General features: G+C 37.5%; 1 protein-coding gene across 1 annotated transcript; it reads right to left on the bottom strand.

Moving 5' to 3' along the window:
• Positions 1-46,200: 46,200 nt before the first annotated feature.
• Positions 46,201-66,046, bottom strand: MBIP (MAP3K12 binding inhibitory protein 1). Its single transcript, XM_034418035.3, has 10 exons — positions 65,451-66,046; positions 61,050-61,169; positions 59,039-59,260; positions 58,844-58,940; positions 56,893-56,958; positions 55,190-55,342; positions 53,676-53,773; positions 52,905-52,943; positions 51,389-51,475; positions 46,201-49,496 (listed from the first exon to the last, which is right to left on the bottom strand). The coding sequence occupies exons 1-10, from the start codon at positions 65,580-65,582 to the stop codon at positions 49,443-49,445; spliced, it is 1,068 nt and encodes a 355-aa protein (XP_034273926.2). The 5' UTR covers positions 65,583-66,046; the 3' UTR covers positions 46,201-49,442.
• Positions 66,047-72,089: the final 6,043 nt, after the last annotated feature.

The raw sequence follows: 72,089 nt of genomic DNA, 5'->3' as shown, positions 1-72,089 counted from the left end.
CTGACCACTCTGTTGCTGAAGTCGTATTTTCTGCAATCGAGTTTGGAGCAGTTTACCTTAAGTTTGTATCTATTGTGTGCTCGTGTATTGTTGTGGTTGAAGCTGAAGTAGTCATTGACAGGTAGGACATTGTAGCAGATAATTTTATGTACTATGCTTTGGTCAGACTGAATGCAGCATAATTCTAAGTTGTCTAAGCCCAAAATTTCAAGTCTGGTGGCATAAGGTATTCTGTTGCGAGCAGAGGAATCCTCTCAAAATCCTCTCAGAGTTTGCTGGAAGCCAGGTAAAAGGAAAAAATAAAACACCAGATGGTAGAAACAGGACTGGAGTTAGTAATCTAGACAGGGAGCAAGGATCAGTGAGGCAGTTCCTATAATAGAACTTTTATTTCATAGCTAGAGATGTGAGCAGGAGAGATATTGTGATTCAACTGAAATTAAGCCTTTTTAACACATACGTCTCCTAGTTGATCAGGCTATAGAAGGAAGGGCAATAAGTAAATAAGCACTCCTCCTAAAGATTGGAAGCAGAAACATCAACAGTCTTCAATTTGCTGATGATACAATTCTCCTCTCAGAAACCAAAGTAGGCCTGGGACATCTGATCAAGAAAATCAAAGAAGAAAGTGAGAATTTTGGTCTCTTCCTGAACATCAAAAAGACCAAATTCATGACCACTGCAAGGAAAGGAAACATCAAAATAGAAAAAGACAGTGAAGAGATAGAATGCATAGAAAAAATCACTTTCACAGATGAATGCAGAAAAAAAATGTTGGGTTGCAGTGGATCACACAGGAATGATGAACATGAGCCAAATATGGAAAAGCAAGGATATCAGCCTGGCAACCAAATGTAGGTTTGTCCGCTCTATTGTATTCCCTGTAGCTACCTATGGTTGTAAAAGCTGGACCTTAAATAAGTAAGACCGGAAGAAAATCAACTAATTTGAGCTATGGTGCTGAAGAAGGCTCCTGAATATTCCTTGGACAGCAAAGGTGACCAGCAGGCAAGTATTGGAGTGCATAACACCAGACATGTCACTAGAAGGCAAAATCACAAAACTGCTTCTCACTTATTTTAGCTATGTCATGTGAGTGAATTCACTGGAGGAAGCAATTATGTTTGGAAGAGTTAGTAGTAAAAGGAACCCACGCGAAAAAGAATATGATGGCTGAACACTATAAAAGTTGACACTAGCCAGGAGATAGAAAAATTCAAAGAAGCAGTGCAAGATCAGAAGATGTGGAGACACCCAGCCCATAGAATCGCCAAGAGTCAGACATCATCATCATCATCATTCCTCCTGCTGGATAATTTAGTGGCAGAGAGGTTTTCTCTGTCCCCATTTGACAAAAGCTGACAAACAAAGGTGTTTGGATCTTGTCACTCACCCCAGCAATTGCTATAAATGCCCTACTCTGTTGCCATCTTATGTGATAATCTTGTTGCCAGAGCCTGCCATCCTGCTCCATCTTCTCCAGTTTGCTATAGCAACCGGTCATCTTGTTCAATGAAGATATGCTCTGAGAAAGTACAAAAAAAAATATGAATTTTATATGGAACAGGATTTGAATACAACACTTGACGCTGCTGGTAAGCCACACTATGGCCACTCTCCTTCTACAGCATCAGCCTTTGTTTAAATAGTTCCATATAAAAGTCCACTTCAAATGTGATTGAATTCATTGCTCTATATTATTGTTGTAAAAATTTTATATGGCACTTTTTAATACATTTTGGAACTGTTTTCATTAAAGGGAGGGAGGGAGGGAGGGAGGGAGGGAGGGAGGGAGAGAGAGAGAGAGAGAGAGAGAGAGAGAGAGAGAGAGAGAGAGAGAGAGAGAGAGAGAGAGAGAGAGAGAGAGAGAGAACAGCTAAAATAAATAAAATCATGTCAACCTAGAGGAAGAAGTAGCAGTGGCAAATAAGAAAGTGTAATAATAATGCTTGGTTTATAGTAAAGTGGGGCCAGAAAAATCTACCTCCATTTTTGTAGGGCTCTGTAAATGTTGGCAGAGGATTTTTGCAATTTTCTAAGGGTTCAAGAAATCCATTAATTTTGGCCTAGAAATGGATTATCACTATGTAAATTGAAGCGGCAGAGAGTTTTGTCCTCCCCCACTTCAGTATTAATACTAACACTGCTAGTGATAATAAATAGTTTTGTCTCTAATTTTAGCAGCTATAGACAAAACAGCCAGTCATTTGCTGCAAAATGATTTGTTGGTAACAATATCATATCATGAAATGGGGTGGGGTGGGGAGAAGATTGTCCTTCTGGTTATCTTGTTTAAGGGGGAAAGTGCTTGATTTCTGTGAATTACAGTGATTATGACATCTTTCTTCTCCAGTTATTTTCAAACACCCACCCATTAAAAGTTCTGAGTATTTTTTAACTATGAAACAATTTGTGGATTCTGGTTAGATTTTATTAAAAACAATTTTTGCTCATGCTTACTTTTAATTTCTCTTTCTTTCAATTTTTTTAAAAAATTTTTAAAATCAAGTCAATATACAATCTTACTTAAACATATATAGAATTAAAGTGTGAATTCTTCCTAGTTCTTTACTGAGGATCCAAAAAGAATAAGAGCCTTCCCTTAAATGGGAAGCTATCTGAGTTTCAGTGGAACTACTTGATAGCTCTAAGGAAGAATCAGCTTGTCTTGACTTTACTACCCAAATAGAAATAAGGGAAGATGCAACCATAACAGTATCTGCATTTTTAATCCTTATTTAGTATGGTTTAATTGATTGTCCGTGGACTTTTCTAGTACTGTGTAAAATACATACTGGGTATATGCAAAGAAAAAATGGGGGTATCTGGAGTGAAAGTAATATGTGTGAAAAACGTTATTGGGGTTGTGATTAACCACAGATCAACATGAGTTAGGTGTGTGAGATGGGTTTGTGTGATTTGGGACTTTTCCTAGGATTTATATTCTGTCCTCTGCCCTAGAACAGCACAGCACTGTAGGTTGGCAAAGTAATAATTATACTTGATTCCATAATAGGCCTAATCTGGAAAACTACATTCAGATTTAGAGCTACAATGCAGAAAGGGTTTAGAAAATTGGAAAAGAAAAAAGCAACAATATCATCAGTAGTATGGACACCTCAAATCCAAAGAAGAGTAGGGATAGAAAGCACATAACATTTGTCAAAAACCTGAAGGCTTTTCCCACAGAAGGAGATAATAATGTGTTCTCTGAGGTCCTAGAGATTGTGGCTACATGTAACCGGCTTAAGTTTCAGATTGGTAGGATTTGAAATATTGATCAGTTGAACATCTTAATCCTAGAATCAATGACTGGAACCACAGTGGGTTATCCCATATGAGAGGTTTACAGGGAGAGACTGGAAAACAACAAAACTGGTGTTGCCCTTTTTTTCATTGACCAGCTGCTTTGACTAGATGCCCTTTCAGCTTTCTGATTCTACTACATATACTACATATGCCACTTGATGGAATATTTGCTCCATACAAAAATGACTATGAAACTTTCACCTGTTTGAAATAGTTGCTTATGTTGGTTGTATGTTACATATTATTTATTTATCATATTTATTTATTTATTCATATTTATACAGCTGCCCATCTTACAAGAGAGTGACTCTGGGTGGTGTACAGTACTTAATTAGAAAAAGAAAACCAATAAATATATATAAAGCAATCACTATTAAGACTATAAAAAAAATATAGAAAGCACACAAAACAAGAGAGGATAATGTTAACTGTAACAAGAGGATATTATTGTTATCAAGTACGAATTAACTGAACAAGTCTCAGTCATCCACATAATCTTGGGTGTGGATTAAATCTATTACTCTGGGTAATCTGTCATATATAAATGGCAATGGTGGAGTACACATTCACCATGCATATTATTAAGGATATATTGAAATGAATTATATACAATTCATTATAGCCCGTAATCAGTTCTTATTCACTGACCCTCTGTAAGAATAACTATTTCCATATTGTGCAGAATGTCTATGTGGTCTGCATACAATTCCTTCTAGAAATCCAGCAACGGCTTTTATCTCAAAGCTTCATTTTTCAGAAGCTGAATTTCAGAAGTGTCTTCTCTTCCTGAGACCCTTAGCCTTGTTACTGCTACTGTTCAAAGATCCCCAGTCTTACTGTACAAGTAATTCCTTTGTATAACATCACTATACTTTGCTAGAGATGAGAGCTCTGTGGGAGATTTGTCAGTATGGTGAACAAGTACACTGCTCTTTTAAAGCAGGTACATGATGCCCAACTTCTTGTACAGCTCTCAAAGCAGCAAAGAAAAATAAACAAAGACTCTAAGTAATCTGCTAAAACAACCCTATTTCTTTATAGTGAGCACAAATCGACAATATACAGTTCATACAGTTGCCAGAAGCAGTAAAAGCCTGGTAGAGAAGTAATGGAAATCCCATCCCTTTAACACACTGAGGATTTTTCACAGCACACGAGTTCCAAACAACGAATTGATGACATGAAATCATGATTCAAAACATTCTTCTTCTTCTTCTTCTTCTTCTTCTTCTTCTTCTTCTTCTTCTTCTTCTTCTTCTTATTATTATTATTATTATTATTATTATTATTATTATTATTATCATCATCATCATCATCATCATCATCATCATCATCATCATCTTTATGCAGATGATCATACATACTCAAAGTAGAGACTGCACCTCCTTCAGAGGCTGTCCCAGCTGGAAGGAGGAGGGAGCTGCATGCCTGCATTGACCGTTATGAAAACATCTTGCATGGACTTGATTGGTTACAGTGGGGTGGGCAGAAAGTTAAGTTAAGGTGGGGAGGAGGTAGAAAACATTTTTGAGGGGTTTTTGTGGGATTTTGGCGCACAGTTCTCAGTTCTGGCTATGCAATACTGCAGTCCACTTGATCTCTAATGAAACTATATCTTTCTCAAGAAATGGAGTCAAGGATCATTTCTATTTAGCGGTTTAAGTTGTTGGGCAGCCTGACAGTTAAATTGTTTTCTTGCAGATGTAGACAAGTTAATTTCTCCTTATATTCCCCATTCAGATCACAACACCCACACTGTACAAAATACAGCACTGTAATACTTGACTCAGATATTATTATTTTTTCTCACTCCTTTTTGCACTTTAATCCTGAATTTGTTTTCTAAAAGTCAATCTTGGCAACACCAACAGATATGTAATCCTAAAGCTGAAAATGCTGGGTAATTTTGTGCCAGCATCTGGAGGGATTCAAGCTGAGGAAGATTGGTCTACATTTATCTTGGTATTCCATAGGATAAAATAAAATAAAAGCAAATTATGTGTGTATTTTTCTGGTAGCATTGTAATAACAGCCTTCATTGTGCTCAGTAAACCCTTTGCTGAGAGCCTTCTTATTCATGCTTGCCTTTCTCTGAAATTTATCCATTGAGCAACTGCAAAACAGGTGGAACTTGCTTTTCCTAGCATTGGTTAGCTAAAAAGAATTCTGAATCATTTAAATTATAAGCAAGCCAGACAAGAATAGGGATCAAGTTGTTGGATTTGGACTAAGGAATACCAGATTTACATTCCCATTCATTCATTCAACTCATTAAGTGATTTTGGTTCATTCATTCTCTCATCTTAACTATCTCACTGGGTTGTAGTAGAGATAAAATGAGGGCAGCCAAGTTAAACACTCAAGGGAAATGTCTGGTTTGGTCAATAATATATGAATAAATAAGAAAATAATGCAGGAATTGACATAAAATTTCATATTATATCAAGGAAATTGATTCTTATCACTGATGTTTAAAGCTGTCAATTATATTACCAAAACTTAAATCAGACATGTCCAGCCTGCAGCCCACAAGCCATATGAAGCTCTGGACAGCTAGTAATGCGGCCCCACAAGTTCATAAGCTTTTAATATTATGTGATTTATATACATTAACTACATTTTATATTTATATGCTGCACAACACAATTCTTCTTCACTCAGTGTGGCCCAGGCAAGCCAAAACGTTGGACACCCATGCTTTAAATAATTGAAATCCATTTTCACAATCAGTGGAATTTAAGCCAGTTATTATTTCCCTGTCCTACCTACCTCATATTTTACTTTGATTGTAAGAATAAATGTGTGATGACTCCTCCAGATGCTTTCCCAGATATCTCTCCAGATGTCAGCTCAGAGGAAGATGAACCAGTTCCAAGCACATTAATGTTGGTTAATGGCTTCAAGCAGCCATCTGAGAGGGATTTGGCTCAAGCACAGCTGCAGCAGGACAGCACTGAGGCTTCAGGTAGAGAAAACATGCAGCTGCAGCCTGTCAGTGATGAGGAAGAGGAACTGACTTCTGCACCTCATCCAAGCAGAGAAAAGGCAGGAGCAGAGAAGGTCAGACAGATCGTTTGTGAGGAGAAAGCCTTGCCCTTCTTGATAGGCTGCAACAGAAGCTGGCTATTTAGCACCACAGAGAGATGAATGCGATGCTGGGAATTATGTCTTAATTTCCTAGCTGTGTTTTCTGGCATTGTGATTCTTGCCTTGCTTTGGATTGACACTGTGCCTTGACTTGGATCGTGTCTTGTGAACCTTCTTGTATTGTGGATTTAATTTTGCCTGGTGGGTTTATTTTGATAGGGAAACTTTCAAGTGCCTCATTGGCCATTGCTCTGTGGACTAGCATTGGTCTGCTTGTGGCTGGACTTAAATGGGATAGTTCTGGGGTTTTGGTGAAGGGAGTTGTGGAGGCATATTAATCAACCCACTAAACCACAGTTACGTGTGTGTGAGTGGCTCAGCACAAAATGTGACAATACAGTTATAGTAACAAAATGCTATTATAAAATAATTATTAATTTAAAATGGGTTGGCTTTGCTCTTTTATGATAGGGAGCAAATTAGGATTATACATTGAGCTATAAATTCAGGCTTATATCAAGGACTGAACACCAGAAGGTCTGAGAGGCATTCTCAGAAAGGTTTGGGAAGAAGCTCAACTCTACATGAGAGCACTTACCCTGCATATTTAGGCTTCATTGCTAACATAAAGGTGTTCAGGGTTGAAAAAATGGGAACTCTAGAAGAGACCCTGGATTGTTACAAAAGACACTGGGGATGCTAGTAGATCCTGATTGAGACAATAAGTAACTTTCTATATGGCCAAAATAAATCCAAGCAACTAACTAGATTATGGGTTCTTATAAGGAAGGTTTAAGTTTGCCATAAGATGGTGCTTAATGAATTTCACCTTCACTCACAGCATTTATTATCAGCATAATTTGTAATTCATCACTAAATGCTAAGCAATTTCAACTGCATTATCCTTCCTCTCAGTCCAGTCCAGAAGAACAAACCAATTACCATTTTAAAAAGACATTTTTCTAATTTCACACTATATTATTGTCAATCTCAGTTTTGAAAAGGCAGCACCGAAGGCAATTAAGTTTCATTATTAAGCACATTTTCTACATATATCAGTAACCTGTATACAAAAATAAAAAGGGTTTGTGGCTTTTAAATATCTATTGGATATATCAATAAAAATTAATGTAAGAGCGGTTCATACATATGAATATGACTCCTCATATGGAAGATACGATGGAAGATCTAAATAGCAAAAAAAAAAAAATTATTAGCAACAATCTGTGTAAAGGCCTTCCCCTTAGCAATTGTAGAAAGTTAGCACCCACCCCTCTCCTAGAATAATGAAACATTCTAGGAAATATTAAAAAGGTAGAATATTATATTTTCCCTAAAGGAGAAACATGTTTCTAAAGACATAAACTCAGAGCCTCCACTCCCTGCCCCACCCCAGCAGATATTTTGGTGCCAACCTATGTACAAGACAAAAGGCTGGGCCAGTTTATCTACAAAACAAAAGACCTTCATACTCAGGACATGATAGGATTAACCCCCCACTCAAGATCCAAACCAGGACAAAGCCATTAAGCCATAATAGGAATTGCTCAAAACCCTTTCAGAATACAACCCTCTTCATTACATCATCACCCAGCAAAATTCAACCAAGCCTGGGACTCAAGACAACCTACAAAGTTACCCCTGCATGGCCCCATGGGAGTCTGACAACCAATCAGAATACATTTCTTTCACAGGAACAGGAAGCAAGTTCAAAGCCCAAGAGAGGTCATAAATCTCTGTCTCACCTATGTGCTCAATTGCTCAGGACCTCAAACCATGCAGTTCTGTCTACCATTAAACCATCTTTCCAAACAGCTTTCATGTTTCCAGTGTCGTTCTTCCCACTTGGAACTGAACCCAGATGGACATTTCTTCCAACATAACTACCCACCTTATTTCCTCTGTAACAATATCTAATTGTTTCTGAAAATTATCCCAGAATCCAAGTAGATAGATGAAGAAAGAGATCATTCTTTGGATTACCAACATCGGTATCAATACAATTTCTCCAAAATCTGGATGAGGGAATGGGACACACTAAGGAAAGAAAGTAATCCGTATCCACTCAGAATTGATCATGCTGTTAAAAATCATGTGGTGGGATGAGAGTTATGAAAAACCAATTTAACCTGGATGTAGGATCACAGGAAAATCAGATTTTTAAATTCTTGGACAGCTTCTTGACCTCTGCCTATTGCAAACATTTGACTTTTCCATTTATTACAATGATCTATCATTAAATTTTCACTTCTTGTGTCATTTTCACAGGGTGTTAATAAACTGTTTCATAAAGTTATTTATATCTTCTGCCCCAAAAAGGAAATGCCTTTATTAACTGTTGCTCTGTGCTATCGTCTTTCACCATGAAACCATTACAAAACAAGGTTTTAAAGTTGTGTGAAATGTGGCAGCTACACAAATGAAACTAGCAATAGGGAACTGGGTTTTGTTATTGTGAAAATTTACCTCTGTAGCTGGCACATCTTCCAGACACTTTTGTTGCTGCTATCGTTGACTTGATCCAGCTTTTCCAAAAGTAACATCTAGAAATGCTGAGAAGCTTTGGGAGCAGATTTTTATCTCCTAATACAGGTGAAAATCAGGTATTGATTACATGAAAAAAAAAAGTTAAAATCAAAGCAGTTTCTGTTCCCCTTTCTACTCATTGCAGCTTTTGGCCTATCCACTCATAGCTAAAAAGCATTCTTTCCTGATAATCAAGCTTCAGCTGCTTGAATTGCAGGCCGGGCCTCTCGTCTTGAGCTTCAGCTGAAGAGCTTCTTTAATTAACCATTATACCACAGATGTTATTGATTTTTTTTTCCTGAATCTGGTTGAAACATCATTGTGCTGGATCATCGCCAAGGCTAAGGCCTCAATTTTTGTGTGTGTGCTGCTTTTTACTCCTTCTGCATACCTTATTAGTCTCTATGTCTGTTAAGTGCAAGACACAGTATTAAGTCAGAAAATATGAAATCGATTTTCAGCCTTGCAGCCCAGATCGAAGGGGCTTCTAATTTGGAATCAGAAAGCCCAGAGTTGTTTAGGGAACATAAGAAGACATGTCTTCCAGAGAGCAAACCCTGCACTCTTCCAATTGGGTTTAGTTTTGGGGGGTTTTTCGGGGGTGCTTTTTCACAGAGCAAAATGTAATGATTTTACATGAGTATAAATATATTCTCATAAATTATATGATAATGTAGTACATTATGCTACAACCAGGTAGCAATTTTGGTGCCAGCCAGTTTGGTTGATCCATTGACTGCAGAGACTGCATTTGACACAATATGCTTAACCTTCTCAATTACAAACTTAGCGATTTTATTCATGCAATATACCAAAACTTGTTTAGTGAAAACCTTACTTATGCATTCTGTATCTTAATATGTTATGCACATCCAGCCCCTTCAGTTAGTTTACAGCTCGGCATATTGTATGAACCCCCAAATGGGTTCATTCAGTAACCAGATTAAACATGTTATGTCATCAAAGTCAACAATTCACAGCGCAAGCCTACTTTTATCTACTCACAGAACTGCACTGGGTATAATGGTATTTCTTTCCAGGTAGGAATACATTGCATATCCTTCCCAGTGGTGCTTTCCAGATATGTTGGGCTTCAAAGTCATATTTCTGGTTTTGCTCATAAAGCCTTAGTTTCTAATAGATTTCCCTAGAAAATGCAGTTCGATATGAAGTAGAAAGCACTTTGCAATAAATGAGCTGGCAAATCACCTTCCCACCATCACTAAAGCCAGCCATGTTCAATATTCAAGACAATTGAGATATGGTTTACCCCAACACTCCTTTTTTTTATTAGTAAACTATTTAAAATGAGAGCAGAAAATAGGAACCAAAGCTGAGAAGAGAAACTAGATTCATTCTCTCTCCCCTGAAGCTTCAGAATTAATTGACTGGAATCCATGGGGATCTACAGGAGAAGTCCAAGATTAATTGAGACCAAGAGAAATCAGTTCAGGGAATAGTTAGCTCTTAAAGAATTGGTAAAACAATTTAGCTAGAAATTGCATGAGATTAAATTTTATTTTGACTGTATGTATTTAAGTCTAATCTTAGGGTTTGATATTTATTTTTTCTGTAAAGGCTTAGTAGGTCTATGTTTTATGCAACTTGAAACTGCTTCACCATAGGGGTGCCTCTAAATTAGAAGTAGATAACCAGCTTTTGTGGTCTGCATAAAGCCTTGTATATTCCTTTATATTTTTCTATGAGAGTTAAGATCTCAGTTACAATATGAAATACCTACAGCTCTGTATTTTATGTCCTTTGCTACTGAACAGTCTGGTGTGACCAATTAAAACTGAAAAAGGAATTTTAACATCATCTTGTTTAAAAACAAAGATTGATTTTATTTATCATTTGTAAAATGGATCTATTTCCCAAAAGATAGAAGGATGGGCTAGTTCTCCTAGCCATAGAGCAGGAAATGGCACTTCATTTTTGCCTTCTGAATTTGCCAAAAGGTCAACAACAACTGTGGGTATCATATATTTCCCACACACTAGTTAGGAGGAGGATGCCAAAGAAGGTTCTCCCTCCTCAAAAAAATAGATCAATGCACAGGAACTATCAACTACTAGCTGTGTCAAAGCAGAAGTCAAAAGCAGGATGCATAGACCTCGGAGGGCTTTGGAGACAGAAGGTTTAGGATGTTGCTGCTGTCTTACTTAAAATAAAGATCCCAGGAGTTATTATATTTTTTGTTATTTACTAGCATACACTAAATAAAGTTTAAAATACTACCTGTACTAACACAGCACAGTAGGGATGCTTTAACAAAACAGTGCTTGAGCAATTGCACTGAGTTGTAGGTTTTGTCGTTTTCAAGATGAAAACGACAACATTCAAACGGAAAATTCCTCCCTCCACAATCAATCAACTTTTGATTTTACAGTATCATCAGATCTTTACATAATCACTCTCAAACATCTAAAGACAATCATAATGGGGGGGACCACTAAATTTTAATAGAATCCTGCTATATTACATTTGTGTATGATTTACTCTCCAGCAGCAATAGTTCTGCACAGTAAATCAAACACAGAAAGCAATTTTCATTGCAGAAGTTAAGCAAAGGGCTACAGTCAATGGTTAATTCAAGAAAGAACAGCTAGTCTGAAGTAACACACTGACAGACTCAAAAAACCCTGCAATCTCTCATCTGAACATCTGCCTGATTAGGTCTCAGTTCTTCAAAATGGAGAGAAACTGATCAAGCATATGCTCAGTTTTAGGAAAGTGAATCTTAGAATAATTCATCTGTGAAGAAAGTAGAAAGTTACTAATGTTACTTGGTGCAGAGATAGCAGAATAATGTCATCTGGGGAATTAGTTTGAAAGAACTGGAAGGTATTGCAATAAGTCTGCTTCTGTTCTAGTAAAATCTAGTAAAAGTAAATTTAATGGAAAATGTCCCTGTAGTTGTCTATGTCTCTCAGTGTGTAGTTAATCAAAATCAGAATGCCTTAAAAGGAAAACCACCTCTGCTGCTAAGTAGCAGTATGTGCACATACCAAAATTTAACAGCTGCAAATTAGGAATGTGCAGGTCAATCTAATCAGTTTCTAATTGAATCACAGATTTGATCTGTTTCAACTGTTAATAGCAATTTGAAAATTTAAGCCCAAAAAGGGCTTTTGATTCAGAAAGTCCAAACTCAGTTTAAAGATTTGATCAAACTGCCTTTCAATCAAATTTCCAAAATGAAGCTCTATTGCAAACCTCTTGAGAAACTGATTTGATTTAATTTTTCTGAGGAGGCCAAGATGTTTTGTGACAAAATATAACTAAATAAGACAGGCAGCTATAATCAGAGCAAAAGAGAATCGGGAAGAAGATGGGGCAAGAGGTAAAGGAGGAACAATGTGCAGAAACAAGGAAGAATAGGATCTAGGCCAATGACGGCTAACTTTTTTGCCATCATGTGCCAAAAGCAGGGGGAGTGCAGGGGGGTTGCGCACAAGTGTGCCCACACCCATAATTCAATGTACCCCACCCCCTGTACCTGCGTGCGTGACCCCCTCGCGCTCCCCCCGCTTTTGGCACACGATGGCATGGTGGGCCCAGTAGGCCTGTTTTTCACCCTCCACAGGCTCCAGAGGCTTTCTTGGAGCCTGAGGAGGGCAAAAACAGCCTTCCCCAGCCCCCTGGAGGCCCTTCAGAGGCTGGAAACGACCCGTTTCATGACTTCTGGTGGGCCCAGAAGGCCAGAAAATTAGCTGGCCAGCACACGCATGTGCACTGGAGTTGAACTAGGGCAATGCTCGCATGTCCACAGATATGGCTCTGCGTGCCACCTGTGGCACACATGCCATAGGTTCGCCATCACGGATCTAGGCACTGGAGGGACACTACTTGAGAGACATAGACTGCAGCAACCAGGAAGATGTTACATAGGGATCAAGTGACCTGTGACCAATTGGAGAAAAGAGGAGAAGAAAAAAAGACAGAAAACAAAGAGGTTACCAATGAGCAGTAGTACAGAGAAGCCCTTTAGGGTCCCAGAGACTAGGATCCCATAGAGGCAACACTATGGGACAAAATTCCAGGGTGTCAACACTGAACAAAATAAGAAGTGTCCTCAAATATAGAATAATAGGTTAATATGTATTACCATATTAAAATGTCTCTCCTCACTCCCAACCCATCCCAGTCATCTCTTTATGTTCAGGATCTGAAATTGCTTAGCTGAATATACTATATTTAGAAAATGGATTGGCATTGTTCACTGCTGTTTAACTGCATTCACTGTAAAGAGGAAACCAAAAGGCTTTATGCTACCAATATAGGAAAATAAAGCGTCTCTAGCTGAAAAATTATTTCTTTCATTTGTTCATTAGTGGTTGTCCTTAAGAAACTTTCTGATGTACAAAGGCTTCTGCACAGGAAAGCGAGACAGCAGGAAGAATGATTAAATAGGTGCAGAAAACTACACCACTCAAGTCTTTGATTTTTCCCATCCAAATATAGGAATGTGGGAATTTTTCCTGTTGAAATCCCACTTCCAATTTTTTGTTTGTATGCCAGCCTTGATAAACCTCTTAAATCTTTTTTTTTTGAAATTTAAAAAAAAAATTTAAACAAACCAAAACATAAAACAACCATCATCCATTACAATTACAGAAAGTGTATTGATCAGTCACAATTCTTCTATGCATAATCCCATATCCAAAATTTACAAGTTATTTAATTTCTCTTATTTGACAATTTATTATATCCCTTTGTATTATTATTCTCATTTACCAATTATTTAACAGATAAACCTCTTAAATCTTAATTCTGTCTTTGAAGGCATACTGTCCTTATCTTTGTGTCACATGCAAATTTGTTAATCTTTTTTTCTAACTCTCCTCATCCAAATTATTTATAAATATATTGAACAGCATAGGGCCTGGAACAGAGCCCCATGATATACCACTTAATACTTCCTACCAGCTTAATGTGGAGTCTTAATTTTACAACCAGTTCAATACTCATCTAATAATAACATAGTTCAGAAAACATTTCTCTATCTCCTCTCATTGGATACTTTGTCAAATGATGGTATATTTTTTCTGTATCTGATATGCCAGGGGTGCCAAACTGGTGGCCCGCAGGCCAGATGTGTCATGTGCAGTCCACACCCGTCCCAGCTTTGTGAATGGAAAAATGTCGCCAAATGTCACATGATGGCAACATGACACAGCAAGTTTGATATCGACTACTGCAATGCTCTCTACATGGGGGTCCCCTTGAGGAGCACTCGGAGGCTCCAACTGGTGCAGAATGCGGCTGCGTGGGTACTTATGGGGGCGACATGGCGCTCCCACATGACACTTCTCCTGCGCGAGCTGCATTGGCTTCCAGTGGTCTTCCGAGTGCGCTTCAAGGTGTTGGTTCTCATCTTCAAAGCGCTCCATGGCTTAGGACCCAGTTACTTATGAGACCACCTTCTGCCTCTGATAACCTCCCACCGGCCAACACGCTCCCACAGAGAGGGCCTCCTCAGGGTGCCGTCTGTCAGGCAATGTCGGCTGGCGACCCCCCGGGGAAGAGCCTTCTCTGTGGGGGCACCCGCCCTCTGGAATGAGCTACCCCCAGGGATACGACTAATCCCGGACCTCCGGACCTTCTGCCGGGCCCTGAAGACTTTTTTATTTCAGCAAGCCGGGCTGGGTTAAAAATCTTTTAATTGGGGAATTTTATGGGTAAGGGGTTTTAAATTGGAGAAGCCAAAGATAATTTAATTTCGTTTTAATGTATTTTAATATTTGTATTGTGTGTTTTTAATTCTGGCTGTTCACGGCCCCGAGTCCTTCGGGAGAGGGGGCGGTATAAAAATTTAATAAATAAATAAATAAATAAATAAATCCATGTGATATACTAATAGCAAACTCAAATACAAACTTCAGGTGCTGTTTAATAATACAGTACAGAGTACTACTGTGAGGTGTGGAGAGCTATCAGCATTATTGGATGAGCCTCAAAGTTTGCAGAAATAACAAATTTAGGCAGGAAAAAAATGAAGTGACTTTCAAACCCCCCAGTGAGGTTTGGGCAGGCAAAGCAGCAGACAGTTTTTCTATTTCTCTCTTAGAGTTAGAACAGAAAATAGCCCAAGTTAAATTGTGGGGTATTTGGGACAGAGCAATGGAATCACGTCTTTGCCACTGCACAGTAAAAATATGGATTTCAGTGTCACAAGTTGCAGGAGTGAACATTTTAAAGTGGGAAACAGGCTCAAGATCTTATCCAATGTTCTTACTAAGCATAAACAGAAACTTTTCATCTCTACCTATATCACTCCACAAATTTGTCTCAGCAAAAATGCTGACCGGAAGAGTTGCAAACCTATAAAGATTTTCTTGCTACTAATTCCTGTTGTATTCCAGGGACTTACTTCTGAGCAGACACCCTTAGGCCTGCCATGTAGAACAAGTGGCTTCCAACTTATTTTGTGTGTGAGTTCAGCGATATGTTATTTGGACATAATTTAAATCTTTTTAAAATACAGCAGTGGCGCCTCTTGACCTTTCAAGACAAATCACATGGAGGAAAATGTTTATTTACATTGTTAAATTGCCAGGGCCTTCCAAGATTCAGTAGTTCCTCTTACAATGGAGAACTCATGCATGTCACTTTCATTCTTCAAACAAGAACCAGACAGGCTACTTGAACTGCCGAAACAATGACCGCCAGTCTATCCCATGCTTGAGCGATAAACAACAACGGAGTCCTCTTGACAAACTCTGCCTCAAAGAGGGGAATTTTGCCTCTCACTATGTCTGCTGAACATAAGTTGGGAGAGAGAGAGAGAGAAAGAAAAGATCATCTTGTAAACAATTAATTAATGTTTGCCATGAATTATCATTTTTTACTTCCTCCTCAAGAGGCTCAAAGGGAATAAAAACACATTTTTGCAGGTGGTGGCATTCAAACGAAGGGCAATCAAATGTTTGAGAGCAGTGGCACAGTGCTTTGAGTCTCTAACAGTGAATGATGCTAGGATTAAAGCGCAGCAGGGGGTTGAGGGCTTCAGGTGTGAAGCTTAATGTTTGTGATCAGCAAAAAAAAAAAAAAAAAGTCTTGAATTTATCTAAACTGCTCTTCTGCTAACAGTACTTCTAGCACATAAATGTTCCAAAAGTGGCAAGTGTTCTCATTACTCTTCTAAAGCAAACATGATCTGCATTTGAAAGGCGAACATTTCTGTTGCCTAATTTAGAATGTGCATCACAAAGAGTTAGATGATGACCCCAAAACAGATCACTCTCACCCGGCTGATCATACACAATAAACTCATATTAGAAATATAGGAATGATAGATAGGGTATAAGTAAATAAAACTCAGCACTTTCCAGGATTCCTGATCAATGTACAGTTCTGTGCTTCCTATAGTTAATGAAAGTCACTTATCTCCCTCTTGCTCACTCGCTCTCTTTTCACTTAGCTTCAGTTGTTATTTGGGAGCCCTCATTTTCATATTTTATTGCCGCTTGACAGAAAAAGTGTGCTGTGCTGTTCTCTTTTATCTCCCTTTATGCTCCCTCCTAGCTTGCATTGTTTTAGTAAGTCATTCTTAACTTGGGTGGTATTGTACCTTAACATTCCCCTAAATATGTATGATCTGATTGAGGCATTTGCTGCTAATATTCTGCATCTCCTCTTGGGCAGTAATAATTTTCCCAATAATTCCAATGCAGGAACCAACTCCAAGTGGGCAACATTTTGCCAAAGGAAGATACTTTATTTATTGAAGTTAATGGTATAAGGTAAAGCTAAAGGTTCTCCTCACATATATGTGCTAGTTGCTCCCAACTCATGAGCGGTGCTCATCTCAGTTTCAAAGCCGAAGAGCCAGCGCTGTCCGAAGACATCTCTGTGGTCATGTGGCCGGCATGACTAAATGGCAAAGGCGCACTGAACACTGTTACCTTCCCACCAAAGATGGTCCCTATTTCTCTACTTGCATTTTTTATGTGCTTTTTAACTGCTAGGTTGGCAGAAGCTGGGACAAGTAACAAGAGCTCACCCCTTTACATGGCACTAGGGATTCAAACTGCTGAACTGCCGACCTTTCGATCGACAAGCATAGCATCTTAGCCACTGAGCCACTTGAATTCTGCATGTGAATTGGGAAAAATATTAGGAATCTTGATCAGGAACTTTAGCTACAATCCACATATTAGTTAGACTTAATTGAATTTAAGTGTATGAAGTCTGGATGAAATGAAACAACATTGGAAGTCAATGATGCATGATTACCAGGGGAAGACTGCTATGCGGACTGGAACTCTGAATATCAGAATTAATGAGGAATTACTCCTTAATCCAACTATATCAGTTAACGATGTTTATTTGGATCAAATCACTTGGTTTGAAAGATTAACTGCAGCTGTTCTATACTGATATGCAGCAATAGTTGTCTTTTCCTTCTCCTCATCTACTTCATAAAGTGAATTAAATTTAAGAACTTCTGAATGCAAAATTAAATTGACATTTAACAGTTTGGAGGAGAGATTGTTTATCACTATCCAACAAGACTTAATGCTCCAGAAGATACAGTATTTTTCCTGTGCTTTTATGTACTGTGTCACTAGAACTTTCTAAATCTGAATTTGCATTTTCCAAGAACAGAATGCTTTTTGGGTACAATTCTGGTCAAATCAATATGGTTATAATGGAATGCATGAATGATCCTGAGAGGGAAGGAGATACTGCTTAGGAAACAAGAAGACAAGGGAGATAGAAGCTCCCAGGTACTTAATAGTCAGAGAAAGAAACTTAGGAAAGACCTGCCCTAGTGGATTAGTAGTTAAAAATGAAGGCAGGAAATTCGTGCCTTCAGACTTGCAAGATTCTGTTAATGTAGCCTTACAATAAAATAGAATTAATTCATCTTGCCCTGTTCTGGTTTGTCTAGGAAGACTGACAATAACAGTCATCTGTGAATCTTAAACAGAGCTGTCATTTTGTTTAGGAAGAAGGCTGAGTGAGAACGTACAATTGAACCTACAAATTGTACAAAACCTGTTTTGTACAATTTTGTACAAAACAATTGTACAAAATTGTTCAAAACAGGCAAGATGGCGGTTGCTTCATTGTGATTGAAACCCCACCCTTTGTATGGGTGTTTGACAATGACCCATGTACAAAAGAGTGGGACTTTGATCAGAGCTCTGTAACTGCCATCTTGCCCGCTTTAACCCTCCTATGGATGCTGCTGCTTAGTAAATAAAATGTGGCTTATTTTTTACTCATTGTATACACATTTTTAGAAATTATCATAAAACCCCTTTGAAAAGCTTTCTGTTACTGTGCTTGTATTTTGGAAGAATCTCACCCATATTGTTGGCTTTTCTCAAGCTGTTAAGAGTAGAGTTCTTTCAGAAAGTCTTTCAGGTATGAAGTATCACCTTAGTTTACTGCTTTATTTGTTTTAGTTTATTAACATGGCCATTTTAATCTATTACACTGTATTTACTTGGATGTTGCATTTGATGATTTTATTATAAACTGCCTAGAGTCTCTTGATTGCAGTGGATGGAAATCCAGTAAAACAAACAAACAAATTAGGGACGTCTGAGTTGTCTTTGGAAATTCATTTCACACATATCCTTTGGATAATGGGCAGACTGGAACTTTATAAGAATTCTTGCTACTCTAAATATAGCAAGGCAGTTCTTAGCAGTTTTGAACATGTCAGTCATACTCTGAACTTCTATTAGGATTTTTAAAAACTATGTAAAAACAGACTTCAGAATTCAAAACAAAGCAGCTTCATTCAGTAACAGGAAATGACTGATTTATGCCTAAAATATTATCAAAAGGGATGGGATGGTTTGCAGTTTGAAGAATATGGGATTTAAATAATTAGAAAAGCAGTATTAGGCAAACCAAACTCAGGTTAAATGAAATGGAACGTATTACCAGAACTTATGGCTTAGGACTGCTGCCTAATGTTATCAGTCTTTATCAGGTTTAACCTATGCAGGGTTTGTATAGGTTAAAGTATATCCACTTTCATAAATAAAAACAAAAGGAATACTGACTCTTGTTTAATTTCAACTGATAATACTCATTTAAGTTGCCATGATCTTTTCCAGTAGAGTAGAGAGTCAGCTTTCATTCTGTCGATGCTGCTGGTCCTGAAGACAGTCGGGGAGAGCAACAATCCTAAACCCTTGGACCTGACCTGCTTGTCAGCTTCTGTTTGAACTGAGCTTAGCCTGTAAAATCCAAACTGGGCCCAAAGAGGGCCATAAACAGTGTGACTGTGCAATGAGCCTTTGGAAGGCAGCTGAGGCCTCATTTGGGGTGACATGTTGTGGCTGATGAGTGTGGATGATGTGGGGTTTTCGATAAGTGCCTCATCAGTATCCTCATCATGATCGTGTCGCTCAGCCACGGCATGTGCCCTGACTTGATTGTAATTGCTTGAATCTGCTCCCGCTGCTCAGGAGCGCACAGTAATATGCAATAAAACAGCAAGAAGTGAATGTTAACCATCTGAGTTCTGACACGGCTGTTTTGCAGTTCAAGCACTCCAGACAGAGAGATGGATAGGTAGACAAATCCTGTCTTCATTCATTTTTACAGGCATCTCTATACTACTTGTCTTGTACACTCAGAATACACATGGGGTAGGCTAAAGTACTGATATTGCTGTAAAGATTAAAAGGCTGAAAACAGTATGAAGGTATTCAGTATTTCTTAGAAGTTTATGATATAGTATGGAAACCTAGTACCGTTCGTTTAAAATAAATGGCACATTTTATGTTTTCTATGGTTTATTATACAAATGCCTATCTCTGTATAGCATTTACCCTGCACCATTGCTTCCAAGTTGGACAAAGACTTAAAGCCAAGTCTACATTTGTATTCTCAGTGACCATATGGAAATGACTAGCCATTTCTGCCTTTGAAGGTATGGTGTCTTTTTTCTTCAACTTTGCATTGTAGCCTCCAGCACTGGAATTTCTGATGGTATTCCATCCCAATCCTAACCAAGAACTTCTTTCTGAGAGAATTACATCTATGTGTGTTCAAGAGACTTGGGACGAAGTGCTGTAGAACACAGAAGTCCTATGCAATACTAACCTGCCCCAAATTACTTGGCAAGTCTTGCTAACATCTGGCGCTTTCCACTTTCTGAGGCAAGTTCTGTTCAAGGTTTGAAATTATATTCACTTCAAGCAGGAGAAGGGAGAAACCCTTTAGGACTAGTAAAGTACATTTACATTTTGAGCCTTGAATATTCAGCAGCATGAAAATTTGATGAACATAGTTAAAAATTGGAGAAAATGTGATGGCTTCTCTCAAAAACTGGCTGCCATAGGTGGGAGGGTGATTTTGTTAAATGGATGCCTTCTATCTATTTTCCCAAAATAATGTTTTTTGTGATAGTCATAGATCAAGGGAAAAGTGATTGGAGAAAAGAGACAAGGAGTGTTCTATAAGGGGGAGGAGCCAAAATGGGATTTATTGCCTATGCTACATTTTCCTAAAATGCAAACAGGTAGGGGAGAGGGACAATCGCTATAAATAAAGCTGCCCAATGCAGGTGAATAAAAATATTAACAGGACAGACTTGTTACATGGAAAGTCAATATTGTGAAACAAATTGTGTAAGTCATGAGTTCAGCCATGGAGTAGAACATCAATAGTAGTTTGATGTTATGGCACGAATGCTTTAACTAACATACCAAAAAAAAAACAAAAACTTATGGTTAGCTGACACAATGTGTCCAAGTGTTGATGCTGAGTAGTGGGTTTGGAGTTGCGAAAACATATTGTGTGTATAAAAGATTTTCAAATCTTGAAGAAATTTTCTTTAGTTTTAGTTGATTTGCTGATATTTGCCAATTTTCTAGCAAAAGCTGCAATTAATTTATTTCAGCCTAGGTGTTAAAATTGGTAGAAAGGCTTAAGTGATATTTTATTTTATGGTCTGGAAATCACTGATGGATCAGAGATGGTTGGGGCTAGTGAGAGGCATGGTTGGCAAGGTGGCATGGAGGTTTTTCTTCTGACAAAGTAATTAAATGTGTAGTGATTTAATATGATTGATTAAAGGACATATGGCAATATTATATTGGCAAGACAAACTTCTCTCTCATTTCAAAACCCACTGCTATTGTTTTTATTTTCTTTGGTTAAAAGAATCTCTATTCAAATAATTCAAACCTGTGTAACCATAACAGAGTTGGAAGGGACCTTGGAGGTCATCTAGTCCAACCCCCTGCTCGCTCAGGAGACCTGTACTAGGGATTCGAACCGCCGAACTGCCAACCTTTCTGATTGACAAGCTCAGTGTCTTAGCCACTGAGCCACCTAGTCAGGCTGTGGAGGCAACTACATATGATGAAGCAGGGGTAAAACTTTCTTTTTAGTTATCCCAACCTAAGGAGATAGTTATACCTTGTGAGTTTTTCTAATTCCCATTTTAACTGTTGTGAGATCTTGGCTTTTTTGCCTCAAAGTTTACATTACCTCAGGCTGAAACACATACAGTATATCTTGGGAAAGTAATCCCCCAAAATTTCAATAGTTTTTTTTTAAAACTAAAACATTAAGAAAGGGTGGGGGAAGAGATGCACTGACACCATGGGAGAATTACATGTGCCAGAGTGAGCACAGATACCAGCAGTTCTGAAAACTTTCAATAATTATGCAGTAGATCAAGAAACAAATTAGGAACTTCTGCTCTATTCAGAACCTTCATTTGAGGTTTTGTACGGGGGGGATGGATCATGGATATAAATGTATAGCTTATCAAAATCTGATCCACACACTTTGATTGTCTTATTGTTACGTATATGAAATTTCAATATTTGACAGAACCCTTTATAAATAAGAAGAACAAAACTAACAATGAAGAAACTGCCAGTCATCCACTGTAGATCACCAGGCTAATAGATAAAGAGCTGTAGTGTTAGCATTAACCAGCTGGTGTTCCCATTTTATGCAGTTTTTTAAAAAGGAATGATAGAAATAGAAGCATGAAGTGGTGCAAGCAAATCACAAACCTTTCAACTCCCTTGCTAATTGACTTTTAATTGACTATTTTACAGCCATTGGAGTCACCATGTAACTGGACTCCTGTGTGCATAAATTGGTTAATAAAATTCTGTGAACAATTAGAATTTAAAATGTTCTAGATTATTTTCCTAGGTTTTTTATTTATTACATACATGTACGCTATCTCTATAATTTATATTTAGTAATATAAATATATTTAGTAAGTAATCAAAACATATAATATATATGTTTTGATTACTAAATATAAAATATATGTTGAGGCTTATTTCTGTACTCTTAATCAGGACATATAATACAGAAGATTGTCCCTGAAATAAACCCAGAAATAGCCTAATGATTGTCCATTACTGTGTAGGATTATATTAGAATAACAGAGTTGGAAGGGACCTTAGAGGTCTTCTAGTCCAACCCTCTGCTTAGGCAGGAAACCCTACACCACTTCAGACAAATGGTTATCCAACCTCTTCTTAAAAACTTCCAGTTTTGGAGCATTTACAACTTCTGGAGGCAAGTTGTTCCACTGATTAATTGTTCTAACTGTCAGGAAATTTCTCCTTAGTTCTAAGTTGCTTCTTTCCTTGATTAGTTTCCACCCATTGCTTCTTGTTCTACCCTCAGGTGTTTTGGAAAATAGCTTGACTCCCGCTTCTTTGTGGCAACCCCTGAGATATCTGCTATCATGTCACCCCTAGTCCCCTAGTCCTTCTTTTCATTAAACTAGTCATACCCAGTTCCAGCAACCGTTCTTTATGTTTTATCCTCAAGTCCCCTAATCATCTTTGTTGCTCTTCTCTGCACTCTTTCTAGAGTCTCAACATCTTTTTTACATCGTGGTGACTAAAACTGGATGCAGTATTCCAAGTGTGGCCTTACCAAGGCATTATAAAGTGGCATTAACACTTCATGTGATCTAGATTCTATCCCTCTGTTTATGCAGCCTAGAACTGTTTATAGGGTGTTGCTTTAATGCAGGTTTGACAAAGGGTGTTTTCATTTATTGCATTTTTCGTATAATCAGTATGAGAAAAGCATACTGAGGACTATATGCCATCATGTGGGAGGCCAGAATACCTAATAGGAGGAAACCCTTTTGTAGATATTCTATCTCAAATGCACTTTCATTGTCTCTCTGTTAGGGACAGGGCACTGCTAATGTCCTAGCAAGTCTGCAGGCCATATTTGAAAGGTTTGTTTTAAAAATCATAGAAATACATTAATAATATTTTAAAAGTTATTTCACAACTTCTGAAGGCAGCTTCTGTTCCATTGGTTGATTGTTCTTTCAGGAAATTTCTCCTTATTTGTAGGTTGAATCTCTCCTCGATCAGTTTCCATCCATTATTCCTTATCTAGCCTTCAGGTGCTTTGTAAAATAGCTTGACCCCTTCCTCTCTGTGGCAGCCCCTCAAGTATTAGAAGACTGCTATCATGTCTCCCCTGGTCCTTCTCTTTACTAGACTAACCATGCCCAGTTCCAGAGATTATTATGTAAGAAGGTCCAGATATCTTAAGGATGCCAAGGTGGAGAAACACTAACTCAGAAGATCTCAAAATACCTTTTGGAAGTGAACTCACTTTTAACATATAAATGTCATAACATTATTTCAGTTACCATTTTGGGGAAAATCTGGAGTTAAAATCTCCCCTTCTACTTCCTTCCAAGATTTTCATGGATTGATTGATTGATTGATTGATTGATTATGTGCCATCATGTCAGTGTCAATTCTTAGCAACTACATAGATAGATTTTCTCCATGACCATCTGTCCCTCACCTGGACTTTCAGGACTTCCAACATATCTTTGGTTCTGGTCTTCTTTTTCTTCCCTGCTTTCCGGCATTAAAGCCTTCTCACAAGAGCTAGTTTTTTATCTGTCATAATTTAATTTTGTTGGTCATAATTTAAACAATAGTTACTATCTAACTAAGACATAATTTCTTATTACAAATTGGTATCTACAGTATGCAATCCATCACATTACTTAAATAAACACATTAGTACATGTAAAGTCTTGATTACTGGTAGTTTTTATTAATCCTTTAAGGCTTTCTCATAACCTGCAAGTTTGACCAAATATGGTTAGCTTGTCTTCAGTTATTTACTGTTTTCTCATTTGAATTTTTGAATGCCTAAAGAGAGAAGTAATTTGAGAAATAATTTTAATTCCAGGGGTGAAATAAACTGTATAAGATAAGGGATGTTGTGTTCACTAGACTGCTTAATCTGTGCTCCTCTTACATAACCCTTAACTTTTATAATTATATATGAATTCTCATGGAATAAGTGATGGAATCAGATGCTTATTGACCATGTTTACAGATATCTAAGGAATAAAAACTTCACTCTGGACCAGCAGAACATACATTGTTTCATAGCTACTAAATTTGAACTAAATGTCCATCAATATGGCTCATGGCTCAGGACCTGGGTACTTGTGGGACCGCCTATTACCATCAATAGCCTCCCACCAGCTGGTATGCTCTCATAGAAAGGGGCTCTTCCGGGTGCCGTCGGCCAAACAATATCGACTGGCGGCCCCCAGGGGGAGAGCCTTCTCTGTGGGGGCACCTACTAACTGGAACGAGCTCCCCCCGGAGATACGGAGGTTCCTGGATCTGCGCGCCTTCCGCTGTGCTCTAAAGACCTTTTTATTTCACCAGGCTGGCCTGGCCTAACTTTCTCCCTCTTTTTTAAACAATTTTAATTTTTATATTTTAATATTTTTAATACTCAAAATTTAAATTTGTTTTAAATTGATTGGGGTTTTAATCTGTCTGGGCCAAACTATTTAATTCGATTTTATTTCTGCTTTTTAAATTTTGTATGTATGTATTTTATTGTTGGCTGTTCACCGCCCTGAGTCCTTCGGGAGTAGGGCGGTATACAAATCAAATAAAAGTAAAAGTAAAAAGTAAATATGGATTATCTAAAATGGAGGAAATGGTAGTAATGGAGGAGGAGGAGGAGGAGGAGGAGGAGGAAAAAACTGTGTCATGAAACTGGAAACGTGTCTACAGATGGACAAAGCAAATGCAAAATTAAATTCTTGATGTGAAAAGGAGGACAATGAAGCTTTCTGACTGAGATACCTTTAGAGAGGAATTCAATTTCTCTGCTTTCTTGCTCTCTTGCTTTATTTTTTTAGAGATCTAGTGAAAAAGCCTGAAAGCCCTTTATTATTTCTTATTTTCTTTTTAATATGTGGTATAAGTTCTATTTTTTCCCTCCCAATGTTAAAGCAGTTCCCATTTTTTTGTGTTTGTTTCGGACACCTAGCTGAGATGAACAATGTCTCCCATTGAATCACTTCTTTCATCTATTCAGCTTCTTTTATCCCCTACATCTCATCCCTCCTTCACTACCTTACCTCTCATTAACCCTCAGGGTTCCAAACACACTGCATCTCTATTAAAGATACATATTTTTTATTCAGACAGAAGCCATTTCTGCTTGGTGGATTCAGTTTCCGTAAGACCCTTACACAATAGTTAAGTGCATAGTACAGACTCTTTACATTGCAATGAACAATAAACCAAGATACTAATTTATACTGGCATATTGTATCCTACTCAATTGTATACTACTACTCCCCCCTCTAGGTTAGGCAGCTTAAAGAAAACCTTTTCTTCTCCTGACATAAAGAATATTTGAGTCACTAATCACTTTGGGCTAACATTCAAAGCCCATTGTTTTCTGCATCTCAGTATGAAAAGCGATAGATCCTAAGGTGTGCATCATACTGTTATTTTAAACTTGAATGATGAAATTAAGAGTCTTTTAAAATCTTTTTTAATATATTAACTCCAGCTCTATACTAGGTGTACATGTAAGTCAGTAACAATTTTCATCTAATTCATTTGTGAAATCAAACTTTTAAAACTAGCTTCCAAGGCCTTGTCTATGAACCTGGCAATATATTTCAAATTGTTTTGAAAAAAATAATGCTGCCAAACTACAGGTGACAAGCACTGTTTCAGAGGAGCTTTTGTTTTGCTTTTCACAAAAAGAATGTTTTTTTTTCTCAGATAGCTTTTGTGTAACAAAAAGAGATGATCATTCCTTTGAAATGATTTCTTAAGGCAGATGTGAAATTGCACAGATGTAACGGGTTAATGAATCAATCAAATCACTCCCTCTAATGGCATTCTCAGGTAATGAGTTCCAACAGAAATACAGTAAAGATGAATTGGGTTGGTAGGAAAGTATCATTATATTCAGGAGGCCCTTGAAGATGACAAAAAAAAAAGTCCATAAAATCTCAAAATGGAAAGTTGGGGGAGGGGGCAATGGATGGAGATGAGTTTAATAGCCATAAAGTATTAAATGTTGGTTGAAAAGAAACATGGATGATTGGAGAAAGGTGGGAAGTAATTTGAAAGTAATTTGCTGAAGGGAATCATGGAAGGATGGCACAAGAAGGGGATCTTATTGTCTTTTAAATGTAATCTTAGGCACAAATTGTCCTGTGCTAGCACTGTGCTCCTATAGTTATCCCCTCAGAAATCAATCCCATTGAGTTCAATGGGTCTTCATCCAAAGTAAGTGGGTCATGTTCTGCTTGATTCAATGGGATTTCTGTATCTATAGATTTGCCCTTCAGGAAAGGCAAAACCAAATAATTGGGTCCGTCTCCAACTACATTGTATGCAGCATTTCTAATTTCAATGGAGATACTGCAGAGGAACAAAGGCTTTTTCCAGGGCTTGAAAGTGAAAGTTCATCCATCAAATGAAAAGGCAGTCTCTATGCCTCTGGGTTGCATGTATCAGATAACTCACACTCCCATGAGCTGCTAAAAAGACGGTTATTCTCTCAAGCCCAGCCTCTGTTTTTTGTTCAAATTCATTTTGGAATTATAGTGAATAATGAAAAGATCAAATTCTTTGCAGAATCTTTCCCTATCCAATTCATCTTGTTTTCTCTTAATGTTGATTAATTCACAGCTTTTGGCATGGCTGTTTCCTTACACACATACCTGCAGTCTATCCAAATGACATTTATATTGAGGAGGAAAATACCTTTGATTGTGCAGATGGAGTACATTCAGCATATTTTTAATGGTAATAAAATACCAGTCTTTTGCTAAGCCAAAACTAAGAAACCTTGCAGAATATGACATGGATATTATTGTGAATGAATGGCTGTCTGTTGAAAGAATGGATTGTTTGGAAAGCCAAAGTCAAATTCATTCATAGATTGAATGTCAATGTGACTCAAATGAAGTCCTAGCTGACAACCATTTAAATATGAACCTGCAGTGTGCAGCAGCTGCAAAAAAAAGCTAACACAGTTCTAGGCTGTATAAACAGAGAGATAGAATCAAGAAGTGTTAATACCACTTTATAATGCCTTGGTAAGGCTACACTTGGAATACTGCATCCAATTTGGTTGCCAAGATGTAAAAAGATGTTGAGGTTCTAGAAAGAATGCAGAGAAGAGCAACAAAGATGATTATGGGACTGGAGGCTAAAACATAGGAAGAACAGTTGCAGGAACTGGGTATGACTAGTTTAATGAAAAGAAGGATCAGGGGTGACATGATAGCAGTGTTCCAATATCTCAGGGGCTGCCACAAAGAAGAGGGAGTCAAGCTATCTGAGGGCAGGACAAGAAGCAATGTGTGGTAACTAATCAAGAAGAGAAGCAACCTTGAACTAAGGAGAAATTTCCTGACAGAACAATTAATCTCCAAGGCCCTTCCAACTCTGTTATTCTGTTAAATGGGCAAGAGAGGGTCTCCATTAGACTAAAGATCAGTGACTATAGTCAGAAGCAGACTGTGCAACATTTCCTACTCTCTCCTTTGTTAAGAATAGATGGTTATTTATTGTGGGACTTGACTGTGGCCAACTCAAGAACCTGAAAATATCCATAAAAGTGGAAAGGAATATGGTTTGATGAATGGACATGAAAAACAGCATACATTCAGAGCACAGGAAGTCACCTTATATTGGGCCAATCTGTTGGTTCATTTAGTCCAATATTATTCATTCTACCCTATTAAGAATAATTTAAAAGATTTTTCCAGCCCTGCATAGAGGTAGATATATGGGATCTTGTGAAAATAAATAAATATTGAACTAGATGCTATAATGCAGCTGATGCAGGACAATAACATCTACTATTTGACTAATTTTCATTTCTTCCCACTGAAATGTATTAACAATCTGAAAGTATAGACTAAAACCTAATGCAATATAGTATTTTGTATCTGCTATGGAAATTGTGCCATGCCAGAATTTGTACTAGGCAGAAAGTAATAGCATCAAGACAATCTTAGCTGGATGATTCATGGCTGATATTCACATGAAAGATCACTAACACATCCTATAACTTTTCTCTAGATTGGGAAGTCAAAAAGTAACCTTGAATAAGGCAAAGGTAAAGCACTTCCATATTGTCAATGGTGGGATTCAGCCAGTTCGCACCACTTCGGGAGAACCAGTTGTTAACTTTCTGAGTAGTTTGGCAAACTGGTTGTTGGAAGAAATCATTAGGGCAGAGAATCAGTTGTTAAATTACTTGAATCCCACCACTGCATATTGTTGTAAAAACATTAATATGGACATCTAAACATTGTAGGTTGATCTTGAGAAAGTATTCAACTTCTCTTTGTCTAGTACATGTTCTTAAGATAAGGGCCAGAAATACATTGGGAAGTTAAATATGTTAGGCTAATACTCTAACAACTTCCAAGTTTGAAACTCCATTCCCAAGCAGCAATTTGGCTGAAGCCATCATGCTAGATTTTCCTTTTTGAAGAGAATAAAAAGCAAACTATTCACTCAAGTGGTTTTGCACGATGCACATTTCTTTCATGATAACTATTGGGGAATGTTGCTTAGATAGTAATGTGTTTATATTTTCAGATTTCAAGACTGCGGTATTTAGGCTGCAACCTTTCAGAAATCAGTAATAGCTCCCATTGCTTTTGATAGTTGCAATTCCATAATTTGCAGGATGTTGATACTATTATTCTACTTTATACAAATGGCATTCATCTTCCTTACGTAAAGGCTCAAAAAGCAACACATTGTCATGTCACTGTTGTGGTTTTTATCCTCATGGGTCCATCGGTACGATCACTGCTTTATGTTCTCTGTTTACTTAAGCTCAGCATTAAGTTAGTACAGGCTTAATTATATCTCATCTGCTTATATGAGCTCATTTCAAAGTGTCATGCTTGGAACTATTACATCATACATTTGTAATAAGTGCACTTTTACTGAGCCCATGCATCTTAAAACTTCACTGAAGGGGGAAGAAAAAGACATCTACTTTAAGGCAGATCTTGAATGCACATTTACTGTGAAATAAGTGAATAATAATACTAGGTTATTTTGGAAAGTGTTCTTTTATGCAGTTGCTGCATTTAATACAATCACAAAATGGCAGCCCAACAGGTGGTCTTTTCATAGTATTAAGCTACAACAATTGGAACAAAAAGGACACCAGAATCTAATGTTCTTCAGAATTTAAAAAGCCGTTCACTTCCTTTTGTGAATTTTCAGATTTAGCCATGTTCGTTATTGTTGAGCCACAAATGCATGACATTCTTTTTTGACATTTTGCCTTAAATAGATACTGACTAAGGCTGACTAGCCAGCTAGCTGTTTTGTCACAGGGTAGCGGAAATGAGCCATTTAACAATGTGGAGGCACTCTTGGTTCTTAATGGCAACGGAAAGCACCAGTTTTGATATGCAGTAAACCTAGCAAAGTCTACGATCACAAAAGTATATCTGACAAAGGATGAAGTTTCCTCTTTTGCTATCCCCTCCCCCCTCCTCCTAATCTAAGAATTTCTATCTGGCTTAATGAAGTTGCAAAGACAATTTGGTGTCATTGGCAGTTCTTGAAGGTCTTAAAAAAAATACTTGGGCATTGTGGCTCAGGCCATTCAAATCACCTCCTTTGGGAAGGTCCATTATTCGAAGAGCAATTATGAACTTCTTCACCAAGCAGGGAGGGGAAAGGAAGGATTTGATCCTTGTCTGTTAAATGTTTTTGGTAGTGGAAAAAGTACCTCATTACTGTGATCACACAGTACAATTTTAAGTAGCTCTTATTTAAAAGTAAGAATCACCAAGTTCGTATATTTACCTGTGCGTTCAATAGAAATTCCAGGTAAATATGTGCAGGATTGTAATAGTATCAGCAGCATTAAGCTAGTGGTCCAGCACTATAAATCCTTCAACAAAATTAAATTTATTCAAATAAGTAGCAAATCAAATGGAGCATTCTTTAATGGATCAGCTACCCTGAAAAATAGCAAGCATAGTGTACTGAGATAATGAGAAGATAATGAGCTTAACCCAGTGAGCTTGATAAAAACTCTTCAAGGTCTAAGGGACAATTTTCATCCAATCATTCTACCTCAAATCCATCAATGATTTATTTTTTAATTTAGTATTTCTATGTCAGTCTTCCATAGCATTACATCCAATTATACAGCAAAACAGGAAAACCATCCAAAGAAATCTATCAAATTTGTTAAAAAATACAAATCAATTTAATAATAACATTTTGTTGACATAGTCACAGCACAGGATTTATTATGACAATCTAGGAAAATATTCACTGATGGTTTCATGTTTGTGTGTGTGTGTGTGTGTGTGTGTGTGTGTGTGTGTGTGTGTGTGTGTACCCCATTCAGCAGACTTGTCAGGAGAATGCTGACAGCTTGGTCTCTCCAATTATATATATTGTGTTCTAAAAATTCCTAGGCACAGAGCCAAAGATTGTTATAGTACAATCATAAACATGAATCTTCAGAAGGGCAGCCATGTCAACGTGTTGCGGGAAAGCAACACCAAAGAGACTTATGGCAATGTTGTGATCTTAGCTTGGGCAGATTGTAGCCATTTTTCCAGACCCAAGGTCATTTTTCCAAGCCAGCCTTCCAGATCACTGGATGTCAACTCCAACATTTCTGGGAATATAGCATATAACTGGGAATGATTAGTTACATTCATTGAGGTGTTTCACACACATTCATTTATCATTTTAGGGAAATAACCTAACCTAACAATAACAGAACAATGTGGTTATTGTGAGGAAAAAGTTCTTCCAGCCTCTTTTAATCAGACTTCCCAGGCAAAGGATATTTTCTTTTACAATGTTCCTGTTTACAAAGAAAAACAAGATTGTCCTCAATTCCTTCATGTATAGGTTTTTAAAAAGCCTTTGTGCAGTTAGGACTGGGAGAAGAAAAATAATTAATAAATTGTCCTGTGAGCTGTAGTCATGAGATGAGAAAAGTAAACACTATTATCCTTTCAGTCTCAGATTAAAGTGGGGAATTTCCAGAAAACCAAAAGTAAATACCGGGTAAAACTGAATCTGAAAGGCAGTTTGGACAGCAACTTTTACCTAGATAGACAAAGGTAAATGCCTAGTTAGCATTGTGCTAAAGCTGTGTTTTGTTTTGTTTTTTTATTTCTGTGTATTTAAGCCTGCTTTATTGACTCTGAGATCTATTATCTAATTACAAACTCAATCCTGTCAGATCCATTTGTGATTTTAGCACAGCAGAGTCTCCTATTTTCTTACTGTTCCATACCATCTTGAGACCTACCCAAAATTTTAAATTATTACTATGTTTCTTTTTATTAGAGAGTCTTTGGAACATCTGTCTGTAATATTTCCTTTACTATTAAGTACAAATTTGCATGTGACTAACATAAATTAAAACTGAAGTTTCACATTTTTTCTTGTAATAAGCCAATTTTGAATTATAGATTGTGCTTTTTATCATGGTTCCAATGAATTAATAGATTATAGGTTATCATCCTGGTATTGACTCTTAGTGACCATACAGATACACTTCTCCAGTGTAATCTGTCTCCAAACTAGTCCTTCCATTTTCAAAGAATTCACTTATCTTCACTATAATCCATTCCATCTATCCTGTTGCTGTTCTTCTCTTTCCTTCCACTCTTCCCACTAGTATAGACTTCTCCAGAGAGCTAAGTCTTCACATAATATGATAATTTAAGCCGGTTCATTTTTACTTAGAGAGAAAACACTGGAGTAATTTGTTCTATGATCAATTTGTTTATTTCAGGGCTGTCAAACTCAAGGCCCATGGGCTGGATCCGGCCTGCGGGGTGCTTGGATATGGCCCATGGGGCTGCCCTGGAAACAGCAAAGGACCAGCCTGCAGTGCCTCTGCCAGTGAAAATGGTGCTCGGTGGAGCCACATGTGGGCCCCCAGACTCTGTTCCCTGGCAGAGGGATGCAGGACACCGTTGTGGTTGAAAACTGATGTCAAGCTGGCCACACTCACCCTGGCCATGCCCCCCCCATGTCAAACACAACCCTGATGCAGCCCTCAATGAAATCGAGTTTGACACCCCTGATTTATTTGTTTGGCTATCCATAGTATTCTCATAAGTCTTCCCCAGCATCAAAATTCAATACTCATTCTATCCTGCTCCTTCACATTTTTGCTTCTATTGAATGTCACAGGAAAAACCACTTGACTGCATGATTCTGATCTTTGTAGGTACTGTATAAACATGTTATGCTATCTAAATATTTCTTCGAAGGCCTTAATCCCTACTCTACTATAGCAAATTTCTTGGCTGCTGATAATTCTTTTACTATTGATAATTAATCTTAAAAAGCAGAAGTTATTTACCACTTCTGCATCTTTATTTTCAATTTTAAGTGAATTGATGTACCTGTTGTCATTATTTTGGTCTTTTTTATATTTAATCTTAGTCCACATTTTTCACTGCACTCCTTGACTTTCATTACTAGAGCTTGCAGATCATTAGCGTTTTCAGCTATCAAAGTATCAGCATAGCATACCACCTTGAGTTTCTGAACTGTAAGTTATAAATTTAATATACCAACAAATGGATACACATTTTGTGGTGCTACGGCCTCCTAAATTGATTTTTTCTAGATCCCACCCTCATTTCATTAGTTTTTCATTAGACTGAGCATTCAGTGCACAAACCATAAAGTTTGCTCATTGAAAACTGATTGTGACATAGACTTCCGTGTGGAGGAAATTGCAGACTTATGCTTCTCTGAACAGCATAGAGGATGCTGAAGAAGAGACAGCTGATCAGGTGGCAAATCTGGACCAGTGAAGCTTCTCCAGACAAGGAAAAACCAAGAGATCACCTACTTATGGTTTGAAAGGTAGTTCTTCATGAGGAGACCTATAGGACCTGAAAGGGACCCTGCAGGTGACTTGTGAGTAGAGTGCCAGGAGCTACAGATAAAATACCAAGCTCACAGCCTTGATCAGAGCCTGTTTAAGGACAGTGGGTTTCAGAGGTGGGTTTCAGCAGGTTCTGACTAGTTCTGGAGAACTGGTAGCGGAAAATTTGAGTAGTTCGGAGAACCGGTAAATACCACTGCTGACTGGCCCTGCCCCCATCTATTCTCTGCCTCCCAAGTCCCACCTGATTGGGAGGAAATGGGGATTTTACAGTATCCTTCCCCGGAAGTGGGGTGGGAACGGAGATTTTACAGTATCCTTCCCCTGCCACACCCACCAAGCCACGCCCACCAAGCTATGCCATGCCCACCAAGCCACACCCACAGAACCGGTAGTAAAAAAATTTGAAACCCACCACTGGTAGATTTGCTCAAATCTCCACCGTCTATTGCACCTTTGGAATACTATAATAGTATAATTTTTAAAAGCTAAAGATCTTCCAAGCAGCAGAGTATTTAAACCACCCATTGAGGGATCCTCACAATTTTTAAAATGTAAGGTAATTAAGTGACATAGTTGGAAGGAACCTTGGAGGTCTTATAGCCCAATCCCCTGCTCAGGCAGGAAACCCTATACATTTCAGACAAATGTTTCTTCTTAAAAACCTCCAGTGTTGGAGCATCCACAACTTCTGGAGCCAAATAATTCCATTAATTAATTGTTTTAACTGTCAGGAAATTTTAGTTTTAGGTTGGTTCTCTCATTAGTTTCCATCTATTGCTTCTTGTTCTGCCTTCAGGTGCTTTGGAGAACAGGTTGACCCAGGGGTGAAATGCTCCCGATTCGGAGCAGATTGCCCGATCTGGTAGCGATGGCGGCAGGTGGTTTGGAGAACCAGTAGCAAAAATCCCCCCACCCACCATGCCCAGCTGAGCCACTTTTTTTTTTAACTTTTAAAAGCATTTTTTCTACAACCTCTTCCGATGAAAAAATGCTTTTAAAAGTTAAAAAAAAAAGCCTCTGATGATCGCACAGCTCAGCTGGGATTGTCAGAGGCTTTTCAAAGCATTTTTTTTGCAAAGCATTTTTTTTTTGCAACCTCTTGGCCGAACATTTCACCCCTGGATTGACCCCCTCTTCTTTGTGGCAGCCCCTTAGATATTGGAACACTGCTAACATAACATGATGTGACGTAACATAATGTGACACAATAGGAATTGAAAAAAATAAAGTCGAATTTGAAGCTGAATTGTGTACAAATGAACATTTGTACACAAATGTATACACTTTTGATGAGATTTTAAACAAAAGAACAACTTAAAGAGTACATGGTAAAAATGAGCTAAGATCTTAATATGCAGATGGACCAATGGAAGAGAATTTGGCAAAAGGAATTTAAATTCACATTGTGTTATAATTTGAGATATAATTTTTACAAGATGATGTATTGTTAGTACATGACACGAAAAAAATTAGCTAAGATATATTAAGGTACTTCTAATCAGTGTTGCAAACGTGGAAAATATGAAGTCATTTTACTATGCATGGTGGACTAGAGAAAAAAACAAAAGAATATTTTGTTAAAATGATGAAACTTGTGGAAATGGTAACATTTTATTTATTTACTCATTTAATAAACTTATTTTTTATTTAGCAAATTCATACGGATGCCCATCTCACAAGAAGAGACTCTGGGCAGTGTGTCACCAAAAAAATAGTGTAAAAGAATAAACATGTCAAACACATTTTTTTAAAAATCCACAAAAGTCATTTGATCAGCCACAGGGCCAGCTCAGGATCTCACCCATTCAGGTAGAGTGTCAATCAGCCCTGAGATCAATTCAGAATTCTTTGTAAACACAAAGTCACTCCCTGGGCTTTCTTCCCCATTCTGCCTGGACAAGCCGGTTTTTAGCTAGTCCATACAAAATCGAGAAGGAAGCCTAAAGACAGCTCCAGTTTTGGGTACATAAACCTGATGTAATTTATATGCATTGCATGTCACATGATGTGGAGGGAATATCCCAAGCCCACAGGTACAGCAGTAAAAGCTGTGAATGTTGGTCCTATTCCACAAAAAAAAAAAAAAAAAAATCATTTCAATACTGGTAACTTAGTCTCTTATTCTACCTTCTAGACATCAAAGGGAAGAAATGAATCCTGTATTCATTCTTGATTTATAAGCACACCAATGGCTGGATGAATCTAGCATGCAAATTGCTTCTTTAAGATCAAGAAAGGCTTAGGTAAATTTTATTTTATTTTTTTTCTCCCAAAACTACTCCTGCTTAGAAAGCAATACTAGAAAATACAACTTTATCTAAAAAAACCCAACCAAATTTCTAATCCCGCTGCTTGTTAAAGAACAACAGCATCTAGTCGGTCCCAAAGTTTCCTCAACGCATGAAATCTCTGTTGCATTTTCTCCAGCCAGGCTACCTGTGAAAAGAAAGAAAGAAAGAAAGAAAGAAAGAAAGAAAGAAAGAAAGAAAGAAAGAAAGAAAGAGGGAGGGAGGGAGGGAGGGAGGGAGGGAGGGAGGGAGGGAAGGAAGGAAGGAAGGAAGGAAGGAAGGAAGGAAGGAAGGAAGGAAGGAAGGAAGGAAGGAAGGAAGGAAGGAAGGAAGGAAGGAAGGAAATGTAACCACAACAATTCCCGGGAATCATACAAACAGTAATGAGCACAAGAAACTCAATTCCCTGAGGTTGTATAGCTTCTCTCTGGATATTTCAGAAGCACCTTTAGGCTGGAAGACAAGACATCCATTCCATCAGGAGACTGCTAGATATCCCTGTAACCTCTGCTGACATGGATAGAGGTGGAGAGTGCTTGATGGTTGAGGTTTACTTCTAGAATGTACTGTAAACGTAAACTAAGATTAAAAGGTAAAGGTTTCCCCTGTCGACTCATGTCCCACTCTAAGTGGCAGTGTTTATCTCCATTTCCTAGCCAAGATAAAGCCAGCATTGTCCGAAGACCCTTTCCCTGGTCATGTGGCCTGCATGACTATATGCCAAAGGCGCATGGAATGCTGTTACCTTCCTACTGAAGTGATACCTATTTATCTACTTGCATTCTTTCAAACTGTAAGGTTGGCAGGATCTGGGGCAAATAATGGGAGCTCACTCCATCTCAAGATCTCAAAGCCGGGCTGTCAGCTTTCCAGATGACAAGCTCAGAACCTTTAACCACTGAGCCATTGCCATCCCTTCAAAAGCAAACTAAGGCTTCAAAATTGCCATCATTTAGCAGCATCACTTTTTGTGCAGCTTATGGATCTCATAAGCAATGTAGCCATTGGACATCTGGCTTATCTAATCACACTGGGTGCTCATTGCTGGCTTAAACCCCTCCACTTTCAGCGCCCACTTTTTCGGAGCAAAGCTACCCATGTTCAAACAAAATGATACCATAATCACTTTTCTGCAGCATTGGAACCCCAGATCCAGGCATGCTGACCTGATTCCTGCCACACCATGCCATTAATGGGTGCTGATTAAACCTTATTTTAGTACCTCAGTAATGCAGTTAAGCATTATATTTACTGTTTTTAGTTCCTGGAGCATATTGCTTGCTGATGTTGAGGTGGTAGACCAGTAGGATATGTAGATCCTTCTTCCTTTTATTGGTAGTTACCAGATGGGCGCTAGGTGGGATCGCTTAGTGGATTCCTAAAGGCAGGGCAGGGAATTGGGCTCGATAATTTAAAAGATCCTTCCCATTAATAATTCTATTAAGGTAGCAGTGCTACTACTTCCCTAACCTGCCTTTATCCCATACGGTCAAATGCAGAGCCAGCTACTGCTTTGAGGAAGGACTTGGCTGAATGCCTTCTCATGAACCTTTTGACTGAGCACCTGGTAGTCACTGCAGATAGCTACAAGTTAAATTTACTATATAATAGAAAATTTTAAAAAGCTTCTTCCCTTAATTTCCCACAATGGAGTGGAGCAATTCTGGGGAAATTTAAAAAGGAATGTTGCAGCCCCATTTGACTAAATGGTGATGATGGGAATGTTCTAGGGCAGATCTTAGGATCAATGTTTTTCTCCAGGTCACAGAAATCCCACTGCGATAGCCTGAGGGTATCAAATGCTAAGTGCAGTTATCTGAAATTTCTGCCAAGTAAGCATAAGGCTGATGTTAAACAGTCTCTCTCTGAAGAGAAAAAGACTAAGAGGGGAGATTTTCAGCTAATGGGATTATTTAAAAGACATCTTGGAAGGAAGAGTTTGTAGATTTATTAGTAGGTATACAACTATAAATTATTGGCAAGGCTGTAAAATATCCCTTGTAGAATATACTAGACTAGTACTGCATATAGTATACAGTGTTGGTTTAATTATGCATTAATTGATATGAAATATCATTTATGATAAAGTTCCCGAGCCATGAATTAAACTTAATTTTCTCTAATGTAAAAAAAAAGTTATTAGAATTGTATTAATGATAAAGTGATGATTTAAAACAAAGCAAAAAATATTCCTTTCAATACCACACTTTTTTTTTTTTTGCCTAATGAAATTGGAAATGCTGTTGCCTATGTCAGGAAATGAGGGAGAAAGCCTTTGCCAGATTCATGAAAAGCTTTCCTTATTTCATGAATTATGCAAAGACATCACTGATTTCATGAATTAGGCAGGGACTTTATTCAATTCATATGGAGAGCATGCTTCTGTTTTTTGAATTGGGCAAATCATTTGCCCATTTTATTAAAAAAAGATCAGCCTTCCCTTCAAATAGACAATTTCATGAGGCAGGCAGAGGTGTGAGTGACAAATACAGCAATATTTAGCTTACTGCTTGAATAAAGCAATTTCAGAAATTTGGCAAAACACATACATTTGACAAGGTTCAATTGTGTGTAGGAGAATTAATTCAGAGAACTAGCTAGCACTGATCTAAAGCTTCAAAGACACTACTAAAAGTGTCTACTCATGACTGAGTAGCAAAGATAACTTGGAACACTGCTTGCACTAACCATCATCAGCCCACAAATAAGCTCTCTTCTGCACTAGAACACTTGCTTGTATTTCTTCCCTGTGAAATTAAACCCCTCTGTATATGTAGTACAGCCACATTTAGATAGACAATCAGATATATTTTGCCATAGAATGCGAACAGTGGTTAAATATATTTAAAATGTAGTAAATTTCTTTAGTTTTCTAAGGCTCAAAAGAAATCACATCTTCCAACAAGTATCCAAATAAAACGGAAAGAAAAAGAAAAACACAATTTGTGGTATAATACATTCTTGATGCTCTAAAAGATGGTTTGGGATAAAGCAAGCAATGAAAGTTGGGACTCCTCTGATAGATGAGTTGTCACAAGAAGACATTGGGAGAGAAATTCAGAAGATGATGATGGGGAACAGAAGATGAGGGGCCTTTAGCCATGAACTGCAAATGGGATGGCATTCCTTTTTATGGGATGAAAGATATAAAACATACACCTATTTTAAAAGATACACAATTAGGAATACACTACTACTAATTTGGCTAAAAATTAAAAAACAACATTATACAAAAATTCCGAATTGGCTATCACCATCAGAAGCGGTAAGGCACCCAAATTTAACAGAACCCAAAAATATAATTAGATATAAAGACTTAATTGATTATCAAGGGAAGCTGAAAACCAAACAACAATTGGAGCTAGAGTTAAATAGAGAAATCGATTGGTGGATTTTCACACAGATCCAATCCAAATACAAGGAACATATAAAAACATATGAAATCCACAGAGAGAAACAAGAACTAGATAAAATTATATTAGACTCACAAGAGAAATTAATTAGTAAAATCTATAATTTTCTATTGCGATATAAGATGGAGGAGGAAACAGTAAAGGATACAATGATTAAATGGATGCAAAATTTTAAGTATACAATAGATTTGGAGAAGTGGGAGGAATTATGGCAAACGAATACAAAATTAACACTAGCGGTGGCATACAAAGAGAACCAGCTGAAGATGTTTTATAGGTGGCATATGTCGCCCACAAGATTGGCAAAAATTCATTCAAAGAATAGTTCATTATGCTGGAAATGCAAAAAATCGCAGGGTACCTTTTACCATCTATGGTGGACGTGCCCGGCAGCAAAGAAGTTTTGGTCTAACATCAAGAAATGGTTGGAACAAATAACAAAATTACAAATAGAGATGAAACCAGAAACTTTCCTGCTAGGAATCTTCACAAAAACATATCCTAAAGATATAAAATACCTGATAATACATATTCTAATGGCAGCTCGAATAACATAGGCAAAGAATTGGAAACAAGAAAAAATCCCAACAGAAGAAGAGTTAACAGATAAAATTGCACAGTGTGCTGAAATGGATAGACTAACAAAAGAGATTAAGGAAAAAGAAGAGACAGAGTACTATAGAATATGGGACAAATGGTACCTATGGTATAACGTCGCTAATAAAGAAATATAGGTGCAAGAAAAATAGAATAAAGATGTAAATAGATATATTAATAATTTCCTATGGGCAAGTAAACATGAACAGGGGTTTCAAAACAAAAGTATAATTCAAATATAAAGATTGTTAAGAAATCCTAAGGGGAGGGGAAAAAGAAGAGAAGGGGGGAGAAAAGAGAATGGGAAAAACTACTGGGCTAAACATAAGGGGAAAATCACAACTGTGTTAATTGAAGAACCACTACGAAATATTGCTTTAAGAAGAAAATTTACTTATACGTTGTATGTTTTGTAAATGTGTTTTATATGTGTTTTATTTATTTTATTTATTTATTATTGAATTTCTATACCGCCCTTCTCCCTGAGGACTCAGGGCGGTGTACAGCCAAAATTAAAAACATGCAGGACAAATATTAAAAAACAATTAAAAGATATATAAATTTGGCCCAATTAAAACTCATTACCAATTAAAATGTTTAAAACATTTAAAAACAATTAAAAATTTCATCTTAAACCAGCCCGGCTTGCTTGAAAAAATGGGTTTTAATGGCACAACGGAAGGCACTGAGGTCCTGGATTCTCCTTATCTCTGGGGGGAGCTGATTCCAGAGGGTAGGTGCCCCCACAGAGAAGGCCCTCCCCCTGGGGGTCACCAGCCTACACTGTCTGGCTGATGGCACCCTGAGGAGGCCCTCTCTGTGGGAGCGCACGGGTTGATGGGAGGTCATCGGTAGCAGCAGGCGGTCTCGAAGATAGCTAGGCCCTATGCCATGGAGCGCTTTGAAGGTGATAACCAACACCTTGAAGCGCACCCGGAAGACCACCAGGAGCCAGTGCAGCTCGCGCAGGAGCGGTGTTACATGGGAGCGCCATGCTGCTCCCATCATTACCCGCGCTGCTGCGTTCTGGACCAGTTGGAGCCTCCGGGTGCTCCTCAAGGGGAGCCCCATGTAGAGAGCGTTGCAGTAGTCAAGGCGAGAGGTGACGAGGGCGTGAGTGACTGTGCACAGGGAATCCCGATCAAGAAATGGCCGCAACTGGCGAATCAGGCGAACCTGACAAAAGGTTCTCCTGGTTACAGCCGTCAGATGTTCTTCCAAGGACAGCTGCATATCCAGGAGGACTCCCAGATTGCGAGCCCTCTCTGTGGGGGCCAATGACTCGCCCCCAATAGTCAGTGATGGAGTCAACTGACTATATCGGGATGCCAGGAGCCACAGCCACTCAGTCTTGGAAGGGTTGAGCTTGAGCCTGTTCCTCCCCATCCAGACCCGCACAGCCTCCAGGCACTGGGACATCACTTCAAGGGCATCGTTGGGGTGGCCTGGGGTGGAGATGTACAGCTGGGTGTCATCAGCGTACTGGTAGTATCTCACCCCAAAGCCACGGATGATCTCACCCAGCGGCTTCACATAAATGTTGAACAGAAGGGGCGAGAGGACCGATCCCTGCGGCACTCCACAAATGAGAGGCCTCGAGGTCGACCTCTGCCCCCCTGCCAACACAAACTGCGACCGGTCGGAGAGAAAGGAGGAGAACCACCGTAACACGGTGCCTCCCACCCCCAACTTTTCCAGCCGGTGCAGCATGATACCATGGTCGATGGTATCAAAAGCCGCTGAGAGGTCTAACAGGACCAGAACAGAGGAGCAACCCCTGTCCCGAGCCCTCCAGAGATCATCAACCAACGCGACCAATGCCGTTTCCGTGCTGTGCCCAGACCTGAAACCCGACTGGAACGGATCTAGATAAGATGTTTCCTCCAGGAACTGCGGAAACTGTCGTGCGACCACACTCTCAACAACCTTCGCCATAAAGCGAAGGTTGGAGACAGGACGATAGTTGGCCAATATTGCCGGATCCAGGGACGGCTTCTTTTATATGTGTTTTATATGTGTATTATTAAAGTTTATAAATTTTAATAAAAAAAAAGATGAGGGGCCTTTAAGTAAATTCAAATCTAAAACAGAAATAGAAGGAGAGCTGCAAAAATCTGGATGACCACTTTGATGCCTGGGAAGAGTTATTTTACTGCTATAAACTAATTTTATAGGAAAAATGAGGTTATAACTGAGCCGTGGTGGCAGAGTGGTTAGAACGCAGTACTGCAGGCTACTTCTGCTGACTGTTGGCTGCCTGGAATTTGGCAGTTCAAATCCCATCAGGCTTAAGGTTGACTCAGTCTTCCATCCTTCCGAGGTGGGTAAAATGAGGACCCAGATTGTTGTGGGCAATATGCTGACTCTGTAAACCGCTTAGAGAGGACTGTAAAGCGGCATATAAGCACTTGTTGCTAGTTTAAGATTCCATAATAATGAAATTTATTTTGGAATGAGTAACTGGCTATAAAGAACAATTACCAGTCACCTATACTGATAGATAATTTACTTCCCTTTATTGTGGATTTTCATCACAAATTTATTTTAATCTCCCATCCAACTGAACCATGTGTGCCATTATGGTGTTCCCTTTGTTTGCCATTGAATAATCCTCAGTACAATAATAGTATAAGCAGCATGCAAATAGTTATCAACAGTAGACCATCTGTATTGGACAGAAATCTGTGCCTCAATTAGGTGGTCATAAAAAGCAAAACAGATGTGGATGAATCAGCAGAGGAAAAAAGTGATACAGCCTGAACACTGATGTTTGTAGTTCATGGACGGACCTTTTCAATAACTCAAGATGGGTAAATTACACTAATTAACCTTTAAAAATTAGGTATTTCTAAATAATAGGTTTTAAACAATGCCTGTTCTTTTCATTTCTGCTCTTAAGTGTTTTGTTCATGACAAAGCCGTTTTTCATTTCAAGATTCATAAAGGTGATTACCCAACTCTTGCTCTGTTCCTTTGCCAATTATTTTATACTATATTTACACTCACCTCTCTGGGAAGGACAAATCTAGAAATAATCATAAAGAGGTAGGGTTCAAATAAACTATTCTTATACTGGGAACAATGAATTCAATATTTTCTGTATGCAGACAATGCTATTTACCTACTGTTGGACTATACTGTACCAATCTTACTGGCAGAGGGTAGTAGGTTGCTCTTAGGAAGCACAGAGGTGAGCTATTGCAACAATTCCAAAATGAACGTCTTATAAAATGAAAGCTTTGTTGATGAAGCTTTTTTGTGTGTAATGGCTGAGCATCGAGCATATCTCAATTTGTAATATGTTTAAGCAGATAATCCCTGTACAACATTGCATTTCTCCATTTCTACTTAGACTAAGGAGAGATTCAGTGAAAGGCAGTGGCTGACCTTGTGAACATAGCATTCTGCCTCAATGCCTGCAGTCGTGTTAAAATGGGATTCTCTTTAGAGGAAGTTCTTCATATCTTATGGTGTACTTACCTACCTATCATGCCTATGCTGTTTCTCTAAGTATTGGATGCCATTTTATGGAACAACTCCAAATGGCATTTGTGTCAAGCTTTCAGTGGCTGAAAACCTTGTCTCTGAGGCTTGTACAGCCCTAAGTAATTAATTATAACCATATATTACAATAGTATTATATATTAGTATTATAAATCATATCATTTCCCCATATCATGTTTGATAATGTGCATAGCACTGTTTTTGTGGCTTTTAAGAGTTCAGGAATCAACTTGTAAATATTAAAAAAATATTCTAAAAACAGAAGTAGGATTTTTTGAATAATCTATTGATTATTCAAATTGTGAAGAATTTGCGATTTGTAGTTCTGCATAGTAGTAGACACCCAGGCCTGGCTGACGGTTTTGCTATTGAAGTGAAGAATAAGATCTGCTCTACCAGCCAAGGTTTGGAAGCTGACAGGGTTGTCTACATGATACAGCTAAAAAGAAAAAAAAAACCAAGATGGTAGCCCAAATGGTGCAATTAAAACTCCACCTGCTTATGTATGCTGCAGACATGATATGCATAAAGAACAGCAGTTTCCATAGCACTGTTACAGACACCTTCTTGATCTTTTGACCATACCCTGTAGACATCTCTCAGCAGCTGAAAACCCACAGCTAAATAATCCTCCTAGATGTTTGTCATGTCTGAAGATAGCCAATTGGATTAGGTCAGTGGTGAAATCTAAAATTTGTTACTACCGGTTCTGTGGGCGTGGCTTGGTGGGGGGGAGGTAATGTGACTGGGTGGGTGTGGTCATTTTTTTTTTTTTACTTTTAAAACCATTTTTTCTACAACCTCTTCAGCGAAGAGGTTGTTAAAAAATGCTTTCAAAAGGCTCTGACGATCCGAGCTGAGTTGCCTGATCAGCAGAGGCTTTTTTTCTTTTAAAAGCCTCTGCCGATCAGGCAACTCAGCTTGGATCGTCAGAGGCATTTAAAAGAAAAAAAGCCTCTGCCGATCAGGCAACTCAGTTTGGATCGTCAGAGGCAAGGATTTTTGCTACCGGTTCTCCAAACCACCCGCCTCCATCGCTACCAGATTGGGCGATCCGGTCCGAACCGGAGCATTTAACCCCTGGATTAGGTGATATACTGCAGGCCAGAGGCATGTATCAGCTGGTTGTGGTTCTACTTTTCCAGGATCTATCACTTGAAACTACTGTTTCATTCTAATACTACAAGAAAATGTGATCAGGTTACAAGTTTTAATTTAATTGCTCCAAATAGCATTAACACAGTGCTAATATTACTTAGGTGGATAATGAAATGTCTGCAAGTAAACCACCAACCTCAGAGCACCAAGAACTCCACGTATTAACATAGACGTTAATTCATTAACATTGAATTAACAAGTCTAATTCAAGATTTAATTTTGCAATTCTGCAGAATATCACAATTAATCATTTATGTTTCAGGTTTATGTATTCATTTCCATTAGTACATGTCACCATTTTATGACATTTTCATCGACATGTCCCAAAAAACTTAGTAGGCAGCTTACTGTATGTTACTATATAGAACTTGTAGCAATAGAATCTGAAATTTCTGGAGTATGGTGGTACGCCCATAATAAATCAAATAAAAACACATTGGTCCCTTGTGTCATTTGATTATTGTTCATCGCAGTTAGCCACATGTTCAGACTGGATTTAGCATTTTGTCCAGCTATCAAGTCTTCCCAAGCACTGGGATAGGCCAATGCGGAAATGTTAAAAGGTATTGTCGCAGGATATAAGCTGTTCTGAGTAAAGCTGCCTTTTGCAATGGACTGATGGAGTTTGTCAATACCGACTCTGAGTGGCTCGATTCTTGCTAAAGCCATTGTGACACCATTCTTAGCAACTGCCCAGATATGAATGCAAATAGTTCCTTTTTCACCTACTGTTCATGATGGTATCCTCATCCTACTACCAAAGGTGCTTTTCTAAGATCTCCATATGTTATGCACTTAATGTGATATACTTGTATGGGTGAAAACTCTGTATATGTATACATTTGGGAGAGAAATTATGAGAAACCCCCCCCCCAAGCAGTGTCTGAATTCTGGGCTGGGCTAATGACCCAACTGATGTGATCAGACTCCTGTCAGTATCAATTCAACAAAGTATATTGTAGGTGTCATTCAGTTTATAATCTCTCCCAATTTCCTCTCTCTTTTTTTTTTTACAACCCTGTAATCCCTTAATTCGGGGTAGAGCTGGTAACAACTGGATGGAGTTGAGCATTTACTGGCTGGATGCCCTTCCTCACACCATGCAGAGTTCACAGCACAAAAATAACAAACTGTTTCTTTTGTTTTATATAATCTAACTATATGAACACATCGTTTTTTGGAAATGTGTTATTTGACTGCATTCTCCCTCAAAACTGACAAGTTTATGCCCATAGTGGTGGTAACAATTTGAAATCTCCCTTATTCAAAAACAACTTAATTTTAATTAAAATCAGCAAAAGGGAAACATCAACTTGTACCATACTTGAGGGAAGCACATTCTTAGAATTGTATAGGTCAAGCTCAGTCACGCTTGTAATTCTGTAGTCCTACTACACCTGGACTGTAATATTCCAGATGATCTCTAGATGGGAGCAGAGATGTTTGCTGCCATCTCATGGTTGTCTAGATTTTTGCAGCCCACTTCTAGCAACCCTAATTCTACCAAAAAAAAAAAAAAAGCTTTCTATTATATGTCCCCTTCATGCTGCATGTGCTGCTTAAGAACCGGCTCACTCTGACTAATGGTAGGGTTGGTCCAGTGGGAGCTCTGTATGTGTGTGTTCTCTCTTTGACAAGCATAATTTTATTTATTTATTTAAAATCTGCTTACCTCTTAAGTTTTTATTCTAAATTATTTGCTTAGCATTTAGGAGTGAAAACTACTCAGTGGTAGTACAGTTCCTTAATTAAAATCAAACAAAGAGATCACTTATGTTTATTGAGGAAAAAAAATCTATTACTGTTCTTAACAATGTTAGACAGAATACTGAATGGTTCAAATTTCCCAAGCCACTCATATTTCCTGCTGATATGAGGGCTGTTCAAATAGGCACTTCACTTTTGGGTTTATTTATTAAAATCCTGCACTCAGCTATAGAAAATTAGTCTCCTAGAGATGAACCACTCCTTTCCCTGAAGAACTGACTGCAAAGCAGATATTCCAGAATTAGACAACAACATAAGACCAATCAGTATGTTAGATTACTCATCGGGAATGCTTCAGTATTCAAATAGAATTTTTAAAAATACTATTTTTAAACAGCACAAATTGTTAAGATTTCAAATGGCTTTTACAAAATGAGACAATGTGGTCATTTATTTATTTGTTTATGAAATGTATAGGCCATCCTGATCCACCAGTACTGTGGACAGTTTACAAAATAGAACAAAGAACAAGAATGCAAGCCAGACAGATTTATATAGGGTTATGGACAGTTATTCTATTAGGAATGAAAGATGTTATAAAAACAGACATTAACAACAACCAAACCAGTACTGATGGCTCTTTGAAGCTGTACACACAGATAACTGCAAAACATGGAAGAAAGCTGATTTTACTCCTTTGTAAAAATGTCCTGTCCTATAGTTTAGGCTGTGAAATTCTAGTGTTCTTCCTATTCTGTTAATACAGATGAGGACCACCCCTTCCATTCTCAGGCATCAAAGCACACACTTGAAGAGGGCAAGAATAATTATCCTCTTCCCTTGGATACTGATTTTATAAGCATTGAATCACTTGTATAGATTCAAATAAAGGGTGCTACTATTGTGTGTAAAATGAAGAACGTTCTAATACACTCCAGTTATAATTCACAGCATCTAATTCACAGGCCCGTGAGATTACGACATAGAAAAAAAAAAAACTACAGCTCTATGGTTTGAAATAATATGAAGTGTGGAGGAGGTATATATCTTAAATCATGCCAGGCAGAATCCCTTTGTGTGTGAAAAAATTATTGCTCAATATATGTTACAACTGCTTGAATTTACACAGAAGAATAAAAAGAGTAACACTAAACCTTTTAGATGGCTCTTTGTGGGATCTTGCTACTAGACAAAAGCTCTAATGGCAATGTATATATGTGGATCTACTGCTGAGAACCCAATTATGTTTTGAGAAATATAATTTTCATATGTATCCATCATCTTCAGGAGTGGAGCATGGATGATATGGGAGTTTTTGATCCAAATATAAAATTCTATATATTTTCTATATATTAAGGGAGCCACAGAATATATTAGTCATTCATGACCACCTAGAAAAAGGGTGTCAAACTCGCGGGCCGCGGGGACCAGATGCATCATGTGCTGGCCCCGGCCCTGCCTGGTTTAGCAAAGGGGGGAAGTCCCTATATGTCACGTGACACCACCATGACGACATGAGTTTGACACCCCTGACCTAAGAGGTCAGGCAAAAGACATTTTTTTAAAAAAAAAGATCTGATAGTTGAGACATCCTTCACTCCCATCCCTCTGCAGACTACAAGTTTCACTTTCTTCTTTCCTCGAAATTTATTATCCAAATTATCATTTAAAATTTGAAATACATTAGCTGATTGGCTCTGAGTCAACTGTGATTAATCGCTATCACTGTGTGCTTTCTCTGAATTCCATTAAAACCTGACACATCTGTGTAACATTTTGTTTTCTCTTTTTTTCTATTCAGTTTTGTTCTTCAATATTTTTATTTAGTGCTTTATAATGTATTTCGGTTAAACTGAATTGCATTAGAGAATCATAATTGTATCAGAACTTCCAAAGAAACAGTAGCATTATTTAATCAAGAGAGAATGTAAGCCAATGGAAACTCTCATAGCTCCTTGGGGACAACATTCCATGGCTGGGGTAGCCCTACGTGTAAATTAGCTCCTTATAAAAATGGACTATTCCTCCAAATGTTATGGCATCCAAAGTAGCAGCTGTTTTACCGATTTTAGTCTACTGGCCAGAATAGTGGAATTCAATACTCCTTCAGATATTTTGATCGTAACTGATAATATGCATCAGAAAAGCAGAGGTTTAATGTTATCCTAAAACCCGGGCTTATTTAAACCAATTACTTGTATTTCAAATTAATTGGAATTCTCTTCAATTACAACCATATACAGGTAGTCCTTGACTTACAACAGTTCATTTAGTGACCATTCAAAGTTACAATGGCACTGAAAAAAGTGACTTATCACTGTTTTTCACATTGTAGCATCCCCATGATCAAAATTCAAATGCTTGGCAACTGGTTCACATTTATGACGATTGCAGTTTCCTGGGGTTATGTAATCAGCTTCTGCTCCCTTCTGACAGTCAATATGGAATCCACATTCACTTAACAACCATGTGACTAACTCAACAAACACAATGATTCACTTTAACAACTGTGGCATGAAAAGTTGTAAAATGGAGCAAAACTCACTTAACAAATTTCACTTAGCAGCATTAATTTTGGGCTCAATTATGCTCATAACTCGAGGACTGCCTGTAACACATTTATAACATGTTTAACCTGGAGTTTGCCAGACCAAGAATTAATAAGATCAGCTATATTTTTCTACTATAGTCACAGCTATTCAGTCAAAAAATAACATGTGCAATGGTAAAACATCTAAGCACCACTGATTTGGGCTAGAAATGTTTGTTATCATATAAAGACTGTCCTAAAATGCAGATAGATGTCAAGCTTTTGGACAGTGAATACCACAAGCAGTAAATAATTCCAAGAGAATGAAACAGCAATAGTTATCGTCTGCAACGACACACTCCAGTTGAGTTTGATTCCAGGTGTCATATTTTCCTTTTCTTAATTTACTAATCTAGCATATAGTCCTGACATGTCCTCATAATCTCCCGTAAAGATTCATCTCTGATTATTTATTGATAGGGAGCTTAATCAGTTCACTTGTTATATCTATGAATGGCATTTAGCCTCCAAACTTGCAACAAAAGCTGTGGGGGAGGGGGAATTCAGTAATTAGAGAAATACATAAGAGGATGAGGTATCACCTTGGATATATTGCACCCAAAAAGTCTAAGGCTTTAAGCGTAAAAAGCAGCACCTTGAACTTAGCCTGGAAGTAAGTTGATTAAAGAGCTGCTATACTAGCCGTGATTATTATCCATTCAATCCTATGGAGATCAGATGGAAATAACAAAAGAGATGCCACAACTACAAGCATGCTTGCCTCAGAAACTCTCCCAGTTGAATTATTTCCCTTTGTGCAAATAATTATTTGCCCTTTTTCTCTCTAAATGGAAAATACTAATGACAAAGAGAAACTTGGTGTTTCGGATGGGGAGGGATTTTTTTTTTTCAATCTTGTATAATTGTGACATACCTGAATGCACTAGTTACAAGCCACTGATATATGGCATGCTTTATTTTACTGAAATCTGCAAGAAGAATAAAAGGCACATTCTGGAGATGGCAAGATGTGTCAATGCTCCACTCTGTAATCAATTGTTGAAGACATTTTACATGGCAGATCATAATGAAAGTAGTTTTCATTGAAGTTTGAATGCGGTAACTTCAACATTAGTCCTTCAAAGATGTTTTGGGATCAATCTCATTCCCCTCAATCAGGTCCACCTGCAGAAAAGACGGGAAAAGAATTTACTCAAAATCCTCCAGTGCTTTGGGATAAACAATTTTTTTTTGGAAAAGCACTTAACGTTTTTTACTTACCGTATTTTTTGGAGTATAAAATGCACATTTTCCTCCCCTAAAAGTGGGTGGAAATGTCTGTGCGTCTTATACAGCAAATGTTGCCGAAGCCCGGCCCACCCGCCGGCCCCCACCCTTCGGCCATTTTTGGACTCTGTGGGTCACATTTTCAGCCTCTGCATGCTCCATTTTAGACCCATTCCAGGCTGCAGGTATCACCACAGCACATTGCCATCAATCGCCACATCCATGCGTCACGTTTTCAGCCTCTGAACACGTTTTGGGCCTCCGTGCATCATATTTTGGGCCTCAGCGCATCTCGTTTTCAGCCCCTGCACGTCACATTTTCAGCCTTGCACAACGCATTTTGGGCCTCCGTGCATTGTGTTTTCGGCTGGTTCCAGGTGGTGGGGATCGATGCCTGGAATGGGCTGAAAACGCGACACGCAGAGGCCATAAACGGGGCGTGCGGAGGCCAAAAATGCAACGCGGGAAGGCAGCCCCACAGCCTGGAACGGATTTAAAATGGAGCGTGCAAAAATGCAACACGTGGAGGCCAAAAACATGACGTGTAGAGGCAGCGATGGGCTGTGGCGATCCCCGCAGTCTGGAACAGCTGATTGGTGGTATTCCTGGAGGCCGATCCAAGTGCCAATCAGCTGCTAGTGCTGAATCAGGCTGCAATAACGTGCTGAAGCTGACCAGGCTGTTTGCTGCTTGCTGAACAAAGCTAGCCAGATGAATACCAATGGATGCTGGTAGGCAGAGGCAGAAATTTTCTTTCTTGTTTTCCTCCCCAAAAACTAATGTGCATCTTATACTCCGGAGCTTCTTGTACTCTGAAAAATATGGTACTTACTCTAAGTTTGATATAATACCTATCATAGCATTCTGGGGAGGAGGAAAGGAATATTGTTCCATTACGTATTGAGAAATGTGATACGAAAACAATAGGCCAAAGACTGAGCATAAATTCTACTGGCAGGAAGGTGAGGGATTAAGTAGGTAATGGCGAAATTTATATTCTGGCTCTTTATGAAGACCTCAGAATGTAACTGTCCCTTTTCCTTCTTTCAATACTGGCCTCCCAGACAAGTGTATACCTTACCTGTAGAAACCTTACTCACAACAAACTGAGAGCACTCAGTTTTAAGATTTCAAAAAAAAAAAAAAAACAGTCAGTGTGAGCAATCATTGGCTGGGATGACTATTGGCATCATTTGATTGAGCAGGGTTGAGTATACCTTGGTAAGTACTGCTTCTCTTAAAATGATGTATGAATTTCATACAGAATAGGGTATTAGTGAATGAAGAAATGAAGAAATTTCTTACAGATGGTCTTTTCCTCTCCACTAGGAGAATCCTCATCTCTTTAAGGGTTCCATGAACATTTCATAGTTACAAGTCTTTGTTTTTCTTCATTTATTTTGTAGCTTTGTGAAATAAACAGTCACATTTTCAGTAACACTCCTTGCCAGAATTATATTTCAACAGAAATTTGTTTGTTCCATCAGCATAGCACCCAAAACATAAAAAAAAAATTTTTTTTTATTTTTTTCTACTAAAAATTCCACAGATCCACCTTCCCATTAATGGAAAAGAGATATTTATAATTCTATTTCCAAAACATACTTCATTTTTCAGTCTAGATAAGTAATAGTTTACTTAATCAAAGTTTCCAATAAGAATTAGATAAATTCATGTGCATATTTAGTTTCCACCATAAAAGCTAGATAAAGAGTACTCAGTCTAAAAAGGTTAAATATGCATGAAAGCATAATGAAGTCTCATTGCCATAATCAAAGAAACTGATTTACCACTTTGGGCCTCCCTTCATTTGTTTTTTTCAGCAATGTTTGTTTGAGTGCATTGATCTTCTCATCAAGTTCAGCCAGAGTATAGTTCTGCCATTCAGAAAAAGACAGGAGCTTAGTATTATGAATTAGTAACAAAAACATTTAAATTAAGAAATAATTTGAGAGCAAGCATGGAGTTAATATTCTGGAGAAAGGATGAACAACATATTTACAATCTTCCACACCAGTTTCAAAGCTTCCTTAATTTAAAGAATATCATGGTCTGGAATCTAAGATTACTTTGGTGGCAACAGTAATTTAAACTTAGATTTCAAACCATAATATGAATCCTGATTTTATATAGTGGTCTTCAGCTAACATTAAATCTAATTTTTAAAAAGTGAGCTGCAATTCAAGTAACAATAGCACTGAAGCTACCATTAGATATATGTGTGAGAGTCACATGGGTGTCAAATCTGTCAAAACTTTGGATTCAATTACAAAAGGGTGCATCTGAATAGAAACTTAGCACCTGCCCACAACTTTTTAAAGTAGCCACATTTTGTCAGTATTACATGGCAGTTAAAGAAAGCAGCTGCAAATCCTGAAGCAGGGAAAACAGCTTTAAAAGGTACAGGCACTACATCCCTGCTTCTTTATATTGCAATAATTTTCCAAATTATTTCTGAAATATTGCATAGCTCTAATGAATACAAAGTTAATTCCTGACTTAAATACGAATGGCTATAGCAGGAAAATCTCCATGATAATTTAAAATGTTTAGTATTAGAACACAGAGAGAAAAAGACTTCATCAATTAAAATTTTTCAAATTATTAATGAGCTGTTAAACAAAATGCTGACTTTATAAATTGAAAGCCAATCTTAGAAAAAGAGTAGTTCGAAGAACATTATTTCAATATAAACTGCTTTAGTCAGATTCAGATTTGTGTGGAATCCATGAAACTGCTAATAAATGCTTCAGAAATAACATGGAAAAAGTTCTTCAGGGTATATGGGAACAGCCACATAATCCCATCTGTTGCTCTTTAAAGCAGTTTCACCTTTCTTGTAATGCTGCATGATCTAAAACACCTTTTCACCTTCACTGAATCACTGAATCCTTCTGGTAAGTTTTTCACACAAACAGGCAATTGCAAAATGTTGCTTTTTATGTAAGTTGGTTGTGAGTTGGCATGAGAACTGTCCCTATCAGCACTAATGGCACCTGGAAAATTGGTACAACTGCTGTTTAATTAAATCAGCAATCTGAGTACCAAATTTAAATATCTCTGACAAGAAAGTTTTAACTCTGGCCACATTGCTGTGCAAAGCTTAGAATTGCTATGCCAGTCAAGCAAATTTTACTCTGATGTTAATTTTGCAGGAAGACAAACTAGAATAAGCATGTAACCCTTTGGGTAATAGACAGAAAAAACATTCTGAATAAATTAAAGGTACACCCTCCATTTCATGGATTAGGGAAGCATCTTAAATTTGTAACTGTAAGCATATATAAATGTAACAAGTAGACTCACTTGATTTTGTTGAATTTTTCTTTTTTTCATAGACAAATTCTGTTAATTCAAATATATTACATATTATTACCAATTGTACCATAATTTTAATAAAAAGTAACTATCCTTTTCATTTAGAAAGACCTACATTTTTATGAATGAGAATTACTGAGCAGAAACTTTTTTCTCTCTCATGTAAGACCTCTAAGTTTTTCTAGGGTGCATGTTCATCTCCCATCAGATAAGGAGCAAAGTGCTTCTACTATGCAAGTTATCATTGTTATTCTAATCTTTCTGAAAGAATTCCTCAGTCTTCTCTCTCTTCCCCCTCCCCACTTCTCTGTAAAAAAAAAAAAGCAAAATCAAGAAAAAGATTTCTGTTTAATGTGTTAATTTTTTTAACTGCTAACTCCCTTTAACTGAACTGGAGTGTTGGTTTTTAACTAGAAAGAGGACTCAAATAGGAACTCTGTATTACATGTGTGGTACATGTGTAGCCGTTTGATAGATCAGCTCTTAAGAGAAAATCTTCAGTTATATAAGAGGAAAACACTCTGAACACTTTTAAAAAGCTAATCAATCTTATTGAAACAACACCCCATGAATTTCCCAGTGTGTACACAGAATTCCTGTGTCTGCTAATAGCCCAATTGACCTTGATGGAAATCACCATGCAGAGCTATCACTTCAGATGAACTGAACAAGGCTGTTTCGAAAACTCTGGATCCAAATATACACGTCCCCATTCAAGACATTTAGAACAAGGTACCAAGACTTAATAACTCTACTTACCACAGACTGAAAATATTCAGGAGACATCCCTTCCAATTCAAGAATTTTATCTTCAAGCTTTTTTATCCTCTGATAAATATCTTTTGGCACTGGTCCACCTACAGTGAAGCATTATAAAGGAAAACCATCAAAAATATATCATGACTAGGACAATTTTAAAAATAAAAACGGAAGGTTTCAGAGGAGGATTAACTTTCCAACCAAGATATGATGATAAAAGAGTGAATAAAGGAGAGAGACAGGGCCCAAAACAATAATATTCTAATGCAATAAATTGCTGGGACATCATAAAGCTTTCTTGACAATTCTTTACATACATGGATGACAGGTTCCAAATATAGCTGTGAACCCAACCTGAAAATTAAAAAGGTCTAATTTCTTCATGTTATTTTCTAAAGATATAATTTTCCACTTTCTGTTCAACAAAGCAGAAATATTAAAGTGGCTAGATCACTGGAGTTCTTGCACAATGACTTTAAATGCAGGAATTTTATTTTATTTTGATTATGGTCTTCTTTGTGTCAAGCTTATTGCTATATTGTGTATTTGTATATATATAAAGTACCTTAAAGCCTAATGCTGGGAAAGATTGAGGGCAAAAGAAGAAGGGGACGACAGAGAACGAGGTGGCTGGATGGAGTCACTGAAGCAGTCGGCATGAGCTTAAATGGACTCCAGAGGATGGTAGAGGACAGGAAGGCCTGGAGGAACGTTGTCCATGGGGTCGCAATGGGTCGGACATGACTTCGCAACTAACAACAGTACCTTAATATTTTATACAAATGCTGTATTGATAATCATAATTTGCCAAAATGCATCAATTAAATTTTATAGATTATCTCCAAGTTTCAATGTAGATTTCTATAATAAGTTTATGAATTAAATATTTTCATATTTCATTAAAACAGCTCAATAGCAAAGTTATCCATTCAGCCAAAAAAAAAAAAAAGAGTCAAATGCACTATAATCAGACCAGGCTGTCCCTCAGCAAAGTAGTGAAGAATATAATGGAAGGTCAAACAAGGGATGGGGGGAACCAAGGTCTTAGAAATCTTTGTGTCCATACAGTGAAACTATTCCAAATAACTAGCTAAAAAAAGTCACTTTTTACAAGATTAAAATAGGGAAGAAAAAAACAAGATAATATTTACTATATTCAATAATTTAAAGGTCATTTAGTTCAAGATATTAACCTATTTACCACTACCAGGCCACCAGCTAGAAAGCAGTGTGATGAATTAGACATTATGCTTACTATGAAAACTCAGAATAATTGCTGAAACTCATGGTGGGGAAAAAGTTGATCAAAATAGAGAAGAAATGTATGATACGATGCTGTACATCAATACATTTATGTCTACTCAGATTTTACAACTCTAATCCATTTCAATCTTTGTCTTCAGTAAAAATTCTATGGTACAAAAGTAAGAGACACAGCACAGAATTACATTTTTGCTGGCTGTTGCTGAAAAACATTACAGTTTAGAATTCAGCTATAAAGTCATTCTACTAACCTGTTTGTAACCTTAAATGTGCTTCAATGTTCTGTAGCCTCTCTTCTATTGCTTGATTTCCACAATCATGAGAATGAGTGTTGGAATTATGATTGGAAACCTGAGCATCTTGATTTCTAGTTTGAGGTCCATAAGTATTTATAACTCGAGAAACTAGGATTTTTAAAAGTACAAAGTTAATATTTTGCCAAATAACAGGACTGAGCAAGTCCATCTGTTCATAGCCTTTTAGCTGAAAGACCCATTAGATTAAATGGAATTATTCCCAATATTATATCCTGACAGAAACTATCCACCTTAGGCATAGCTATCTCCTGCTTAAAGTATATGTGACTATTTTTTTTACAATGGTCAGTGAGAGGTATTTTATCTAGATTGTCTATTTTCTTTTTTAAAAAAATTAAACATTCCTTGTATAATTCATGCTCAGAAATATTGCTACATTTCAAAAAATAAGTTTGTCAAAATATCAGTTATACTATACATTTTTCTATATCCTAATTATAGCCAGTATGTAGAAATGTATTTTCAGTATGATAAAGTCACAACTATTTAGGAATAAGGCTAATGGAAGCTTTGTTTTATCATAATTTACAAATTTACATTTGCTAAATGATAAGGTATCATTTATACATGACAGTGGTTAGGTTCACCAAGATGCTAAACCAAAATAAAATAGATATATACCATGGCTTAGCAAAATATGAATCCAACCTAAGTGTTTTGAATTACATGTCAACTCTCAAAGCAGAACTGAACTGAAAAAGCTTCTTGGATGAGAAGCAAAATGTCTTAAAGGAAAAACAAAGGAAGTCCAGTTGCCTTTTGAAAAAGCACCTCTGAGACATAAATAGCAGATGCTACAGCAGATAACTCACAAAATTTAAAGGGCAGTTTTACTTGACACTGTCTGGACAATTTCTTCATGGTAGATTAGTAATAAAAATGTTACTGTCTGAACTTTTCATATCCTTTATTTAAAACAGCAAGCCACTACATTATTTAATTAAAATTTTCTATCTCATTTTTCTTCTGCGAGTTTAAGATGGTTGATTTAATGTTACTGTTACTGTTTATTAACAGGAATTAAATGAGCTAGTCAAATATCATGACCACAATATACAATAAAGGTCAAATACAATAAAACAGTTACAATACAGAAAGAAAGATTTTAAAAATAACGAAGATTTTTTTAAAAAAGGATAGTCTCAAAATGGAAAATTTGAACTAATCAATAGAAATGGAAGAGAGTTTTGACTCTTTCCCAAACAATTTATTTGACCCATGATCATTAGCTAAAATGCTCACAGCTTGATTATTTATTTGTTAAATTTGTTCTAAAGCAAGAATTTAAATTCAGCAAAAGTTAGTTGCTGTACTTAAATCTGCAATCTTAGAATCTCTTCAACACTTCCCTCCATGAATTTTTCCAGTATTTCTTTCTGCACACATTTATTATGAAGATATAAGTCTATTGAAGCGGAAAAATGGTTTGCTATTGGCTTATCAAATTAACAGAATTCTAAGATAAACACTTAACAACAGTGATTTGTTTTGAAATACATAAAGAAAGGAACATGAACATTTATAGAATACAGTGAAATTAGTTCAAAAATATATTTAATGAAACTGAAGAGGCTTCTCTTGCCTTTTATTAATTAGCTCTTAGAAAAGTAGTCAGAGAAAGATATAATAGTACTTACCCTTCACGTGACTTTTGAAACCAGGATAAGGTGTAAACACTGCATCAGTTCTAGCACAGCTGTTTTCTAAAGATGTTTTGAACAAAAAAAAAATCATTATTTCAACCACTTACGGAGCTCAGAATTCATTCCAAATGTTCAACTAAGTGAGAAATATTGTTTGAATTCAGAAATTATGCCTAAACTACAGGACATCCTGGCTTAATTCACTAAATTTGCTAAAATTATAAGGATATAAATTATTATGGCTTGATATGTTGTCTGATCAAACTTACCTTACTTTAACTACATTCTTAGTCTGTCAGATACAGAAGATAACAAGAATAATTCTGGCATGTCTAGTGTTATATTTTTACTAGGATTCTAATCTGAAAAGTGTTTTTTACTACTTTTCATTTATAGACTGGATTGAAATAATTTTGCAAACCCTTGTAATATATCTTTGCCCAAAGAAAATCATACTGAAGTCTGTAAGGTTTAGCCCAAATATATAGGCACAGGATTGTATACTGTGAAAATGTAAACAATCTTAAACTTTTTTATATTTACAAAAAACTGCATATTTCTAAAATGCAACATTACCAAATATACATTAGAATATATAATAAAATATGCATTATTAAATCATCAATTTAATTGAGACAAATATATTTTATATACAATAGGTGGAGATTTTAAAAAATGATAATTTTCATAATTGAAAATCACTATCATAATAATTTGGATCAAATTTTTATTTTGAAGCAGGCTATTTTTCTCTACTTAAAGGTTTTAGCAAGAAACATAGTGCTCATTTCTGTTAAGTTATATATTACCTAAAGTACTTCATGATTAATAAATTATTTCAGCAGATATTTTTAGTTTGGAAACAAATATATTTATTTTCTCAAATGAAAATCACTTATGATAGGAACAGGAATATATGTTCTCTTGAAAACTATTGAGTCTTGTTTTGTTTCTAAGAAGAAAATGGCTTGCATCATACATGAGTCACTATTTGATTTTGGTTTTATTTATAACTAGCAAATTGTGTATACAATTTGATAACTGGATTTTGTTTAACCCATTTTAATAGTCATAATGTGGATATCAAATTTCTGTCTTTTCTTTAAGAACCCAATTTTTAATATCGAGCAAATAAGATTCTTAATCTAGAAATATGACAGGTTAGTAATAAGATCTGAGCTCACTCGTACAGCATGAATGAAATGTAACTCTAAAAACAGACTTTTGTGTAATGACAAGCCATCATATAAATGTTTGGTTAGGAAATTCATTAAGAGAACCACAACTACCACTCTTGCTAGAAGTTTGGTCTAAATAAATGGTAGTCATTTTAAAAAAAAGGTCAAATTAACAAATTCCACATTTAAGCAAAAGTAATTTAGAGTAATTTGGAATGCTATTAAGAAATAGGCTAAATGGAATTTGGTTTCTCTTATTTTTAACAAGCTTTTCTATTTTTAACAAAATTTCAGTTTGGAAATATTTTATTCTTATTCACTGCATTAATACATTTCTTGAAATGTAAATAAATCATCAGTATTTTTTGTTTTATTCCACAGTTTGGTTCCATAGTGGGATTTACTCCCATATAAGTTACAGTCCAAGTCCTATATAAATATATACATATATATCTGCTGCATTGTATTCTAGGAAACTGGCTAAAAGACTACATATACTAGGAAATCCCAAAAGTACTTTTTCCATAGACATATACTTGAAAAGAAATAACTTGGGGGTCAGTGCAATTTTATTATAAATGGTATAGATTTATTATAAGGGTAAATGTCTGAAAAATAAAAACATCTAATTTTTAATCTGTACTTTAATCTGTACTTTTCTCACTGTTAATAGGAAATCTAGCTGCCTTTTTAGGAGGAGTCTTTATTGGGGAGGAGGGGAAGAAAAAATGGTGATGTCGTAAGAAAAAGTTTGGCTGCATAGCTACCTTGATTACAATCCATAACATTGCAAAATTCTCTGACATTGTTTTCATTGATCTCAGCTTGTTTCCTTTCAATGAAGGCCAATATTCGTCTTTCAATCTGTAGGTAAGAAACAACTTGTATTTAGTGTTCATTATTGCCATTCAGATTGAAAGGATTTTGACTTGATAGGAAGAAATGGTCCTACATTCACTTACTTCAGCTTTCCCAGCTTTTATCTGAACTACTTCTGGGTCAAAACCAAAAGGAGCTTCTTTCAGATTTGCAGTCTCACTGGCTGTATGTTTCATTTCCTTCTGCAGGTCTTTATCTATTACATCTGAACTACTTTCAAAATGTTCATGTTCTGTCTTGCTAAAATTATAAATGGGTGTAGTATTTTCTTCTTTAATCAAAGGCTGAAGTTTTTCCATAAAAAGCTAGGTAATAGGAGAGAAAAAGAACTGATTTAAAGCAACAGAACATGTTTTTTTTAAAAGCCTGGGATTTCTAAAACTCCTTAAAATAATTTCAGAGACCATATGTTCTCATTATTGTGTACATAATCTAATCAAATAAGAATTGAAATACCGCATCTCAAAGTGTCACTGCCCTTTTGATCACTGCCTTTTACTAATCTGTGTATTAAAAAAAAACCTCTAGAGAGCCCAGACTATCAGAGCAAATCTGTCTGTTACTCATCTATTTTGTACCAAATCAAAGCAGCAGCTTTTGGCACCAATACCACTTAATTTACATGTCATTCAAATGCTTACTCAGAACATTAAGGCTTAAGTATTTTTCCTCCTTAATATGAGAGCCAAGACTCTCATTCTGTTAAAGGTTTTGCTTTAGCATTACATCACTGACAGCATCTCCACTTGAAAGGGCAGCCACCGAAAACACAGGAGAGAAAGTAAATATCCTGTTCCAGACTCATACCTATCCCAGTGCAGCCAATATTTGAAAAACAAATGCTCTTTATTACTATACTTTCTTTTATTTTAATTTAAAAACTATATTTGCTTTTTTAAAAAATGTTTACCACTAAATCATAAAATACAGGAAAAATGAAAGCTCCACAATTCTTTAATGCCTCTGTGTTTTAAAAAGACTGAATAATGACACAATCCTGAAAAGTACTTTCAAACAATACAAACAAGGAAGAGCTGTGCAACAATTACTATTTCAATTTGTTTCTTGCTCCCACTGTCAGGAAATTCTGAAAACAGGATTTGCTGTAGATAGGCATAGATGCTCTGCCTATCTACAGAAATTTTAGTAAGCATTATTATTTATTTTGAAAATAATAAAATTGATGATTCTATAGAAGTAAACATTATCATTAAAGAACAACACAAGAACTAGGTTTTGCTCAATCTCTAGTCAATCTTATTTACTTCTAATGTGTACATTTAGAGTGATGAAATATTCAGCTGAAAATTTCCACTATTACGGTGCTACATGAACCGACTGAAATGGTGCCAATAATGTGGTAATTTTTTCCCAATGGAGTATTCATAGAAGATGCTGCTGACACATTACATTCTAATTCGATAGGAAAGCAAACCACTTATGGATATATTCTCATTGAGTACTAGGCCGAGGCTATAAGATTCGCACTAGTAATTGATCCAAGATACAAACAATGCAACTTAACTTTAATAAAAATTTAAAAAGCATCAAATGAAAATGATGTAACACTGAAACTATTTACTTGATAAAATGAAACACTAGGCACAGAAAAAAAGTTACTTTAAAAAGATCTGTGCTGGCACTAAGGTTAATTGCTGATACGCACATACACCAGGATGCATCATGCTGGGATAATGCCACTTCTTGATCCACTGAAAGCACTCCACAAACGGCAGAACTCACCCAACGCATGGAATCATTATCCTAGCGTGACATACACCTGCCGTGTTATTGCTTAATTATAACCACCCCAGATACAAATGTACTGCATTTACAGTGGAAGTGCAGAAATCAACAGGAATGCATTTTCTCAATCTACTTAACCGGAACAGCTTGCAATATTATTTCCACAATACTTCCAATAAACCTGTTATCTTAAAACAGTTAGGACCTTTAAGAAGTGAAGAACTTCTGGTGTTTCACATAGTTAGCTGCAACTATTGCAAATACAACAGTTTTAACAGTAGTGTAGAGGATTTAAGGTTTGAATTGTGCAATTAGGTTTTGGAAAAGTGCTTAATAAGAAACATTTACCTGTAAAGAGGAAATATGCTGCTGAAGAGCAGTAAAGAGCAATTTAGGCTGAGGTAGTGACATGCCTCGAAATTTCTCCCAGTTTATGTTAATTTTCACCACATCTTCCTCCAGGTTAAACTTTAAAATCCAAACAAATAACATCAAAAAGTTACAATGTAAAACATTAGCAATTATACTAGAAGGTAATATCTGAATAAAATGTGACCCAAGAACTGCCATGCAAGATGAGATCAATGGCCTACCTCGTCTGACAGCTTGCTTTCCATACAGGCAATCAGAAGACTCAATAACAGACTTTAAAGACAATAATTATTGCTGCACAAATTCTTTGAAATTAAATATTCAGAATCCATTTGACTAAATACAAAGCCCTTCTTTTCAAACTATTAAAACTGCTTCATTTTTAACAGGCAGGCTTGCAATACTGATTTGGAAACTTCTCCTGGATGTCTCCACAAGTTTATTTCAAATGTAAAAATGTGCAAATATGTCAGTTTTTAAAAAGTGTCTTTAAAATGTATTGTCTTAAAGAAAACAGCTTGCAAAATAAATAAGGGAAGGTGTAAAAACACGTTATCAGGAAAAAACTTTTTGAAGTTTCCTTAAAAATTACAAACTGAAAAACCTGAAATAAATTAAAGATAAAAAAAAATTAGAGAGAGGAATCAGATACCTGTATCTAGATCAAGTAGAATATTATTTAACTTAGAGATACCTTACTCTTATATACTTATTGTAAACATTGGGTTTTTATTGCAATATGTTGCATGTAATTGCAGATTAATATATTTTATATTGTTCAAGATCATATTTATGGATAAAAATCTGGCTTTGTTATCTATCTTCTGAAACGAAATGTCTTCAAAGAAAAACCAGAAAGTCCAGTTGCCTCTTGAACCCTATTACAGTTCATTTCAGCTTTGCCAAGTTTGGTGTTAGCAACATCTTAATGGAGACCAATTAACTTTGTTTTAATCATTGAAAATAAATTACTCTTCCTTTTCCAGAAATCCTGGCTCACTGAATTCTGTAGCTGTCAAATTTCAATTTGTTGGTAAATTGAGGTATTCATAATGATTAGAAATTATATTTATAATCACAAGCTTCAAGAGACATAAAGATATGCCTTGCTCTCAGTTGAAGATGGACCTCTTCTGAAGTGTTTGGGGCTTGAAACCTGTCTTCTCTAGATTATTTTCTAGCAGTTTCCTGTTTTGGGACTCAGGTTTTTCTAGTTTGTGCCTTAGGCTTTTGGATTTTATTGGATTATAGATGATTTAATGTTTGCATTCTTGTAAAACTGCTGAGAATTCTATGGGAATGTGATGAGATACAAATGAAATAAATTAATATATCTAATCTAAGATAAACAGATTTCTGTATGAGTAGAGAGAGTAGAGGATCTGAAAATATGGAATATGTTTTAATCTCTTCTGTCTATATTACATCTAAAATTGTTTCAAATGATCCCCAACATATTTGGTAAAATTGTGGTATAGTGGTTACTTCCACACAAATTGAAGTCCAGATTCAACTATGGAAATGGATAGGCAAGTTAAGGCCACCTACATCCCTCAGCCCAATCTACTTCACAGGGTTAGTACTGTAGAATTGAAGAAAGTGCTGTGTATGTTATATTAAACTTTTAAAGTAGGCATGCCCAATCTTTTGGCTTGCCTGGGCCACATTGAATGAAGAGGAATTGTCTTGGGTCACATATAAAATATATATTACAGTAACTGTCATGAAACATCACAAAATATTAAATATTTAAAATATTAAAAGTTTATGATCTTGTGGGGCTGCATTACTAACTGCTTGCGGCCCATAGGATATGCCTGTTCTAAAGGGAAAGATTATAAATCTAACAAGCAATTAAAATTATGATAAAAAACTTTTTAGTATTTATTCTGCTGGTAGAAGTTGGACATAACAAAATGTCATCATTCTAAACACGATAGTTAAAATAGATAGATTTGCAAATATATCCATCTTTCTCAGAATTTGGACAGTTCCTATTTCACACAGTTCCTATTTCACAATGTTTAAATAAGTAGAGGGCATATAGCTAGATTCTGGCTTAACTCAATCATCATAATACTATTTCTGGTTGCTACCAATGCCTTTCCCCTATTCATGTCATCAGCAACTGCTACACAGCATGAGAAGTTCCTATTAAGTAAGAATATTTTAGGTATTCCTAAATCCAGAGGATTTTTTTTTTCTGGTGGTTTATAAAACATACATTTTAAATCTTTTAAGATATATCTTCATTTAATCATAATTTTAGTAAAAAATATTATGAGATGTAAAGATATATAATGTTGTTGGATATTACAAATACATATGGTCTCAGCCCTATATTTTGGTATAATTAGTTCTGTATTTCATGCTCCAATGATTTTGGTGATTGTCTTCCAGTTCACTTAGTTGTAAAATTCATATGGTAAACAGAGTGCAAGAGAGCAGTTTTTAATTAGAAAAAAAATATTTCTATTTGTTCCAATCTTCATGTAATTTTTTGGTTGCAATTCTATATGAAGAAATTCAAATTTAGTTTAATGGCTTACTTTTGAGTATGTACTCAGAGCACTATAGTATTCAATTGTAAAAACTATTTTCAACCATTTAAAGTGAAGTAGATTTTTAATAATGTTAATAGATCATGGAAGTATAATAGCTCTGAAAAATAGCCAAGGCCACAAAATAAATTGATTTTTTGTTTTCCGGATCTAAATCCACCTGTTCATCTAAAGGAAAAAATGTCACTTTAAGTAGGCAGTCAACTAATTCCCACCCTCATTTCCATCTACTACTAGATGGATTGTGGCAAAGACATACTGTATTACAAGTCTTGAAATTATAGTTCACAGTTCTCTTGCTTCTTCCTCATTATAACAAATGCTTCTAGCATTCTTATAGATTCTTATGGCTTCTCTCTTCAACTTTTTTAACTTTTCAGTATACTTTTTAAAGTTTACAATCAAAATAACATACATCATTTACTATGGTAGCAATGTAACTAGAAGTATGGCATCTGAATAAATAGGTGCTTATTTTTAACCAAAATAGGCAGAAAACCTTCAAGGATGCAAAAGATGATTTTGAGAATGGGACTGCATTTGTTACATTTCACCTAACTCAAGAGTACATGTTCTTTGAGAACACAAATTAAAGTTTAAAACCAGATTAAAGTTTAAAACCTTTTCCCCCAAAGTCTAAGCTATAACATTTCAAACTTACAGATAGATGTGCCTAGGTAGTCAGTTATTTAAAACCACATGTTAACATATTGTAAACATTTTTGAAATCCATGTGTTTTCCCACCCCCTCCCCTTCTTGAGATAAAGTGACAGCATCCATTTTGAATCAAAGCCATTTGTTATTCATGGCTGACAGACTATTAGATATCAGCTACACAATTAGCAAGCAAGGAAATTGTTTAAAAACAGAACAAAGAAATGAAAAGAAGATAAAACAAGTGTGTGTATATGTGTGTGAAAGTCATGTAACCCCTCATACGTGGGAACACAACATACTGTCACATCTGTTTCTCTCTGCTGTGAAAGACAGACTATATTTAAATGTCTATGGAGATTCTCAGCCATCCAGGTCATGGTTGTCCTAAAGGTGCATTTTTCAAGAAGCAACTGGACTTTCTTCAGCAGCAGAAGAAGCTTCTTGGATGAGAAGTGAAATGTCTTCAAAGAAAAAAAAAATCAGAAAGTCCAGTTGCCTCTTTTGGCGAAAAAAGCACCTTTGGTTATCCCAAGACTATATTTGCCATTCTGAAAGCTTCCTTTATCCATTGGTAATTCTGTGAAACAGTGAAAGAGAACAAGGCACCAGACACATCATCAAAGAAAGATATCATTTCCAAAACTAAATCAAACACGAAAGAAAACCCTCCAAAAGGCTCCCAAATCTTGAATGCCTAAGCAATTACATCTCATCTGCGTCTCCGTGATTTCCTCCAAAGGCGGCGACCTGAATTCCTTCCTTGTGGCCCATTCAGAATAGCTGCAATAATCTGGCGATGCACCTCAACCTCAGAGACGGTTTTGAAAAGCATCTCAAGGCGTGTAGGAGAAAAGGTGGGAAGAAGCGCGCTCGCTACTTTTAGCGCGGTTCCTCCCCGAAGCCAAACCGAAATCAGAGGCTCTGCTAGTTCATCCTTTGACTCCTACAGCAACTCTGGGCCAGCTTTCTTGTTCTCGTCCCTTCAAGCAAGCTTCGTTTCAACCCCGCTATCTCCGGAGTCTTCCACACACAGACACACACACACACCCCGCCCGGGCATTGGGAAAGCAGAGGCGATTGGCGATAGGGAAGACCGCTATCTAGACACCCGTCCCTTTGCCGAGTGGAGGTATGGCTTCATTCCCCCTCCTTACTTACCTGCCCAATCAACCGAGGCAGCGAACGCAGGGAAGACCTCAAGACCTCTCCGACCGTCTCTTCGAAGAAATCCCTCGGCGGAGAGGGATCCTGGGGCGGATTCAAGCGTACCTCTCCTTCCGCGGAGGCCATGACAGCCGATGAAAACAAACGCTATTGGTCGCGTAGGGAATTGCGCGTCTCTCCCTCGGCTCCTGCCTCGTGTCGCACAGAGATGACGGCATAGGCTCCCCTCTCTCTCTCTCTCTCTCTCTCTCTCTCTCTCTCCCCCACCACGCTCCCACTTTAGGAGTCCTTAATCCGCCTGAGAGCGAGACGCAGCCGAGCTGCCGTAAAGGGAAAAGACCGGGCTGTGACGCTTCTTCGGGGCTGCCTCCTTTTTTAGGGGCGTTGTTGTACTCTCGTCTTCTCTTCTTGCAGAAGTGGGGCGCTTAGCCTTCTGCGGATGTTGCGAGCCGTGTGCGTAGGAAAACAGATTGCTTGGAACAGCGATCTGCAACTTGCATTCAAAGAATGCAAATAATGTCCTGCTGTTCTGGAAAAGAACCGAATGATCAAAAACTGCAGCTGGGGAATACAGTATTTGGTGGTTGTTCGGGGTCAGTCCTCTCTGCGCATGGCCCTTGGTAGTTTAGTCATCCTGCTTTGTCTCTAGGAATTAAAATCTCAGTTCGCTGGAGAAAAGCCCACGGAGAAAAGCCAGGGAGATGGGAGAAAAATAGGGTTTCGTTGCTGATGGAGGCAGGGAGCCTTGAAAAGTGACACCTGAGTTGAGAATATCATGTCCTAATGGGGCTAAGCACGTGTAAAATCAAAAGCTATTGTAGGAACCTCCCCCCCCCCCAAAGAATGGAATATTTTGGGAAATATTAAAAAGGTAGGATAAAATATTTTCCCTAAAGGAGAAATAAAAATCTTAAGGGAGACAGAAACCAGCCCCAGTTTCCCTGCCCCAAGCAGAAACTGAGGAGGCCAGCTTTTAGAAATGCAGATTTGATAATCCATTCAGAAAGACTGGGTCAAGACAGAAACTCAGATAAGCAACAAAGGGTTGACAAAATTAGCTCAGGCAAACACCTAGGATTTGCATTTCCCCTTTTGCCTATAGAGTAGGGATGTCAAACTCGCAGCCCACAGGCCAGATGCGTCAGGGGCATTTTGCTGTAATGCTTTATTTAATATACATTTATCATCTGCTCATGATAGAACTGTCTGGCTTCACAGGGGTCACAATTGTAGTCTCCCATTTTGCATGGTCGACAGGTTCCAGGTTTCCTTGGCTGATGAGCTTGTCAAGTTGCTCATCATCCTTTGCGCGCAAGGCAAACAGTACTCTTCGCAGTTTCATTTGGATCGGAGAAACCTAGAGGTCAAGGTTGAATGAGATGAGTGTGCTTGTATACCTGCCCAGTTTTCCGTCAGACATCTGCAAAATCAGAGATTAAGGCCTCAATATCAGAATCACTGACGGAGTTGATGCCAGTGATTCCCAGACCCAGGAGGAGAACCAATCTAGTCTTAGAAGACTCAGTAGGGAGCCGTCCACTAAGAGCAGTTGCAGTGGGCCCGAGAAGTCCTTGAAAGTTGTTCTAAAAGTGCCAGTTACAATGACAGGAATGCTATTCCCCTGGTAGTCTCGGAGGTGAATATGGTTAAAGTCCAACTGTGTTTTTGATATTTTTGGCACCGCTCTCTTTAGGGTGTTCCAGGAAATGATGATCATTGAAGATCCCGTGCCCACCTCCATGAGGCAAGGGGAGCCCTCAATCTGGACAGTGACATGGACCTTCTTGCAAGAGAAGAGGCTGGCTTGACCGATGATTGCTTCTGCCTTGCAGGTGCCTCTGGAGACAGTGAAGCAGTCCTCTCAATGACTCTGTTGTCTTTTCAGCATTTTTTGGGGCAAGTTTCTGGCCTCACAGTCTTGAACTTACACGCCATTCACGGATGATTGCCACCACAACAACACATGCTGGTTGCCTCTTTTCTGTGGCCACATTCCTCCCTTTGGAGGATTTGAGGCAATAGACATCATCATCCTCATCTGCTGATTCACCGTGGTTACCATCTTCATGGTGCACAGTGTCTGGTTTCCGCAGTGCTGGTGGGCTGTTTGATTTTTGAATCTCAGCCGTTGACTGATTGGACATCTTGGCTGCTTGTGCCTCGTCGAGCGCCCTCTGCAGGGTGAGGTCTGTTTTTGCAAGGAGACGCTGCTGTAGATTAATGTCCCTCACAACACAGACCACTCTGTCCAAGAAAGCGTCATCTAAGTTGTGACCGAGGCCCACGTAGTGATTACCAAACACAATTCAGTCCTGAACAAACTTATTAAAACAGCTGAGAATTAATTCATTCTCAGCTTTAGTCCAAAACAAATTCTTCGGCCTTATCATCAACCTTTGATGTCTTTGGCAACATACCAAAGGCTTTTCTTGGCAAAACCCCCACAAAGTTCAAGAGACACTGATAAGAAGCACTAGAATCAACGTTGCTTTTCTACAAAGAACCCAACGGCTCATTGCTGCTCTTTTAAGCCTTATGGGAGTGGCCAATCATCTTCTGGCCTTACTCCCGAGTCGTCCTTTTTGCTTCAGCTGCTCTTGCCTTCTGGCAGCTCTTCACATGCGTGCACTAGGAACAGGCTCCTCCTGTTCCTCTGCCTCTCTGCTGTCTGCCTCTGGAGGCTTTGGAGTCTGCGCATTGCTTCCAGATGGCCCTGGCCCCATCTCTGCCTCCGACGCAGAGCCCTCGTCCGGGCCTTCCCCTGACTCCAGGACTGGCCCATTATCCTCCCCAGCCTCCTCACTGTCCAACTCCACTGCCAGGTCTGCAGGCTGCTGGCGGACCACAACAGTCCCTGAATTCACAATACAGGACTGTTTTTTGAAGGGTGGCAATGTATTTGTTGATGGATTCACCTTCAGCCTGATTTAAATGATGGAAGGCATGCCATTGTGCAATTCATGAAGGTTTGGGCGCATAGTGAGACCCTAGCTTGCTCTGCAGCACGTCCCATGGCACAGACTGAGCGGCCAGTGGAGCAAGGAGAGTCCTGGCCGTCTCAAGGATCTCTGGGCCACAGAAGTTTAGGAAAAGCACCATTTTCCTGTTATCGGTAATCTCAGCAAAGTCATTGGCTTTGAGGAAGCAGTTGAAACGAGCAAGGTAGGAGTCCCATGTCTCAGAGACTGGGTTGTATGGGGCAAAAGGCAGTAGTGCAGCCATTTCCCAAGAGACCGATGAGTCTATGGTCAATGAAGTGGCAGCAACTGTGGATCAGTTCCGGTGATTCAGCTTGCAGCCTCAGTTTCCATTCGATCCCACCTTTGTTACCAGTGTTAATGGAGGCACGGCCAGAGTGATTTCTAACAGTTCTTTATTCAATACTGCCTGTGAGGCAATCTCTCTCCCTGGCTGAGAGAGCTCCTTTTATATGAAACTGATCAGCCAAACAACCAATTAGGAGAGAGTATTTTCCCGCTCCAACAGAGGACCCAAATGAGAACTTCAACTGACAACTACAGTATACACTATATACAATACATAACATAAACATTCATGTTTAGTCTTCCTGTCCAGAAAGTACATTGTATACATTATTAATCACTGGTGCATTATGTATTGCACACACAAAGATAAAGCCTGCAGAAATAGTCATAAACCATATGATTATGATAATAAACACTTTGATTTAATGTTTACTGCTGGTAATGTAAACAACCCACCAAAGTTGTTCAGCATGAGACTACTGTGGGCATATCTCAAGGACCTCAGGCTGATGTACCCTTGCAGGTAGGTCCTCCTTATCAATAAAGGGGAACATCTGTCCCTACGTCACCTTTTTCCTAATACTCTATTGTAATACGTATTTTAAATAAATGAATAACATTATTTTCAAAATCTCTTGAGACATCTTTTTTTTTTTTGGCATTCTTTTTCATTCTTAACAATTAACAAAACCATCTTTAGTAACCTAATATTTTAGTGTTAGTACACTGCATAACTATACATTCTACTTGGATGAAGTGATGTGGTAACAATATTTTGGCTTAAAATGCCTTCATAGCTGGCATTAAATAATTTGAGTATGTTTGGGGTAAAAAAAAATGGCTTGTGCTGTCGGGTTCTTTTATACTTTACCTAACCTGATGGGTTCAAAACACAGAAGAGTGAACAACTTAAATCCCTAGACAAAACACATGTATTTCACATATTTGAGCCAATTTCACATGTATAGGCATCAAAACAATAGGTGTTGTTTTGGATATTCCACATTTTATGGATATTCCACTGTTACCACCACTTCATATTTTTTTTTTAAACTATACCAAATTGGATGGGTTCAAGACATTATTACTACTTACTACTACTCTTCTTCACTCTTCCCTGCTGCTATTACTATTTCTACTACTCCTTGTGAGTACTGATAAAGAAAAATATTCCTTTCTGGCTTCTTTCACACACCTTCATCTGTTTCACAGCAAAGCTTTTGTGCTCAACTTTGTTGTGTGGATACTAGGGATAGGGCTTAAAGAGAAGGGAAGAAAGCAGCACAGATGCTGGCAATTTTCTGGGCAGCCTGCTCTGTCACAGTGCCATGCCTGCAAAACTGATTGGTACTGTTTTTATCCTTTAAAAAATGATGCATGTGACACAGGAACTACCAAGGTTGGAAACCTCACTCTTTCTCTCTTTAGGAATTGTGAAAGCCTTAATTGACCAAAATCATCATGAGTAGCATACTGAGTAGAGCATCTTTGGGTCTATCTAGGGACAACTATGGCATATGAGGGATGGTGAATTCAATGTAAGAAGAATAAATGGTACAAAACATGAATTAAATAATGGTATGTTGTGTGCAGTGTTGAAATCCATTTTTTTTTACTACTGGTTCTGTGGCCGTGGCTTGATGGGCATGGTGTGGCTTGGTGGGTGTGGCTTGGTGGGCATGGCAAGGGAAGGATACTGCAAAATCTCCACTCCCACCCTGCTTCAGGGGAAGGATACTGAAAAATCACCATTCCCACCCCATTCTGGGGCCAGCCAGAAGTGGTTGCCGATTCTCCAAACTACTCAAAATTTCCGCTACCGGTTCTCCAGAACCTGTCAGAACCTGCTGGATTTCACCCCTGGTTGTGTGTCTCTGAAACCAAAAGAAAGGAAAAACACTCATTTGAGTGGAACTACTCCACATTTGCACTAGATGGTGGTATAGGGAAAGAACCAGATATGAGTTTTGGAGAAAAGTTATAATGTTTTGAATGATGTGATTCAGTGGAGAGAAATATCATGCTAGGTGATAAAGATGAATGCATAGAAACAAGATGAGTTTCCTTTAAAAAATAGAATTTGGAGAATTCAGTTTGGAGAATCAACAGTGAAGGAGAATGGTGACTGGTAAGAGATTGCTTAGAAAAAGGATTGTTTTGAATGCATAGCTCTTTTTTATATACACATGGCAAAGGAATGAATAGGAATCTAAAAATAGTGTTTAGTTTTTTGTCTGATGATAGAAGACTTAGTGAAGGCTACAGGGGTAATGAATAAACATGATGAATACTCTAAATTTTATTTTTTGGTAGCTTCAAAAAAGAATCTTGGGAAAAAGAGATATAGAAGAAAGGAAGGATTGAAAACAAAAGAAATGATTGCATTAAAAGAAATAAATTTTACCTATATGAAAAATTATTAGCAGATGTATTTCAAAATTGTGGGAGTGCAAAATGATATAAAGAAAGATGATGTGGACGTTGCTTGGACATGACTCTTTTTCTACTTAATGACAGAAAGATGTGGAGTTGTGGTAATAAGTATGAAAAACAGTACAGTACTTGGAAGAACAATCTGAAAGAGGTTATGAGGGAAGGGAAAATGCATATAAGAAACATGCAATATCCATAGAGAAAAAGACAGCTGCAAAAATTCAGCAAGAATGAAGATTAAATCTTAGAAAAAACAGATAATTTTGATGAAAAATTTAAAAAACTGTTATGGAAGGGGGATGAAGAAGGCTGAATAAGAAGCTTCTATCAAAGTGAATATAATAAATAATAAATAATAAAGGAAGTGCAAGACTGAGAAAGTTGTGGTTGGATGGAATTGACTAGCTGGTCAATAACACTAATAATCCACTATGATGCTGAATCCAGCCTGTATGATTTGTTCACAATCCAGTATGTCCTGCAAAACCAGGAAAATTGGTTGAGTAAAAGTACTCATGAGTAAGCATGTCATGCAAATTCAGTCACTGGATTATCTTCAGATATCATATTATCACTTCACATTTAAGAAGTGTGTGAATTAACCCATCAATAAGAACCTAGTGTGGTAAGAAGAATAAGTTGAAGGTATGGTGTAGTTGTGAATGCTACCCTTCTTTTATAGCTTCACTGTTCAATCTGAAGTTTCTTTTATATCCTTTCGTGTTTTATGCATGCGGGCAAGAAGATGGACATCTGACAGGCTATTATAGACTGCTCCTTTCCCAGGTATTGCCTGCTTGTTTCCTTTATCAGTGAATAGGAAATGGCTTAAAGGCACCTGTGTTATGAAGGTCTCGGGGGCAGCTGCCTGGCTACTGAATGCCTGATTATGTGTTAACATGCTTTGTCAGATATTGGCAGAATCTGTTCTCTT

Source organism: Pantherophis guttatus, chromosome 1, assembly GCF_059756535.1.
Source record: "Pantherophis guttatus breed Tessera chromosome 1, ASM5975653v1, whole genome shotgun sequence".
NCBI classification, from domain to species: domain Eukaryota; kingdom Metazoa; phylum Chordata; class Lepidosauria; order Squamata; family Colubridae; genus Pantherophis; species Pantherophis guttatus.
Note: the sequence above shows the minus strand (reverse complement) of the source record. Positions and strands in the feature narration are given on the sequence as shown.

What these genes read in the sequence shown, in the direction of transcription:
- MBIP (XM_034418035.3), bottom strand. Translation starts at nt 65,582, where the DNA reads ATGGCCTCCGCGGAAGGAGAGGTACGCTTGAATCCGCCCCAGGATCCC. An exon ending in TGTTATGGATTGTAATCAAG is followed by an intron (nt 56,959 to 58,843) that starts GTAGCTATGCAG and finishes AAACATCTTTAG; the next exon opens with AAAACAGCTGTGCTAGAACT. An exon ending in TTTCAAAAGTCACGTGAAGG is followed by an intron (nt 55,343 to 56,892) that starts GTAAGTACTATT and finishes TAAAAATCCTAG; the next exon opens with TTTCTCGAGTTATAAATACT.